This window comes from Urocampus carinirostris, chromosome 14 (genome assembly GCF_059441175.1).
Source record: "Urocampus carinirostris isolate Australia breed hairy pipefish chromosome 14, RoL_Ucar_1.0, whole genome shotgun sequence".
Classification (NCBI taxonomy): Eukaryota; Metazoa; Chordata; class Actinopteri; order Syngnathiformes; family Syngnathidae; genus Urocampus; species Urocampus carinirostris.
This window is the reverse complement of record NC_142362.1, coordinates 35,412,682-35,483,790: the sequence shown is the minus strand read 5'-3', so window position 1 is coordinate 35,483,790 and position 71,109 is coordinate 35,412,682. Positions and strand designations below refer to the sequence as shown.

The following is a 71,109-nucleotide window of genomic DNA, read 5'->3' as shown; positions in this document are numbered from 1 at the left end:
AATGTTTAAATCTAAGCTTAAAACACACTTCTACTCTATAGCATATGAATAACCTATATTTTTGTTGACAATATCTCTGTACTATTTGTAATTGCAACATCCATTGCAGCCTGGTCATCCTGAAAGGGGGATTACCACATGTGCGGTCCCTTCTCAAGGATTCTTCATTTTCCTCATGTTGAGGTTTTTGAGTTTTTCCTTGCCCTCATTGTGGTTTCAGATCAGGGGATGGTGTAATAATAGTCTGAAATAGTACTCTGTGCAATAACCTGTGCAGCCCCTTGGGACTCTTGTGATTAAGGGCTATACAAATAAAAATGACTTGATTTGTTTCTTCATCCAGAAATGTGTCTACATGAGCATGTGTGTGGACACATGGCAAACACTACGCAAAATCCCAAATTCTTATTCAGACTGAGAGCCATGACGGACCGCAGAAGCACCCTAGCAGATAGCAGTTGAATGGACAGTTGAGTTGAAACAAACATCAATATCGACGACAGAAGAATATAACCATAACCTTTTCCAATGGTGAGTTATTGCTGTCCATTGGGCTGTGCCAAATGGCAAGGTTCTTAACTTGATTTGGAATTTTATCATATGTGTTTTGATGAAGACAAAAGACAGCAATGTCTATCTGCAAATCAAACGGAGGGACTTAAACTATTCCAGGATTTGCATCTAGCATTTTCTACAAAATAAGTTTAATGTATTTCTGTGCAGTTTTTTTAAGTAGGTTCAAGTCACTTCAAAGAGACTCGATATAATAACTTCGCTAGTGCTAACTAGCTAACATTGGTGGCTTACCATAGCCATTTCTTACTACATGAACAAACTGCCTTTTTTGTGATTAACCGGCGATTCAAAACAGTAATTTTCAGAAAATCACATGTATTGAAAACTGTTATGTGCTCTAAGCTTATTACTCAGAAATGAACTGCCAAATTAACAATGGATAAAATCAGAGGCAAATGTTCAGAAGATAAAACGTCACTTTGCCAAAGTAAATATTTTCTACATGCTAAAAAGGGATTTCTAGGAAAGGATGCCCAATGCTTTACTGTTCTATAACGGTACTCCAAAATTTAGATACAAAGTCTTTTTAGTGACATTTGCGCGAGGGAGACATTTCACACGATGGGTGCACTTTTCGTCCCAACGAAGCACAGCATGCGTACCAACTATGAAGAACCGGTAAGCATCCAGATTTTTATAAGCTTCAAATCAGCGCCGGGTAAAGGGATACTCCAATTAAAATATAGAGCTACAAATGGTGTGGACTGAAGTCAGGCAGACTGGACGATTTGTATAGATATGTAGTATGTCAAGAGGGAGACTGTATGGTTCAGTAGATACCATTGCTAATGCTAATCTCACTTTCTCTCTTTGTGTTTTCCGACAAGGTGAGCCACCTAATCTGAGAGCTGCACGAGCTACACGAGATTGGTTTGACTAGTCATTGCCAATGGTGTTAAATAGTATAGCTTTTTTGTTGTTGTTGTCTTCTGTTTATTGGTCTCACCCACTGTTTACTACGGGTTACTACTGTTGTCACAGTGTCGTACCGTGATTAGGTCACATGTGCGCAAAGGGTCAAATCTTAGTTTCTCTTTACAGTGCACCACTGAGGTGCATAGTTAGTTTGATGTTCAAAAGGTTTTGCCCAATTTATCACGACTGACCTCAGGCTACAAACAGGGTAGACTTTCACCAATGCCATTGAAAACAATGTGTGGACAGTCTGTGAATGCACTGTCCTGCTGTCCTCTCATTACTTGAATGAGTAAAACAATTTACTGACATAACAAAACAAAATTCCTATTGTTTTGTCACACATGTAAGGGTGATCATAAATTCCTGAAAAGTGGATTATGGATTAATATCATACATAGATTAACAGATTATTTCATAATTTTAATCTGAAGTAGTAGTAAAATATTGAAGGAAATTTTCTTGAGGTCATCCATAATTTGGCCTTTTTTGTGTTCCCTATCGCATTCGATTGTTAGGAGTTAGAATTAAAATAGATTTTGATTGATAACAACTTACTGAGCACTGTTTGCAACGAGAAGTGGCACTTCCGGGTATCCATCCATCCATCCATCCATCCATTGTCTTCCGCTTATCCGAGGTCGGGTCGCGGGGGCAGCAGCGTTAAAAGGGAAGCCCAGACGTCCCTATCCCCAGCCACCTCCTCCAGCTCATCCGACGGGACCCCGAGGCGTTCCCAAGCCAGCCGAGAGACATAGTCTCTCCAACGTGTCCTGGGCCGCCCCCGGGGCCTCTTGCCGGTGGGACATGCCCGGAACACCTCCCGAGGGAGGCGTCCAGGAGGCATCCTTATTAGATGCCCGAGCCACCTCAACTGGCTCCTCTCAACGCGGAGGAGCAGTGGCTCTACACCGAGTCCCTCCCGGATCACTGAGCTTCTCACCTTATCTCTAAGGGAGAACCCAGCCACCCTGCGGAGGAAACTCATTTCAGCCACTTGTATCCGGGTAATGAAATGATAAAAGAATAACACGATAAATACAAAATCATATTTGCAAGGGGGCAGCACGGCGGCGCAGTGGTTAGCGCGAGTGCGGCACAGTTCTGAGGTCATGAGATCGAACCTTCCTGTGTGGAGTTTACATGTTCGCCCCGTGTTTGCGTGGGTTTCCTCCGGGCACTCCAGTTTCCTCCCATATTCCAAAAACATGCATGTCAGGTTAATTGGCCGGTCCAAATTGTCCCTAGGTGTGAATGAGCGAGCGAATTGTCTATCCCTGTGTGCCCTGTGACTGGCTGGCAACCAGCTCAGGATGTCCCCTGCCCACTGCCCGAAGATAGCTGGGATGGGCTCCAGCACCCCTGCAACCCTACTGATGATAAGCGGTGCAGATTATGGATGGATGATGGATATTTGCAAGGTAAAGCTTGGAGACTTGCCCGAGTAAAAAAATAGTAGAAATAAAAATAGTTCACCGTCACAATAGTGCAATGAAAAGTCGTGTAATAACATTTAGCAGCAACAAAAAATCCCTGGTGCTGAGTTTCTCCTTACGGAAACTAGCATCTATGTTTGAATTTAGAACTATAAAATAGTGACATCAGGGGGTTCGCTTACATGCGCATGTTTGGCTTTGTGTCACCAGTAGCAAATAGTAGGCAGCATGTGGGTAGGTTGGCGTGGCTTATACACGAACAACAAACCAAAGGGATACCAATCAGGGAAATAAAAGCTAGGTAAAGCTACGTATTAAGAAATAGCAACGGTAAGACACTAACAAAGCTAAATAGCACTAGCTGACTTATTATATTGCGTGTCTTTGATGTGACACATACATACTTAGCATAAAATTGCTCTGAAATATATCAAGCGTACCTTGTAAAAATGGTCACTGCAAATCCTCGAATACTTGAAGGCTGCCAGTGTTATGCCTGGGCGAATGGTAGGTAGGATGTAGGTAGGTGGGCGTGGCTTATTCAGGAACAACAAACCAATGGGAAGCCAATCAGGCAAACGAAAGCTAGGTAAAGCTATGTATTGGGAAATGGCGACTGTAAGACAGTAACGAAGCTAAATAGCACTAGCTGACTTATTATATTGAGTGTCTTTGATGTGACACATACCTACTTAACATAAAATTAGTCGGAAATACATCAAGCTTACCTTGAAAAATGGTCACTGCAAATCTTTGAATACTTGAGGGCTGCCAGTGTTTTACCTGGGCACAACGCCAGCCTGTCCATTTTATGACAGATAAACATCGCTGTCTTGTGTCTTCATCAAAAGGGATACAATTACAACCGCTTTAATTTGCAGAAAGCTCCTTCTGCCTCAGGAGTCCATTTTAGGTAGACATTTTCAGTTCCTCTTTGTACATGAGACTGCAATGGCGCTGTTATTTCTGCATAGTTAGGAACCAAGCTTCTGCAATAATTTGTGAGTCCTAAAAAGGACATCATTTGCTTCTTTGTTAGTGGTTTGGGTGCTTGTAGTATGGTAGTTTTTCTTTCTTCTGGAATAGTTCTTCCTCCTGCACTCAATTGGTGACCCAAGTACTTTACGCTTTCTTGACAGAATTGCAACTTGTTTTTGCTTACTTCGTGGCCTTCTTCAGCTAAGTGTTTTGGCAGTGCTACTGTATCTGCTTCACATCCTTTTTTGGTTTCTGATTCTACTAATATATCATCTACATAAGTTAGTAGTTGGCTCTTATTTGGAGGCTCGAAGGTAGACAGACTTGATGCAATTACTTGAGAGTAAATTGTTGGACTTTCACAATACCCTTGAGGTAATCTGATGTAGGTATATCTCTGATCCCTTTAAACGTAAATGCAAACCAGAATTGACTGTCTTTATGCTCTGGCACTGAGAAGAATGTGTTGCTTATATCTACCACTGTGAAATGCTTGGCCTTTGGGTTCAGAGAGTTCAATAGCGTGTGTGGATCCGCCACACAGGGGGACCTTTGGATCACTGCATTATTTACCGCTATCAAATCCTGAACCATTCTCCATCCTGTTGATGGGGGTGCCTTCTTTACAGGAAATATCGGTGTGTTCACGGGTGACTTCTACTAGTACTCCCGCCTTCTTTAGATCTTCTATTACTGGTTGTATTCCTTCCATTGCATCTGGTTTTAAAGGATATTGTTTTATTCTGGGCCGATGTTCTGTTTTGGGACTTATTATTATAGGTGGTGCTCCTGTTACTAGTCCTTCATCCGTGGGTCCCTGGGACCATAGATTAACAGGAATTTGTTTTAATAGCTCCTCCTGTTCCTTAGTAAAGTAAATTTGTCATTTCTTCTTTTTGTCCAGATGTACTCCTGAGTTTACCGTTATTGTCCAGAATAATGACTTTCTGGATAGTCCAGTAGAATCGCTGAACCATGTGTTAACGCCTGTTGCTACCCAGTCCCGGACATTTTCTCCCCTGTCCACCAGCTTCCCAAGCTCTTTCCACTCAGTGTCTTTACTCTTACACAATGAAATGTGAGGTTTGCAGTACCACGGCATGATCGAGTCTGGTAAAATGGCTGCTGCTGCGGCGTTGGCAGCGATGTCAGAGTACACATAGGATACTGTTATTTTGGCGGGCTTGCTTTGTACTTAGGGTCAGGAACGTTGGTATACCACATGGTGACATGCAACTCATCTGGTGACATTTGATCTTGTACCTGTCTCACTGCTCCCTTTCCTTCATCCATAAGATGTGCTCCTGCAGAAGTAGGAGGTTTGTTTGGAATGTCTAGTGTATAGTAGTAATTAGGTTTTCCTATTCCCTGCACTACATACACTTCTTCTGGTTTCTGTCTGATTATTTTCAGTCCTTCAGTAGTTGGCATTATGGCTAAACCCAGGGATACCAAGCCATTTCTTCCTGGCAAATTTAATGGACATTTTGGTTGCATTAGAACGGTCAACTGGCATGATTAGATTGATTAGATTATCCATTCCAACACATACATTTGGACTTGATAGAATTTAACAATAGTGCAGGGAAAAAGTTCTGTTTAGTGATAATAGATTCATTCTCAAAATGGATAGAGCTTTTTCCTACAAAACACCCAGATGCGCTAACAGCAGCTAAAACATTATGCCCAGACATAATTCCACGTTATGGGATTCCAGAAAAGATCTATAGTGATAATGGTTCACATTTTGTAAGTCAAATAACAACTAAAATAGGCCAAGCATTTTGTATAGACCTAAAACATCATTGTGCCTATCACCCACAAAGTGCATGGTTGGTGGAAAGTCAAGTCAAGTCAAGTCATTTTTATTTGTATAGCCCTAAATCACGAAGAGTCTCAAAGGGCTTCACAGATTGTTACACTATATTACACAAACTATTTTCAACCGACAAGAGGAGTAGGTTATTCGTATGCAATGGAGTAGAAGTGAGTTTTAAGTTTAGATTTAAACATTTCCACTGAGGTTGCAGATCGGATCTCAGGGGGAAGAGCATTCCACAGCACCGGTGCCCGGATGGAGAACGCTCTCGAACCAGCAGAAGACTTCTTTGCTCTCGGGGTCATCAGAAGACCAGCACTCTCAGATCGAAGGCTTCGGACCGGGACATAGTGGCAGATCAGATCTGAAAAATGTAACCGCGTTGTACGTGTCCCACCAAAGATCCACATTCACGCTGGACTGGATGATGAGGTTTTTATTATTACAGTTCTGCAAATGGATGAGTCACAACATTAGCTTTTTCTGCTGGGTCTGATCTCTTTGATCTCTTTGTAGTACTCTGGTAAAACTGACAAAACCCCGCCTCCTGGTCACATGTTAGAAGCCAAAACCAAACCCCACCCCATACCAGCAGATGGCACTGTTGGACTCAGCATTGCAGGACATTTACCAAAAACTATACACATATTTTAGCAGAAATTTCAATAAAATAAAAGTTATTATTCCACCCGTTACATACACCCCCCTGAAATTCTGCTAAATATGGGAGTGCTACACTAAACAGAAAAAAAAATCACATGCCAAAAAGGCAAATACTGATGAAAAAGAGGACACGAAAACTGGTACAGTATTACAAGGAACAAACTGAAGTGCATGTCAGTTCTAAAACTCTCCCAAAAAGGAGTGTGAAAAGAAAGGAGGCGATCAAACTCCTAACTAAGCACAGACTCAAAGATGCCTGTTACATCTCTGAAATATCAAACATTGTTCCTGTAGTTGTAAGTGCTCACATAGGCACAATTCTTGTTTCTTACTCAAGCTTTGTTACTCAAACTGAAAGTGCATCTCTACTGAACTTAAACTAGGAACTTGCAGATATTGCGGACAGAGGATTGTCACCTACCACATGGTCATTCATCTGACAAATAAGACGACTAGGACCCTGATGGACTGGCGGACCCTAAGACCATAACGGTTAGGTTGAGCACAAATAACCTGAGCTTGAAGGTCTGGGGCAGTCAAGTCTAAACAGTCAGTATCAGGGGAGTCTGCGTCCAGATGGTCAGTGTTCAATGGGGTCTCGTCTGGGAGACCCATACCCAAAGGGATCATGTTTTCAGAGCACTGTGATGGGCTTTCCGTATTGTCACTTGAAGTATGGTCAACATCTTGTTCGGGGATGTGCTGACTTCCTCGACTGGATGTATCAACACTGCGAGAGTCGGACTGGGCATCAGATTTGCTGTCTAGTGAGTTATCCTCTACCTCTGGATGAACTTGCTCTTCACCTGCCTGTATCACCCAGTTTACTGTACGGACATCACTGTCTTCAACCGCGTCAGGTAAATCAGGGCATACATCACTTCCATGCATAGCAGCGTCAGACTCTGAGTGTTCAGATTCGCTGGCCAGATCATCCTCACAGGGCAAGAAGCTAACAGAGAGCAGCAAATTCCTGTGAACTACCTTCTCTTTGCCCGTCAGACAATCCTTGACTCTGTAGACATTGAGATCAGGCTTGACTGATATGACTTCATACGGGGTTGACTCCCACTTATCTGCAACTTTGCGTTTCCCCGGGACACCTCTGTTGGCGATCAACACCCGGTCTCCCACGACGAGAGGTGATCCTTTGGCCCTACGGTTGTACAGCTTGGCATGACGAGTCTGTTCTCTGAGAGTATTCCTCTGTACAATTTGAGCAGCTTCATGTAGATCTTTCTTCAGATGGCGTACAAAGTCAGAGTAGCTGACAACAGCATCATTGGTATTAGCATGTTGAAACATGACATCGACAGGGAGACGAGGGATCCTACCAAACACTAGGTAAAACGGTGCAAACCCTGTTGTCTCATGCTCTGTGCAGTTATAGCAGAATGTGAGCTGCTGCAGCATTTGTGGCCACTTTGCTTTGGGCTGAGGGGGAAGGGTTCTGATCATATCTCCCAATGTTCGGTTGAATCGTTCTGCGATACCATTTCCCATGGGGTGGTACGGAGTGGTATGGGATTTCTGCACCCCTGCCATCTCTAGAAGCTCTTTGATCAGTTTGCTCTCAAAATTAGCTCCCTGATCAGAGTGGATACGCCGTGGGAAACCATAGACAAGGAAGAAATCCTGCCACAGACGGCGAGCAACTTGTTTGGCGGTTTGATTTCTGCAAGGGAAGGCGTGCGCCATCTTGGAGAAATGATCAGTTACGACCAGGACATCTACAGACTTCTTCTCTTGCTCAGCAGTCCAAAAGTCTATACAGACCAACTCCATAGGCTCAGAGGTGACTATGTTCTTGAGTGGTGCACGGTTGTGTGGTTCCGGTGTTTTCCCTACTACACAGCGCTGACAGGATTTGACATAATTCACAACATCACGTTCCATGCCATTCCAGAAGAATCGCTGCCTCACCAGAGACAAAGTACGGTTCTGGCCTTGGTGACCTGCTGAGTCATGTAAACCTTGAAGGACTTTCTGTTTCAATGAATCAGGCACCACAAACTGGAAGATTTTCTTGGCCATGTGAGGATCTTTCCTTATTTTGTAGAGCATGCCATTCTGTATGGTGAGTCTGCTCCAATGCTTCAGTAGTTTCATCACACTAGGCGACTCGACAGCTCTCTCACGCCTGGTAGGTCTCTTGTGTCTATGCACAAAGTACATGGTTCTGCTTATTGTGTTGTCCTGTTCTTGTAAACCAACAAGCTGACTCTGTGGGAGTGCCGTTGACTGATCTCCCTTCTGCAGTAGATTGAAGTTGGCATCTGTTCCCATCACTTGACCCACGCCACCAGTGAAAGGATGAATGGAACTATAAAAAACAGACTTAGGGGCCGGTCACACAGACATTTGCGGCTGAATCACGGCCAGAAATTTCTGCCTTTGAGGCGGACGCTATTGGACGCATTGAGATCGCCATTCAGACGAGATACAGCGGTGCTTAACACGAGGTCGGAAATTCGCGCGCGGGTGGCAGCGCGAAAAAGCTTTGCGCTGCTCAATTCTTCAGAGCGCGGGTACACAGCCTTTCACGAGCGTATTGAGGCTGAACCACGGCCAGAAATTTCTGGCCATGAAGCAGATGCTGTTGGGCGCTGTTGGACGTTTTGAGACCGCAATATAGACAAGAGAGAGCAGTGCTTTACTCGCGGTCGGAAATTTTCACGTGGTTGGCCGCGCTCAAAACTTTTGAGCTGCTCAAAACTTTTGAGCTGCTCAAAAGTTTGAGCACGTGTTAAACCGCGTGCCGCACACGTGGTCAACACGAGGTAATGACGCGGAAATGACGCGGAACGACGTGCTCTGGCCGCGGCCAGGGCGTGGTTACACATGGGTAGGATGGGAAATTTCAGCGGGTAATCGTGGGTGGAGCATGGTAATAGCATGTTCTGCGCCTGTATCACGGTATTATTACGTGAAATCAGCGTGTTACGCGTGTGACGGTCAAACGCCTTTCTCCGCGTATAAACAGCGCGAATGCCGAGCACACGTCAGTTGTGCTCGAGACGTCAAGGGGGTGAACATGGATCCCCGTCAGCGTAGTGACCTCGTCTTAATCCATTTTTATTTCTTGACATTTCTTTCCAAGATAATAAAATAAAAATGATGCCATAGCTTGAAATCTTGATCTTCACGGGACTGTGTCTTGTGCAGTTATGATTTCTACAGCCCGGTGCCGAGATTTGCATCCCCTCGCTACTACAACCACTTTTACCTCGTTTTATCTCACTTTTAGGGAATGTAATGGCGAACATATAACCAAAACCACTTCGTCTTGCATTTGTTGGAAATGTAATACAACATTGTTGCGTAGGAGTCGGATTTGGGCACAACACCGGCTCGGGAGCTTTTATACCCGTGGTCCACACGAGAAAATGACGCAGAAATGACGCGATGAGGAAGTGGAACAGTCGCCGGCGTCTGTTTTGCGGGCATACCACCGATGAACAGCGGGTTGGCCAATTTTGCGCATTTTCCATCCCGGGCAACCACGGGCAAAAAAAACGCAAAATTTTAGCCGTGATTCAGCCGCAAATGTCTGTGTGACCGGCCCCTTAGGAAGTGAATGGAAGAAACCAAAGGTCCATGGACTAAATGTCTAGAATTAGTAAAATTGTATATCAACATCACCAGTACAAATAGGCTGCCAGCATATGAAGTAATATTTGGTAGACCTTACAGATTACCATTCTTTAAAATTATGTGGGAAACTGATGATGAAAGTACTCTGGCTCATTACATGAGAAAAATGTTGCAGCACCAGAAGCAACTGGCGGATCGCAATGATAACGATGATACACTTTCTATGTCTCTACAGGAAAGCCAGTTAGTTGAACCAGGAGATTGGGTCCTGATAAAAAGCAAAAAGAAGAAACACTGGCATTCACCTAAGTGGGGAGGGCTCTACCAGGTGTTGCTAACCACAGGCACAGCAGTAAAAATTGCAGAACGAAACACATGGGTTCATTTGACACATTGTAAGAAAGTGATTAATTATGCCTAAAATAACTATTTATATCTTAGCATACACCGTAACCGTCCTCATTTGCGTCATTGTAATAGCATTGTGGTACCTACTGTAAAGCTGTAGTTCCTCAACAAAACTTTCAGAGGAAGTCTGGCTACAAAAGGGGCTGCAATTATAGTTTGCAGTCGTCTCAAACCAGTGAAGATTGTCCACAACTCTGGAAGTATTAGGAGGAATTGCAGATCTACAGGTAGAATGCTCATTCAACGCATAAGAAAATGGTGGCGGTAGGTGGACCGATAGAAGCAATAGTAGTAATATTGTTGTTACTAGGAGAAAAGGACCTCGATATGCAAAGGAGAAGGGTAGGATGGACCAATAACGTGCAAAATGTACAATTAAAGAACCCCTGCAATACCACTGATGGAGACCAAGACACGACAAAAGAACTGTACTTCTGTTACCAAAGCAATAGCATTCAGGCTGTGTTCACTTATAACCGGAGCTTACAAGTCGGAGGTTATGGCATAAATAGTTGGAAGGGATATGACTGGTATCTGGATAGTAACAGGGACATAACGGGACACAATTGGGAGAGCTCCCACAATTGGGAATATGGCTTTGCCACTACTGGATCATGGAGTAAAGGATCATATGGATCCTCCCAGTGCTCCAATTTGTGGAAAAGACAGGTCTCCTTAACCAAATCAAATGATAGATTGATGTTAAACGTTAATACAACCCAAAACCCTTTTGGAAAGCCTGATCATTTTGGGCCATATCAGAACCCACCATGTCATGGGTTAGCATTGTGTATATGGAGATCACATGCCCAAGACCCCTGTGCTGTGCTTCTGTTATGTCCAAATATCACAATCACAAATGTTACGTCCCCTACTACAGAACCAGACATTACACTAGGGCCAAAGTCAATCTCTCCTATCAAACCTAGGATTTATGTAAAACCTGACACAGATGATTGGTTTGAAATTAGCACAGGCATTTCTAAAATAAATAACAACTGGCTTCTAATGGTAGAACAAGCTGCGGAAGCAGCAAAAACAGATTGTGTAGTGTGCATGGGAGCCAGACCTGTTTTGCAAGTAGTTCCCTCAGCCTTAGAGTCTAAGTGTCTGGCAGAATACCACACCTTCAACAAACTGTTCATCATGAGATGAAATTTAACCTCGGATGAAAAGGAAAAGCCTATATTCTCTGACAAACAGTGCTGCACGTTCATTCCTAATAACACAACAGCTGACGGGAGTCTCACCAAAGCTTTGGAAGGACTCAGGTCCCTTAACAGCAAAATGAAAGACCATTCTGGAGTTGACACATCAATGTGGGACAGGTTTGGAGACATGTTTGGTAGATTCAAACAACTGGTGTTGTCTATTCTCATGTTGGCTGTATTTACAGCTATCCTCGCCTTATGTGGATGTTGTTGTATCCCTTTCATTAGAGTTTTATGCACCGGAATGATTACCACTGCTATGCAGCCTGTTAAAACAGAGGTATAAGAAATGTATGCGCTTCTCACCCCAAATGGTGAAGCTCAGAAATACAGTGATGATGATGATGCTTCCTTACATTTTCCAGATCTTTTTGACTACGGTGAACCAGACGACAACAACACCAACGTTTAACCTCTGAGTGTAACATGAGTACTATAACATGATTCTGTAACTGAAAATCGAGAGAAGAAGTTATTGGATGACAATGAGAAACAGTGCAAAGTGAATAAACAGGAGGGAAATGATGGATTTAAACTGTAAATATGTTATTCTACTGTTGCTTATCTTCTTTGCATACTGTGTGCTATTCTTGCTTAGTGAGCCATTCTCGCTTAGTTCAATAGTAGTAATATTGTTGATACGATAACATGTTGTTGTGAGTGAAAACAGGTCTCAACTGGTTTTTCTTACTCCCCCCTTTTAGCAGAAGAGACCTTATGTAAACTAGGGCGTTCCTAATACAATAAAAGGCAAGAACAAAGGAGACTGCTTCAGAGTGAGTTTGGTAGACTGTAACTGGGCAGTCTCCGGTAATTCTCCTTGCAAATAAAATATACTCACGTCTCTGTGTCTTCTTTGAGTGCAGGTTTTACTACAAGTGTTGGGGTAAACCTAACACATACCTAAATGTCTTAAGTTTGGGCGCTTTAACTAATACGGTTTAATGACATGATTATACATTTTGTACATGTACTGTATATTATGCTTTAGAACAGAGCTCAAGCATTAGGCCAGACTGTGCCTGACCATGCCTTAAATTAAATGAATTCAGTCTGAAGAACAAACATCACTTGTTAAAAACAAAAAACGTCAGTTGTTAAAACTGATTTCATACTGTTGAGAATCGTTAAGTTCTTTTCTAACAAACTTTGCAGTTGATCACTGAATGTACTTCGAAAAATGCACATAATAACACATCATACTTGTTTTATTTACTGTTCTACTGCGGCTAATAAGTCTGTTGTTAGTTTACAGGGGCAAAAAATATTTACTTGATTTTAATTTATTTACCTGTCCCTAAGAAATGGACGTATGTTTATTTATGGATTTATGCCTATACTGATAACATAATTAAATCAACTTTATGCTTATATTAAGTCAACATTACTAAGAATGAGATTATTTGAATAATTGTTTCAATAGTCCTTGACTAGTCGACTATAAATCGTTAGTTGCTGCCCTAACGTGAGCACGGAAATTACGGTAAAAGTGTGCTTAATTTTGGAATTTTGGTCTTTTAAATATTATCATTATTATTATTATTATTATTATTATCATCATTATTGCAACCAGCATGCCTGAAGAAATAAATTTTAAAAAAAAAGTAACCACTAAATGTAACTAATTACTGTTTTTCAGCCCAACAATGGCCACTGAATCGAAGCTGCTCAAAAATCTGTCAGTAGCTGTCCGTCACCTGGGAGGACATGTGAGGGTTTATGCGTGAAAAATCCATGATGTTGTTGCATTCTCCCTGCATTTTGTGGGACTGGTTGCCAAAGTTATCCCTTTGGTATATCTTAAATTGACCTCTGTGCTGCTCTGAGAGTCAAAAAACAATGCCCCAAATTTACACATAAACCTCTGTGGTGTATTTTCATTCTGAATAAATGTTTTGAAATCCTATTTTTCACTATGTAAAAATTTTGTTAGTTAATTGCTTAAAAATAATTATCAATATTTGAATAAATGTTATGGACATTGAAGCCGATGAACTGAAATCTATTTATTTGTATATCTGAAATATTAATTTGTCATGTTATTACTATGCGATTAATATATGTATTATTACCATGTTAATGATATGAATAGGTTTAAATACACTCAGCTTACTAAAAAATGACTGTTGAGCTATTTTCAGAACAAGTCCAATTTTCAGCTTGTTAGCAGGCTTTGTGAGAGCTTGATAATGATTCAGGTGTTTGGAATCAGATGCAGGAGGTGCGGCTTTCCAGGACCGGGTTAGCCACCCCTGCTCTACAGTACGTTTATGTATGAGTCAGGATTTCTTTTAAGATATTGTTTTTTTGAAACATCTTAACTGTCTTCATTTTATTTGTCTGACTAGCTTTTATTTATTGAAACATTTTCCGATCCTTAGGTCCTTTGATCACGGGTGTTTAAGCTTTCCGAGCAAAGGATCAAATCCCATGGTGAAGCTGGATTTAGTCTTATCGGCCCTCACTCAGGAACCAGGGACTGAGGTCCAAAAACCCTCTGCGGATCTGGGTAAGGTTTCCAGGATGACACAGTATCACTGTTGTAAGTAATACCTCTGTGAGGATGAGCGTCCCTTGCGTGTTTTTCTTTAACTGGCTTCTCTGTTTTACACCATATCTTTAAAAAAGGATTTTCATCAAGCAAATTAAATATTTAAGGCTGCTGCCCCCGCGACCCGACCCCGAAAAAGCAGAAGACAATGGATGGATGGAAATTACATATACTGTATGAACAATAAGGCAGTCAGTATGCTTTTAAAGAGTTTTATTGAATTCTTTCGGTTAAACATTCCACAGAACAACGCCTACTGATCCATGATACGCCTCATGCTATTGAAGCGCATGCTGCTCAGGCCCATCTCCCTGAAACTGCGGTACTCGCCGGGCCTGACGTACATCATCTTGCCTCGATATTGGGGATGCTCGTACATCAGCCAGTGGCCCTCCATCACCTGGCAGGACATGCAGTCGTTCATGCGGAAACGGTCCATGATATTGTCACAGTCCTCCTGCAGCTCGTGGGACTGGCCGTTGAAGTTCTCCCTTTCAAAGATCTTCATCCGGAACTGACCTCTGTGCTGCTTGGGGGACGGTTTCTCAGATATTAATATCCATTGTCAGTTTTAATAAGGGATTTTGGTTATGAAAATAATCTCTCCTACCATGGGAATAGCACGGCAGGACCTGATGCAGTCCCTCATACCCATCATGCTCATGGAATCGGCGTACTCGCCTCTCCTCATGAAATACTGATTACCCATGAAGTTGGGGCGCTCATAGACCATGAAGCAACCGTTCTCCACCCGGCAGGACTGGCACCTACTCAGGTAGGAAGACATGTCGGAGCAGTCACTCATGCACTCATAGGAGCGACCCTGGAAGTTGCGATCCTCGTAGAAGGTGATCTGGCAAACGAGTTATTGGGTTTAAAATGTTTCCAAAACAAATCTTTTAAAGTAAAGACTCATGCGCTTACCCTGCCCATGGTTGCTTGGTTCCTCAGAGAACAGTGATGCTGCTTTGGTGACGATTTCACTGTGTCTTTTATACCTGGCCAAACCCAAAGACTCTTCAGCCACTATTGTTTGTGAAGCCCTGACGCAGCATAATGGTATAGAGGCCCTATGGAGTAATGAGGGGCATTTGTCACCTTTCCACTTTGACTGTGTCCCATGGAAGACTTTGCAATCATGTTTCCTGCCTGGAAAACAAAATAATGACAGAATTACTTAAGCATTCCAACAGTGAGTGGGACCATACTGTCTGATTTACTTAAAACACGGCGCATGACACTGTAATCCGTAGGCTGACAATTTATAGGCATGGTTATCCTTTTGTCTGCCAATAACAAAAGGCTGACACTTCTGTATACAAAGCAGTGGTCCACAAACAAAAGTGTTATTTCTGGTGGTCTGTGGAAGCTTGTGGGTATGAATGCATGGATGTATGAGGAGTAAATGGTCAGGCGTTGGGACTTTGAATTTCTTTCTGTTAATCAGGCCTGACTCACTGTATTTCTGTTCTCATCAAAGTCACCTAGGCCAGGAGTGTCAACTTTAAATGGATGGAGTGCCAAATGAAAAATTAAGCTACAAGCCAAGGGCCAGATTTATCTAATGTTTAACCCTTTTTGAAATAACACATATAGTCTAGTGAACCTACCTAGACCTACTGAAAACCTAACATATGTATTTCAATATGATCAGACAAATAAAGCAATATTTTCTTAAGGCTCAGTCTTTGATTTTAAACAGGAGCAAAAGACAATTTCTTAAACACAGAAATCGCCATCATGAACATTAAATGAAAGAAGCCAGTATGATGCAGGCACAACAGAAGTCTATAGTTTCCATTTCACAGTGGCGGGCCATCAGGCAAAACCTTGTCTGCTGGTCGAAAAAATATCTGAATCATGTGATGTTAATTTTATTATTCCGTCCATTATTGAAAATTTTCAGCTTCCGTTCAATGCTTCTCCCTGGTTGAGCTATTTTAGCATTTAGCCAATAACATTGCAGCCATTAGTTGCTGCTCTCACAGACGTTTAGGCTTTCACAAAAATCCTGAAGATCATGTAGCGTAACATAGGTGTTCGATAAAGTTGTTGGTTTAGCCAATCGGATTCGAAGTTGGAGAGTCAGCGCATGCTAGCAGGCTTTGGGAAACGTCACAGTTTTCATAAACTGTGATAGGTTAGGGGGCCAGTAATGCACCAGAGTGATCACGCCAACAGCCATTACATTTGAGGAAACCCAGCTGCTCGAGGAAATATATTGTATTGATTTGATAGCATTAGGTTGGTCAACTCCGAAGCAAGCAAGCTTTTGCAAGTGGGAAAAAGTTTGGTCTGCCACTTTCAAGCTTGGAAGTAAGATCTTGAGCCCGAGCCCAAGTCTTACCCGATCTGAATTTCAGAACGGTTGGGCCTTAAATACCTATCATTGTGCCCGGGTTTGGACGAGCTTCTCTCTCGCAGACTTCTTTTTTTTTTCAATGTCCTCCTGTTATTGTTCTTCTTTGTCTGTTTATACAGTCTTGTTTCACTTAGATTCCATTGGAAAAGACAGGCTTTATGTGTCACGAATCTGCGGGGTGCCAGGCCCTTTGTACCTCCCCCCTCGCTTACTTCCGCTCGGCGGCAAATGTGCCATTGGGCCCCAAAATGGGAAATTTCACTTTCAAGGCTTATAGAGCCGGCTCGTTCGTGAAAAACACATCACTAATTCAGACTTGAGCTGAAGGCGTACATGTGAAATACCTGGACCGCCACTGCCATTTTAGCAAAAGTGTTGGGCTAGACACACTGATTGTATTCGTTTTATCATTCACTCACCTAAAATGTTTTTTTCTAAATATTCTTGGAATTAAATACAATTAAATCAAGTATTTTAGGTATAAAACAAATATCAATTTAATTATAATACAAACAGTAAAGGCCCTTGAAAAGGATTTAGTTGATATTTCCCAAAAACTGAAATGTTGTCACCTTTGTTGTCTTTTGTCTTATGTGTTTTTAAAAAAAGAGCACAAGAAAAACCAAGTTACAAAAAAAAAAAAAAATTAGGGGAAGATTTATTGAGTTTGGCTCGATCCCCATTTTTCCGTCCGATATCGTTCCTGTTACGCTTTGGGGGTGGTGAGGTACAAGGCAACAAACAAGGGTTCACAAATCAACAAATATTCCAAAGAAAACCAAACCTGAAAAAATCCAAACCAGAAACAAAGACCAAAATGGAAATGGAAAATGCGAGGAAACTTGGCCACTTAACCACTACCCAATTGTCCAAACAAGAAACCAAGAAAACAAACCTGGCGTAGCAGTGAAAATGAAAATGAACTAACATGCATTAGTTCAACATGTATGAACTAATGTGTGGTCCAAAACATGTCTATAAAGAGTGGGGATAATCAAAGACAGGTGTACCAAAACCCGCTTGGTGCCCTCTGGTGGAAGGAGGTGCACCAGACCCTAACTGGTCCTGTGGAATGTCTATTGGTCAACACTGATCCTTTATCAACCAAACACTTAATCATAAAATGTACTTCTTATTCGAATAGAACAATTGTATTTTTAATCAAATAAACTGTTTGAGTTATTCAACACCTATAATAACATTTAGTGCTCAAAAAGGGATATAATATATTACATTGCTTCAATTACCAGATAAAAAGTACCGTATTTTCCGCACTATAAGGCGCACCTAAAAGCCTTTATTTTTTTCAAAAGCTGACCATACGCCTTATAATACAGTGTGCCTTATATAAAGATCAATATTAAGTTGCAAAGTCTTGCAACTAAGGCAAGCAGCCGCCGACTAGATTTTCCCCCGAAGGCATAGTAGTCCGAGGTGTATGTGCTGGGATTTATATACCGGCGTTTCATTTCCTAACCAATGTGTCAATCATCATTTGAATCAGTCACTATTGGCTAAAGTTATTCGGAGGTAAAGGGGGCGCATCCTTTTTATCATTTACAGGCTCGCATAGGCTAAAGGGGCGAAACAAAGCCTGCTTTTGGCCGAAAAAGATGAATGTGAATCACATGTTGGTTTGCACTACGGCATAGAGAAAACATTTTTTACTATTCTGTATTTGTAAATATTTTACTCTCCTGGATTTACTACACTCACGGTTTTAAGAAGACCATGGTTACATATCATTATCTAACGTGATGGCTGCAAGAGAACTTAGGTGAGCTATGCGGCCATATATTTTCCCGGTATCTTGTTTTAGAACGATCTTGATGTTTCTGTGATGAGTCTATTTTTAAACTAAATTCAATTCAAAGTGTTTGTTGTTATATGCACAGTAAAGAACCCCGTTTCCCTGCACAATACAATTCTTACTTTGCTGTCCACACAGTTGCCAGCAAAAAATAAAATGGAAACTAAGAAATATTTGGCATTTCTTGAATCCCAAGACCTTCCGAATGATATTTGGAACGATGCATTTGAGTGACACTGTTTCCGTACATTTCTGAGACACGTATTTGCTTCTTTGCAAGCTTTCGGAATGTTAAGGGGGTAATAAGTTTGACTGAACTATCTGACTGTTTTGTCGACGTTCCCATTGTAGCGCCTTATAATCCTGTGCGCCTTATGTATGGAAAATGTAGGACCAAAAACTATTTTTTGGGGGTGCGCCCTATAACCCGGTGCGCCTTATAGTGTGGAAAATACGGTAAAATATAAAATGTACATGTAGATGTCTGCATGGATATTTATTCACAAAGGCACATTGTTGCTGATTCCTTAAAAGATGTATTTCCATTTTTGTCGTTCATTTTTGAATGAATGAAATGTGTACAACAAAGCCAAAATCAAAGTCAAAATAAAAAATGCCCAAAACACGGAGATAAATAGTAGTAACAATGATATGAGGGAAAAAATGGATTGACTGAAGAGGAAGCAATAGCGGAGCTGCAGGTCCAGCTTACTGCTGCGGCCATGTAACACCCCTCACAAGCTACCTCTGCCGACCCTGTAGCTCACTAATGCAAGATCCATTACCCATGAGACGAATGGCTTGGACACAAATCAATGTTGGCTCATTGATTTGTAAATGTTACTGTACCTTACCAGACACGCATCTAGTTGCAGGTTACTGGTGTGAATATATTGGTTAAAAAAACATGCTTACTTGTGTGTGGAGAGGATATTTAAGATGGCATGACTGAACGTAAAAGTGCTTTGTTGTAACCAACAAGATACATTGAAATTTAAACCTACCACATTTAAAACACATCTATTTTAATTCTACTGTTTAATATTTCCCCTCTAGGTGTCACTGGACTGTGCAGTGCACCCCAAAACGAAAGATAAAAAGCACAATGCAGAATACAAACTTCTTTTCATTCTTTTTGACCAGAATATTGTTAAGTTTTTGGGTTTTTGGGTAGTAGCATGATTGAAAACAATTATCTTGGCTCCCTTTAGGTGAGGCTCATATTATCTTAAAAAAAAAAAAAAAACAAATTTCTTTGACTTACAAATATGGTAGTTCATGCATTTTGGCTTATTTTTTAATCAATATTTTTTTATATTATAATGAAGATAGGCGGCACGGCGGGACAGTGGTTCGCACGTCCGGGGCACAGTTCTGGCCATGGGTTCAAATCCAGCCATCAGCCTTCCTGTGTGGGGTTTGCATGTTCTCCCTTTGCTTGTGTGGATTTTCTCTGGGCACTCAGGTTTCCTCCCACATTCCAAAAACATGCATGTCTGGTTAATTGGCCGGTCCAAATTTCCCCTTGGTGTGAATGAGCGAGTAAGTTGTCTGTCCCCGTGTGCCTTGCGACTGGCTGGCAACCAGTTCAGGGTGTCCCCTGCCCACTGCCCGAGGACGGCTCGTATGGGCTCCAGCACCCCGCAACCCAACTGAGGATAAGCGGTGCAGATATTAAATGGATGGATTATAATGAAGATTTTTATTCCACTAAAGGTGATAAATACAGAGTTCGAAAAGTGGCTTAAAATCCTTTAATTTTAATGTTGTGGTTTCAAAAATTGGTAAGTGATTACATTTTAGGTGAAGTTCTCGTAAATGCTTGAAATTGTAGCCTTGTTTCTCAACAAGTACACTTAAAATGAAACAGACACCGACACTGGCTTCACTTTGCCATTGCCTTTCTTGTTCCCTCGTGATCAAAAGCAGTTGGCATTAGTTTGTATGTCTTTTTCCTGTGAACGTCATCGCCTCCTACTCGTCGCGCCAAAGATGCCAGGTGCATGCTACACCTACACAGGGTACTATCAAATGTGTATTAGTGCAAGAATTACATATAAATTCTGGACGTTTATTAAGGGCCATGCAAAAAAACAAAACAAGGTAGTTTTTCTCAGTAGTAAATTGTAATGGAAAGAACTTGCAACAGAAAATGTAAGCTAAGCTGGAGATATGTAAAAAGCAGATGTATCTATGGATCTGCAGAATTCATGATTCACATCGAATTTCTGCTTTCAATGGCACTGGAGAAATTGAAAAGTTGGTTTTAAAAGTACTTAGAAGTGCTTGACCTTGGCCATAAAAAAGGTGTGTAGCCCTGTTAAAAATCCATGTTTATATGATAGTATGTTTTTTTGGACCACTAAGAGGCGTTAAGTAATACTTAGGACATTTAATTGAATTCAGTATTTGTTTACAGAAGATAATACTGTTGATATTCCCTATTTGGTCAATATTCGATAATTTTAGGATTTTTGTGATAAATAAATAATACGTCAAGAAATAAATTACGGTGGAAACCATTTTTCTAAAATTTCTATCTTCAGGACCAATGTAATTTTCTCAACAGTTTGTTAAAAAGTACTACCTATTATAATGTTGTTTTGGTGTATTCTTTTCCACAGTGCTCCTTCCATTATGCAAATAGCATTTTCCTGTACTAACTATATATTTTTAGCATGCGTATACTTTATCAAAATGTTATCATAATTGTTGTAAAAAAACATATTACAGTCTGTGTTTGTCAATGCATAACTTAAAGTTAGTGCTTTGAAAAGAGATTCATGTATTTCAATTCAAAACCAATCTGGTCCATTGATAAACAAATATAGGATGAAATATAACATGTATATGTACTGTAGAAGTATGCATGTAGATTTATGAATGAATGCATATGAGGAAAAACATGGATAAAACTACTGATAAGTTTATTTACTTTTTAATATTGGAAATCTGCAAAGGAGATTCACTAGGGTGTCTATTCATTAGTTTTATTTTTATTTCATTTTTGCTGTTTTTTGATACCACACCCTTTAGAGTGGATGTGCTTTTGCAACCTAATAAACATAATAAAAAGATGGATGTATGGAGGTCCTAACGAACTAAATTTTCTTTACGCCTTAAGTAATAAATCAAAATGGCACGGGTGAAGGCCTTTTGAACAGGTGGGACTTCCTTATCTGAAGGCTTCTTTCTCTGTCTTCCTTGCAAGTTCAAAATCCATTGATCATCCTCTCTCCTTTTTTGTGTGTCTCCTAAACTTTAAACTTGTTACCTAAATTACCCTTTTCTCATCTATTGCCGAGGCATAAAATGAGACTCAGCACAGACAAAAAATCGAATAAAATCGTTTTTTTCCCGAGGGCCCTCAGCAGGGATTTAAAAAGTTTGTCCACTCCTGTTTGATCAATACAGTATATTCCTCACGGAGAGTCATCATCAATGGAAAAAACAGCAACCACCACAAGCGAATTGCGTTACAAACATGTTATAATTTATGAACCATTTATTCATATGAATTATGATATTCTCAAAGGAGCCTCCTAACATGTTTCCATGATGCGTCTGATCGACCTGATCCTCATGTCAACCGGACCTGACCCTATGTCTCTCACGCTCTTGTACTCTCCGGGCCTCAGGTAAATCATTCTTCCCCTGAATTGGGGCTGCTCGTATAGCAACCAGTGGCCCTCCGTCACTTGGGCGGACAGGCAGTCAGACATTCGCAAGTTGTCCAGGATGTTGTCGCAGTCGTCCAGCAGTTCATTCATCTGACCTCCAAAGTTCTCCCTCTCGAAGATCTTCATTCTGAACGGACCCTGGAGCTGCCGAGTGAGGAACACGCTTAAACGTTTGATATCCTGCATGACGGAGGCAACGCTTCCACCGAAAGCCACCGACTCCAACTCATCGTTCTTACCGTGGGGACGATACGGCAGGAACGGATGCAATCGCTGATGCTGATCCCCATCAGGCGCTGGCTGTCAGGATACTCTCCCCTGCGGACCAGCATTTGGAGGCCCATAAAATTGGGGCGTTCGTAGAGCATAAAGCAGCCACTCTCCACTCGGCATGAGTTGCAGCGACTCAGGAAGGAAGTCAGCTCTGCGCAGTCGCTGCTGGTCTCATAGGAGCGACCTTGGAAGTTCCTGTCTTCGTAGAAGATGATCTGGAACAACAGATTTTTTTACAGTTAAATCTAAAAAGCAGTAAACAAAGATTGTATTAAAAAATTCCACATACCCTCCCCATGTCAATGTCCAATCCGGTCCCTGATAGCAATGCTATCTGTGGCCGACTGCTGAAACCTTTTATAGTTGGCCATGATCGCCAAACGATCTATGGAGCTTTTGTGCAGAACATCTTACTCAGCAGCGCAGCATTCAGGCCTCGAATGCTTGTCCAATCTCTCTGCAAATAGTCACTATTCCCGACAGTATGCATCTGAACCAGTGCCAATTGTGGCCACCTCACCTATGGGGTAGGGACGTGTCAGCTGCGCCTCTGTGTTCACGTTGAATCCATGAGCACTTTGTTGGCTTATATATATGCTGGATTAAAACCAATGTTGGGCATGTTTCTGAAAAGTTACAGTTACCTGTCACTTTTACAAAGTCATCCAGTACTTATACAATAGTTTAAGTTGGGCAGAACTTGGAGCACCACTGCAGCACTTGTCACAAAAGCTTCCCTGCTATTGTAATTACCTGCCTTGCAGCGCACCACAAATAGAGGAGGCCAGTGAGTTAAAAGCAACCTTGGGCAAACAGCAGTATTTTTTTCATGGCTGGGAAAAAACTCACAAAATAGCAGAAACAATTTTTGATAAAGAGGATGAATACATTTTCAAACGGGGAGGTTCTTAAAGAGGCAAACAAACAAATGACAATGTCGTTGGTGGCAACAGTTCAGTGCCTTGGCAAAGATGGAGTTAAAATATGGAAAAACTGTTGAAAATGTGTTACTAAGTTTGAAAGATATGCTTTGTTTAAAAGGCTACACAATCAGTGATTAATAGAAATGTGATATCTTGTTTGTATTTAATGTAAAAATATAGTGGAACTTCGGTTTTCGAACGCCTCTCAGTTCAAACAAATCGGAGTCCGACCCAAAATTTAGAGAAATTCTTGCTTCGCTGTTCGGTCAAAAAATTGGAATTGAACGCCGGTAATGCGTGAGTGCGTACGCTAGGATGCGATGCTGAGCGGCGTACGGGTGTAGATCGTTCTTTTCGTGACCGACTGTTATCGCGTGCGGACGTGCTTCGTTTTGCTTCGCTTTTAATATAGGTGTACGAAGTGTTTTAGCCCCTAATTATGCCTCCGAAGAAAGTCAGTGCAAGCAGCAAAGTTGCTACAGGTGAAAAAAGAAAAGTAGTGCGTACAACTATTGCATTTGAGAAAGAAATAATAGCTCCACCGTCCACCTGCGCCTTCTTGCTGATCACCACAAAAGTAAGAAATCCTATTCATTATTCTTTTCTTTATCCTTTTTTTTATTTTTACAAGTCAAGTCAAGTCAAGTCATTTTTATTTGTATAGCCCTAAATCACGAAGAGTCTCAAAGGGCTTCACAGATTGTTACACTATATTACACAAACTATTTTCAACCGACAAGAGGAGTAGGTTATTCGTATGCAATGGAGTAGAAGTGAGTTTTAAGTTTAGATTTAAACATTTCCACTGAGATTGCAGATCGGATCTCAGGGGGAAGAGCATTCCACAGCACCGGTGCCCGGATGGAGAACGCTCTCGAACCAGCAGAAGACTTCTTTGCTCTCGGGGTCATCAGAAGACCAGCACTCTCAGATCGTAGGCTTCGGACCGGGACATAGTTGCAGATCAGATCTGAAAGATAAGAGGGAGCAAGTCCATGTATGATTTTGTACAATACTAAGAGAACTTTGAAGTCACATCTTTGGCTAACTGGGAGCCAATGCAGGTTAGCCAAAATCGGTGTTATGTGATCGTACTTTTTTGTCCTAGTTAAAAGCCTCGCTGCGGCATTTTGTACTAGCTGAAGAGACTTGATTCTGGACTTCGGGAGACCGGAGAGTAGTGCATTACAGTAATCGAGACGGGAGGTAACAAATGCATGAATTATTGTTTCCGCATCAGACTGAGACAGTATTGAACGGATTTTAGCAATGTTGCGAAGATGGAAGAAGGCAGTTCTAGTAATTTGCTTTACATGCATCTCAAAGGATAGATCAGGGTCAAATATGACACCTAAATTTTTAACTGAGTCACTCTGTGTGATGTGACATTTGTCAATGTTCACAGCAGTTTTTGAGAATAAGTCACGGCATTTAGAAGGACCAATGACTAACATTTCGGTCTTTTCAGAGTTAAGACGCAAGAAATTGAGTGACATCCACTCTTTTATCTCAGTGAGACAGGCCTCCAAATTTCCACAGTTTAGTATGGAAGATTCCTCCAACGGAAGATATAGTTGAGTGTCGTCTGCATAGCAGTGGAAGCTGATATTGTACTTGCGAATAATATCACCTAATGGAAGCATGTAAATGTTGAAAAGTAGGGGGCCGAGCACTGAACCCTGCGGAACACCGCAGGTAACATTAAAGGGCTCAGATGTCGTTTCACCAAATTTAACACAGTGCGTCCTATCTGAGAGTTAGGATCTGAACCACGAGAGGACGGTTCCTGAGAGACCAATCCATTTTTCCAACCGTTCTAGTAGGATATTGTGGCGCACTGTGTCAAAAGCAGCACTAAGATCCAGCAGCAGCAAAAGTGATGATGCGCCAGAATCCATTGACATTAGGAGATCATTTGTTACCTTGATCAGAACTGTCTCAGTAGAGTGGTTAGCCCTGAATCCTGATTGCATGGATTCAAAAAGGTTATTCTCAGATATGAAAGCATTCAGCTGCTGTGCCACTACTCTTTCGAGTACTTTAGAGAGGAAAGGTAGGTTTGACACAGGTCTGTAATTACTTAAGATTTCTGGATCAAGGTTGGGTCGTTTCAGTGTGGGTTTAATAACGGCGGACTTAAAAGCTGCTGGAACTACACCTGAGGAGAGTGATGTATTTATAATATTTAGAACTGAAGGCCCAAGGACGCTAAAAAGACTTTTAATAAGTGAACCTGGGAGCGGGTCGAACTGGCAAGTTGTCGGTTTGGCCGCATTCACCACTTGTTTGAGATCATCAAGTGACAGTTCACTAAAACCGGCCATTTTCCCAGGGCAGCCACCCTGTCGTGCATTTGTAAATTTCAGTCCTTTAATACGTGTGGTACTAACAATATCTTTTGCAATTTCTTCCTGTATGCATTGAATCTTCTTAGTGAAGAAGACCATTAAGTCCTGAGCAGAGTGTGTCGAACTATCTGCGATAGTCTGTTGCCTTGTAAGGGATGCTACAGTGTCAAAAAGGGCTTTGGGGTTGTTCTTTTGAGATGCAATCACCTTCGAAAGGTAGGCCGATTTTGCAGAGGCAAGGGCCGCTTTATACTTTAACAAGCTGTCACACCAGGTTTTATGGAAAACCTCAAGCATTCTTTTTTAAGGGTTCTAGTATCATCAGTAAACCAAGGTGTGCGTCTTTTAGGACGTGATTTTAGTTTTATGGGCGCTATTGAATCCAGCACACTAGTCAGGGTGGTATTGAACTCATTCATGAGTGAGTCAATCGAGCCATTGTATTTAGGAAAGGACGCAACTGCTCCAGGAAGGAGTTCAAAGAGCTCAGAAACTGTGCCAGTGCTTATATTGCGTCCGCTAAATCCCTCAGCTTTTTTAACACTACATTTAGTTAGCACCTCAAATGTCACTAGATAATGATCAGAGATAACGGTAGTACACGGTAACACCATAATGTTTGAGGTTAAAACTCCTCGAGTCAGAATCAAGTCTAGCGTGTTCCCATTTTTATGGGTTGGCAAATCAACCAATTGATTAAAACCAAATGCATCAATTAGAGAACTAAACGCAATAGTAAGTGAACTGTGTGGGGAGTTCATATGAATGTTAAAGTCTCCCATAATTATCATTTTGTCTGCATAGGTTACTAGTTCAGACAAAAGTTCAGCAAATTCGTCTAAGAAAGTTGTGTATGGCCCAGGTGCACGATAGATAGTTATTACGTCAATTGACAATAGAGAGGACCGCATCACAAGAGCCTCAAACGTTTTGTAATTATTAGAGGTACGTGGATTAAATTTGAGCGATTTTTCAGAGATTAGCGCAACACCACCACCCCTTTTCAACGTGCGCGCTAAATGACTACTCTCGTAGTCTGGGGGAGAGGCATAATTTAGCGCTAAGTACTCATCCGGGCGCAACCACGTTTCACAAAGACCCATACAGTTAAGTTTATAATCACGAATAATGTTATCAACAAGTAAAGCTTTTGGAGCAAGCGATCTAATATTTAACAGACCAAATTTCAGCTTTGCTGAATCATTTGACTTAGCTGAACTCTTTGTAGTCTTTGTCGAGATCTTCAAAAGCTCCCGGCGTTGTGGCCGTTCGTGAGCGCTGAGTTTAAAGCGTCGGTTGTCCGGCGAGGAATGAATGGTGGAATTAGTTACATCCTCGCGTCCATCCTCGCGTCCATCTTGCTGCTTGGACTTCACACGCTTCACACATCTACCTGCACGGCAACCACGCTTCTGTTTCCTTTCTTTACGGCGCCGTCGGCGTCGTTTATTAAGAGGAATAGCTGTCCACAAGGATCCCGGGTCTCTTTGAAGTTCACTCGGTATATCATGGGCGGTATAAAAAGTGCCCGAAAAGTCGAAATTTAGACGCTCACCCAACCGAATAAGTTCGTCCCTACTGTAAGTGTTTTTGGCCACACATGTGTCCAAAAGTGAAAGCAAAAAAGACAAGAGAACGGCAATAAATAGAAGATTAGCTGGAGAGCTACGAGCCGCAAGCATGTATCCATGCGCAGCCGTTCATGTTAGCGTAATCTTTCGTACGTGTCTTTCGTGTTGGAACGGATTAAAACGATTTACATTATTTTTAATGGGAAAAATGATTTCGGTGATCGAACAAATTGGTTTTCGAACAGAGTTCTGGAACAGATTATGGTCGAGAACCGAGGTTCCACTGTAGTTTATTTTTGTTCCTTTACTTGTCATCTTTTGTACAAGGGTGCAGAGTTCCTGAAATTGAAACTGATGATAGCGTCTTGAAAAATTAAAAGTGATTTTCTGCAAAATGTTTTGAAAATTGTCATTCTTTTTCTTTTCTGGTGTCTCAGAAGTTTTCTCTGAAAGGAGTATTTTTAAGAAACTTATGTTCAGCTATATTCAACTGTTGTCAAAGCTCGGCAGCACGGCAAGATGAGTGGTTCGCGTGTCCGCTGCACTGTTCTGAGGTCATGCGTTCAAATCCAGCTACCAACCTTCCTGTGCGGCGTTTGTATGTTCTATCCCAGAGGTAGCACTAACCCATCCGGGCTTTCAAGACCATAACAGAACAAATTCAGTGAAAAATGACACTTATAATAAGCAACATATAATTTTGCTCTCCTTTTTTTGCAATCGAACTGTAATTTTGTTTTTAATTGAAGTAAAGAGTACTACACAATTCGAAAAAAAAAACAAAAATATTAAAATGTTCTGTCAATGGGGTAAAATTATAATGTATTGTTGTAATGTGAGCGTAATGTTGTCATATACTGAGGTAAAAATATTGGATAATTACAAAAAATAAAACATGCAACATTTTCTGACAGTAAGGTAAGAATAGAAATTGTTTTTCACGATGTGAGTGTAATCTTGTTATAAATTAAACATATCATAGGATTACAAAAAAAAATAGGCGACATTTTCCGACAATGGGGTAAAATAATTTTTTGTAATTACGGTATAATTTAGCCATAAATTTAAGTAAAATTTTGTATAATTACAAACAATAATATAACGAGGTACTGTCCTAACACTAACCAATGATTCATTTTAGTATGGGGGCCACATGGTAGAAATAACATTGTCACGGGGCCTGGACTAGCAGGTTAAAGCAAAGAAAAGAGGGGGAGAAAAAGAGAGAAAGGGGAAGAAATAGGAGAGAGAGAGAGAGAGAGAGAGAGACAGAGAGAGAGAGAGAGAGAGGGGGGAAGAAAGAAAGAGTGAGAGAGAAAGAGAGAGGGGGAAAGAAAGAGAGAGAAAGAAAGAGAGATAGAGGGAGAGAGAAGGCAGAGAATAAGCAAGAGAAAGAGAGAGTGAACAAGTGAGAAAGAGAAAGAGTGTGAGAAAAGGAGAAAAAGAGAAAAAGCAAGAGGGACGGACTAAGAGAGATAACTTTCAAAAGATAAAGAGAGAGAACAAGAGAGAGAGAAAGGGAGAGAGGGGAAGGGATGAAGGAGAGACATAGAGAAAGAGGATTTGAGACTTAGAAGAGAGAAAGGTGAACAGAAAAAGAAGGAGAGAGACAGAGAAAGAAAGACAGAAAAGAAAGCATGAGAGAGAGAGAGAAGAAAGAGAACGTTAGAGAGAAAGCACAAGTGAAATACGGGGGGGGGTAGAAAAGCAAAGGAGGGAAATGTGAAGACACAAAGAGAAAGAAAACTAGAGAGAAATAAATGGAAAGAGAAACAAAGAACCCCGTTCAGAAAGGGAAAGAAAGAAAAAGAAATACAGCTTCAGTTGTTTTATGAGTGGTTTGGCCTGGCTTTAGCGACATTAGGTGGACATATCTATAAGTGCAGGTCGTTTTTCTCTTTCAGTTCAATCAGCGTGGTCTCAAGGGACGGATTGTTGGCAGGCCTGATCCATTTGTTTGACATCCCTGCCATAGATAATTATTTCATCAAACTCTTTTTTAAGACACGTAACTGTAAAAACAAAAATTGAAACTAGTAGAATTTGTTGAATAAAACATATCAGAGTTGTTCAACCAAATGTGAGCCAAGGGTCTGTCATACCTCCCACCACTAGAGGGCCCCAACAGATGTTGCTTTTATGCCCACTTGTTCGTTTGGTACTTGGGCCTTAAATATGGTCCTCTTTTTGAGAACCTCTGCCTGCGCATCCTGCCTCCCCTTCACGGGTCTATTCACCCACAAAAGTTAAACAGCATGTTTGTATTCATTCATTGCAGGCATTTACACTGCATGTGAACACGTGTAAATAAAACTTCAATCACAAAAGAATATCTGAAAGGGATTGGGATCAAAACCTATTAAACGTATTACATACTTGTCAACCTCCAGGGCTCCATGCCCTTACAAACTGTTGTATTTTCCCTTACAAAATACAAAAAAATCTCACACCATATATTTTTTTAACGTGTTTATGATAACGGATAAGGGATAATTAATGAAGAAAATAGAACAATAACCCTTATGTATGTAGTTTAACATGTTATATTGTACATGTGTTTCATTATATCATATATATTGTTAATTAACATTTTGTTGTGAGATACTGAGTTGCTCGACATGAATGAGGTTTATTATAAAAAAGGTTCAAAAATTAAGTAGCTTGGACGTTCACCGTAGAAGGAAAACATACATGCAAATATAATTAAGTACAGTAATTACAGTAAGTAATACATTTTCTTATTCAAATTATTAATTCATTTTCTGCATTAAATTATTGTTGGTAATATACTGATTAATGGGATAACCACAAACCTGTCTTTTTTCATGTTCTCCTTTTATACTTCCTTTTTTTCTTAACTTCTTTATACAACATAATCATTCGTAATGGAATGCATCAAAGCAAGTGAGCCGGCTCTCTTTAATGAGTTGAGCCGAAAAAGCCGGTTCTCTAAAAAGAGACAGACTTCCTTTCACTCCATCAACCACTCGCTTAGTTTGCAACGAAAAAAACGATACCGAGATGGAGGCTTTTTTCTTTTCAGGTGATTTGTTCGTTTTGTAATATAATGTTTGTTTCAAATTGATTAAAAATGAAAAATAAGTGCGAAAATACAAAAAATACAAGAAAGCAAAGACAACTGTAGAATGGCATGGTAAAACTGGGCATTTTACCGCAGCACACTTGACAAGGTTTCTCTAAATGTTATTGTGCCCTGGCACGGTGGTTGAAAAACACTAATCTAAGTGAATGGAGAAATTTTGTCATAAGTTTTGTGTGGCTGAGTTACATGTCAAATTTCTTATATTTCAAGTGTGATTTAATCTGAGGATTGTCTATACATCTGACCGCGGGCACCAGTCTACGACACACTCCACTGGTTCATCCTGGGTACGTTTATATGTAGGTAATAATCCGACCCGGATCAGACTTCAGATTTTTGGACCAATCCGAACTAATCATTTAAATCACTAGGGCCAAACGAAAAAACAAATTTAGTACACATTGCATTTGTGAATAATCCGATTGGATAGGGTGAAGCCATAAATGCCTTGCTTCCGCGTTTAACTTTCAATATCAATATAAGTGATTTTATTCATTTCACCGCTTGCTTCCTCCTCGCTCCAAAAGTGTAGTCCATTAATGCATTTACAACCTAAGCTCATAGAAACATGGCCTTATTCTAAAAGTTTGAGCATTAGCATTTACGCCATCTGCGTTTACACTGTGTGAAATAAGAATAAAGTCAAATGAATCAATACACATTGGGTTTTTTTTAGCGAGTAAACCGGACTTAGTTCGTATTGTTCTTCTTTGTACTCCAGTTTTTTGAAGCACAAACTAAGAATTAAAAAAAAAAAAACCCCGGCTGAAAATACTAAGCATGTGCAGTAATACGCATGCGTATTTGGGTCAATGAAATGAGTATACATGTCTAAGTAATCGGAAAAAGAAAGAACTAAGTCCACAAATTCAGTTGGACCATTTGCAGTCGGACTAAGACCAGATCAGAGTGCGCATTTAAATGGCTTTTCATTTTTGGACTATTGCCCTCATTTAAATGTAGCCATTGGCTGTGGTGCTGCAAGTTCAATCTGACTATTAATAGTTCCTAATCAAGTCTAGGCGACCCGAGTAGTGGCGGCCAGGCTGGATGTATGTAAGGTAAGTTTACCTCATTGTTTTTTAAGATTGACATTTGAAATTTGGCCATCAAAGTTCTAGTTTGCTTGTTGTTAAACATTTCAGGCTAAGAAATGACAACAAATGTTCACTAATGTACAAAAAAAAGTGTGTGGTGTTGGGGTTGGATTTCAAATAGGCAGATATTTGGAATTCGGTTCAGCCGGCTAACAATGCTGATCATCAGCAAGGTGTTTCAGCGTGACCGGGCTAACCCCGGGAATCGCATTGTGTTCATTCGGATCTCGGCCTTCCCCTCACCGGATAAGTATACACTCTTTTCGGCAAGGCTTTTAGGGACACTCAGGTCTTTCTTTGGAGCTCATATCAGCCTGAAAACGGTGCAATATTTTCGCCTAAGATTTATGGCGCGCACCCATTACCTCCGAAGGGTGCATTGCCAGTGACGTTCTCCCTCTGGTCTTCATTCACCAGGCAACATTATAAATGAGTGAATGTTCTTCATTGTCATTATAGAATACTACAACAAAATTGGAGGGCTTCTCCTTTCAGTGCAAGAGACGATGTAGAGAGCGGCCGGCTCGCTGCACGCTAGCATCGGGGATTCTAGGGTTGAGCCAGGTCTCTGTGATCATTACAATACGACAGTTACAACCTGATAACAATCCATGAAGCACCAAGTGGTTTAGTCAATTGGTCGGTGATATTGTATTTATGTCGGTGACCGATGTCCACAAGCTGCGGTGGTGTAACACCAATTTATGCATTGCTAGAGTCCAAAGAAAAACATAGTAGGTACACAAAAAAAGCACTGAATGAGAGGGCCAAGAGCCGCCATGTCCAAGCACGCCTCAATACTGGATCAATTTTGACAAGCACTTAGAAATAAACGGTGAAGTCCAAAAAAAACAACACCGTACAGATTCCTCTTTCATTCAAACATCCAACATAATTAGTGAACACCTGCGTCTGGTGGACCCATCAAATATGGCCGACTGTCTACATGCAAATATGGGCATGACGTCAAACAAAAACTCACTTACTGCCAAGAGTTGGAGTACAATTTAAGACTCTTTGCCAGACAGTCAAAGGGCAGATAACAGTTAATAACCATTATAGGTATGCATAGTGGGATGCTAGAAAGGGACGCAAATGAACCTAATATCAGATTTTTGTTTCGGGTGCTAATTGGGATGACAATGACACCACGTCACAATGAGGATTAAGGCATCATTACTCAGCAGGATTTCACAGTCGGAACGCCGACATGCCATATGGTGTATAGGAACTGATGACTCAGCGCGTTTTGAAGGTCGAGGGTGTGGCACGTGCAAGCTGCTGTTAGTATTGGTTCTAAGCTCACTGTGACGCCCAGGAGACAACTACTGTACAACTAATAAAAGAAGACCCTGCCTAAAGGTACATATTATATCGTGATCAAGGCACTCGTTTACAGACTGTGTAAATGCTTGGAATCTTTCCAACAAGTAGTCTTGGCTTATTGAGTATTTTAGGGTAATTATCGGGTATATTCTTCCTATCAGGCCTAAAAGTGTGACGTCATGTTAAGCCAAGACCAGTCCAATAACTGTCAGCCCGATAATTATCGTATAGCCATCTTTAGTTAATAATGAGTTCTGGTATGTAAAATATATTTATAAATAGTAGTAGCAATAGTAGGTCTTCTCTCTATCACTTTGTCATGTACACAAGGGATGGGAGAGCTTAAGATTAGTCGCATGGCACAGCAAGTACACAGGCTGTTGTGATTGTACGGGCTTCGGAATTTCAGTCATGACAGTTGTTTTGAGAAGGTTTTTGTCGCATGCCGTATGCTGCCGATGCCAATGTTACTAATATTGACTGCTGTGATAGTTGATTAAGATCAGGGTCTGGAGGATTACTTTAATTGTTCGAACAACTCCAACAAGAATTTGACCTACCCAGAAATGTTTTTTACAAATATTTGCAACTAAGGCATTACCTACATAAACATGATGAATAGGGGAAAATATGTAAGGAGCCAACTAAAGTTGAGGAATTATTAACATCATACTCAAAAGGACAATCAATAAAGGGGGTTATCTCAAAATTGTATAAAGCTCTGCGAATGGATCTCAGTAATGATGACATGGTTGGTTAAGGAAAAATGGGAAGAAGAAGCTAATGTAGTAATTAAAGACGACGAATGGGAAAAAAAAAATTGAAAGAGGGACACAAAATAACCAGCAGCCCGACATGGAGGGAGTTTGAATGGAAAGTAAAAATATGATTCTTTTATACACCCTCTATCACTTCAAAATACAAAAATACCTCAAATCTATGTTGGCGTAACTGTGGGGAACTTTTGGATTACTACAATACCAAATATGCTCATAAAAGACCAAATAAACTTAAAATAAATACAATTACTAGAATGTGTTTAAGATAAACGAACAATGTAATCTTAAAAAGGAAATAGAGGAAACCAAGATCAGGTAGTTGCTTGTAGTCCAACAACAAAGTGCTCACATTTTATCCACATAGTACAGGACTGTCTCAGAAAATTAGAATATTGTGATAAAGTTCTTTATTTTCTGTAATGCAATTAAAAAAACAAAAATGTCATACATTCTGGATTCATTACACATCAACTGAACTATTTCAAGCCTTTTATTATTTTAATATTGCTGAATTTGGCTTACAGCTTAAGAAAACTCAAAAATCCTATCTCAAAATATAAGAATATCATGAAAAAGTATACAAGTAGGCTATTCAACTAATCACCTGAATCATCTAATTAACTCGAAACACCTTGCGAGGGTTTCCTGAGCCTTAAAAACTAAACTAAATCACAAGTATGGGGAAGACTGCTGATCTGACTGCTGTCCAGAGGACCATCATTGATACCCTCCATCAGGAGGGTAAGACACAAAAATAAATTTCTCAAAGAGCAGGCTGTTCACAGAGTGCAGTTTCAAAGCATATCCACAAAAAGTCTGTTGGAAGGGAAAAATGTGGCCGGAAACGTTGCACAACCAAGAGAGATGACCGCAGCCTTAACAAAATTGTGAAGAAGAGCCGCTTCCAGAATTTGGGAGAGCTTCAAAGACAGTGGGCTGAAGCTGGAGTCCAGGTATCAAAAGCCACAGTTCACAGACGTGTCCGGGAAATGGGCTACAATAGCCGTATTTCCATGGTCAAGCCACTTCTGAACTCAAGACAACGGAAGAAGCGTCTGACTTGGGCTATGGAGAAGAAGCACTGGACAGTTGCAGAGTGGTCCAAAGTCCTCTTTTCAGACGAAAGCAAGTTTTGCATTTCATTTGGAAGTCAAGGCGCCAGAGTCTGGAGAAAGGCTGGAGAGGAGCAAAATCCAAGTTGCTTGAAATCCAGTGTGAAGTTCCCACAGTCAGCAATGGTTTGGGGAGCCATGTCAGCTGCTGGTGTTGGTCCACTGTGTTTCATCAAGTCCAGAGTAAATGCAACTGTGTACCAAGAGATTTTAGAGCACTACATGCTTCCATCTGCTGAAAAGTGCCAAAACCACCAGTAACTGGTGCACTGACCATGGCATCACTGTCCTTGATTGGCCTGCTAATTCCCCTGCCCTGAACCCCATCGAGAATTTGTGGGGTATCGTTAAGAAGAAGATGAAAGACACCAGACCTACAAATTCAAATGAGCTGAAGGCCGCTATCGAAGCATCCTGGGCATCAATAACACCTCAGCAATGCCACAGGCTGATTGCCTCCATGCCACGCCGGATTGATGCAGTAATCCGTGCAAAAGGATTCCCAACCAAGTACTGAGTTCATCAATGGACATTTTCAAATGTTTGATTTAGTTTTGCTGTTATAAAATTATTTTTTTACTTGGTCTGAGGAAGTATTCTAATATTTTTCGATAGGATTTTTGAGTTTTTTTCAGCTGTAAGCCAAAATCAGCAATATTCAAATAATAAAAGGCTTGAAATAGTTCAGTTGATGTGTAATGAATCCAGAATGTATGACATTTTTGTTTTTTTAATTGCATTACAGAAAATAAAGAACTTTATCACAATATTCTAATTTTCTGAGACAGTCCTGTATAGTGCAGGGGTCGGGAACCTATGGCTCGCAAGCCATATATGGCTCTTTCTATGAGTACCTGTGGCTCAGAGACAAATTTGATTGCATGCAAATTTTCTCCATCTCGTCCAAAACGTAAAATACTCTTCCTGTTCAGATACACGCAAAGCCTAATCAAAAGTAACATTAGAGCAGTACTTCGCAGGATATATAGGGCACGTTTTTCACTACAATTTACAGTCAAGGTGTCACACAAAAAAAAAAAAAAAAAACTCGTTCTGGCTGTACAACGCGAAAGAATCCGTTATATAAAACCTCACTATATTATCTGTCTTCAGTGTTCAGATACCTTATGATGAATCCACAGAACAAACTGTAAATACGCCAAAACACCGGAAGAGAACTTAAAGTTTTTTGATTGGGTGAGTGGGAGGGATGGGTGTAGCTATGCAAAAAGTGCAAGCACTCCCTCCCATCTCTCGCCCTACGCCGTCTGCACCATAGATAAGCACATCAGGCTCCCTGTTTGCAGAATGTTGTGACGTTTTTACAAAATAACTGCTTACATCTGGTTTTGAAACCAATATGTATGAAAAAAAAGGGTCAAAATGAGTTTAACCGATCTTGAGTAATTGCAAGAAAGAGACAAGTTTAAAATGGTATGTTTGTTGATTTTGGGACACGGGCTCTGGCATTATTCTCTTTTCATAATTTTTATCAAATCATCAAAAATAAATGTGCTGAAGACTAAGCTTTTGTCTGGGGCGCGGGATTAGCAATTTAGTAAATTTGTCTCATAATATTTGGTGTGGCTCTCTCCCAAAATAAAATTAATATATTTTGCTTTTATGGCTCTTTGAGTCAAAATGGTTCCCGACCCCTGGTATAGTGTATTGAGCAGAAATAACATAACATGTATTTTGTTACTCCCCAAGCGTGATTAACATTGACAGCTGCAGACAAGCGTCACAAACGAGCGTCCTAATCCTGGCAGAATATGTTACTTTTGTCATGATTGCCAAATCAGAGCACATGTGACTGCTCAATTGGCGCTAACAGCCCTGAGAGCTGATTGGCTGACGAACTCTTTTTAAACCCCAAGCTTCCAAGAGGAAGCCGTCAGATCGTTATGCGAACTGTTGCCTCCAGCTCAGTAAGCCCTTACGTCTGTTCCTGCCCTGCTTTCCTCTGCCTGATCTTCGTTGCCAACCTGTTTCCGGACCTGACACTGCCCCGTTCTGCCTGCCTGTTACCCAATCTGTTTTGCCCCGTTACCTGCCTGCCTCCCGTTGCCGACCTCGTTTCCGAACTTGACATCGCCCTTGCTCTCCAGTCCCGGCTAGCAATTTGTAATTCCCGCCTGTCTTCGACCCTCCCCGCTAGACACGGAAACACGGAAGTGCCACTTGCGCATCGCCTGCTCCTCTTGTCGGTCAGGCATCGTATCGTGGAAGCAAGCCCTGCTCTCCCTCTTTATTAATAAAAACTGAGAAAACGAGCGCTATTGGGTCCTGTGTCCGTTCCTGGTTCGTGACAACTTTTCTGTACAAAAACATTTCCCTGTAGATTCTGCCAAGAATGCAATCTTACTCTGTAGTAGAGGTAAGATCAGGCCTAAAAAAATCCAACCCGAACCAAACAGGACCATGGGTTTTAAAGCCCAACCCAGCCCGACAAATTAACTTGATTTAGGGGACCAATCTCGAAGCAAACCCTAACTTTCATATTTTATTTGTGAGGTAACTGGAGGGGGAAAAAGTGATTTTGGCCAGCTTCGCCCCACCCCCAACTCTTTCTCGCCTTCACTGTCCCAACTGAGTTCATACCACAACAGAGGTGAGTATTGGCAGTAATGACATCTCATGAATATTCGCAGATGGAGTGACATGATTGAAAAACACAGAATTGGAGGAGAATACTTGGGATGTGATGCCATTATCCAGAAAAGAGCACATCAGCCTGATAACTTACCATTGATAAGGACAAACTGCTCACACTAAAGAAAAGCTGGGGGAAAAGGGGGACGACAAGCCAGGGATTGTTTTGGGCCTTGTCTGCTCGAAACATTGACCTTAGTCCTCTTGGAACGCGATTGTTTTAACTTTTGAACTACATAAAACAGGAGAAATGATATCTTAGGGCAAGTGATTACAATGAAGTTCCTAAAATAATAATGAGACCAACAATCTGGTCATATACTAAAACTCCAGGTGGGTATTGTATGAAAACAAGATAAGTATGTATTTTGGCTGAATTTAGCAGTTTGAATCTAGCTTGGCTTAGTTACTATGGTCTCTTGATATGATTAATTATTTTAAGTGTCTTGCATTACAAATTTACATGTAGGATATATTGTAATCTAATTAAAGTCTATTGACTTTATATTTGCAACAGTCGTCTTGAAGCTATTCATGTGTTTTATTGCTATGGCAATTGAGAATGCTTGTCAAATTGCCATCAGAGCTTTCATAAATATTTACATTATTGCCGTTTGTGAGATTGTAAAAAGTGACCCAAAAATGCAAAAGGGGAATCTACGTAGTCTTTCATAAGGGTAATATAATATATATTGTTACAACTCCTATTCATCTATCCCCGTGTCAAAATGACTCGCCTTCTTTGGAGGATGTTCTGGATGAGTAAAGCCTAACCATTAGAATACTATTTAGACAAGAGTCATTCAGGCCTGGGCTTTCACACAGGCCTGTGGACATAACAATCTAGTTGAGAAGTATAGATTCTCGAGTAAGGACCAGAAATACCTATGCTTGAACCTGGGCTATGAGAGAGCAAAAATATGTTCATTCTCAAAATCTGCTGCAGGACTGGTTAATTTATTAGTTATTATGGTAACGTGTGAAGGATTTTGTACATTTGACTATAAATGATTTTATACGATTGAATACAAGTTACATTTATTGAGTGCAATAAAGATTTTCACCGAGTAGGCTATAGTTCAATGACAGGTCGCGCCGTTCCGAATGCAAAATATTTTGTCTAGTTCTGTTGATAACAGGACTCTGACAGAGGACGGGGCAGGCGATGTTTTGAGAACAAGGTCCTGATGACGTAGAAACGCTTGGTGTTGTTTTGGTTATTTCCAGACATCGCGGCGCTCTTCTCCGAGGTGGTGGAACCCAGGGGGCTTCATTGGCACGCCCATGGGAGGAGCCGACACACCATCTTGCGTAGAGGCGTGGGCCAAGAAGAGAGGCTGGAAGTCTTTAGAGAAGGCTTGCCAGAGACTCCGACGACACTAATTGGACTAATTCTGCTTTTTTCGATGGAGTACACTTAGTTGAATTGCTAATGAAATTAAATCTGCCCGGTGTGAAAATGTCAGCTATTCTTGTCCATCTTTTCCATCAAGAAACGAGCGCGCATTGTTAGGTGAACGTAGGTTGTGTTTGGTTAATGGAGTCAAATAACTAATTCAAATAATTTGGTAAACTATACATTTTAATATTTAATAAGTTACCCCTTTTCTCTGGTTTGAGATACCCCACTTTGTTAAACCCCTGTATTTTAGGCTTGAATCTATCAGGGTCCCTGGTGTTCTTTATTTGAAATGGACCAAAGTCACATGCATTAACCAAGGATAAAATAATTTCTTCAAAGCACTCAGTAGTGTTGCACTGCATTGTAAGAGCTCAGCATGGCCAATGGGTGGTAGGAGAGGGCGCAGGGACACACAATGGAGGACTGCATGTGGAAAGAACAGATTTTGTGAACTTGTCATAGGAGAAAATACAGTGGCTTGCGAAACTGTTTGGCCCCCTTGAACTTTGTGACCTTTTGCCAGATTTCAGACTTCAAACATCAAGATATAAAACGTATTTTTTGTGAAGCATCAACAATAAGTGGGACACAATCATGAATTGGAACACGCTTTATTGGATATTTTAAACTTTTTTAATGAATAAACGAAAAAGTGGGTGTGCAAAATGACTAAGCCCCATTGAGTTAATACTTTGTAGCGCCATCTTTTGCTGCAATTACAGCTTCAAGTCGCTTCGGGTATGTCTCTCAGCTTTGCACATGGAGAAACTGATATTTTTGCCCATTCTTCCTAGCAAAACCGCTCGAGCTCAGTGAGGTTGAATGGAAAGAGTTTGTGAACAGCAGTTTTCAGTTTTTTCCACAGATTCTCAATTGGATTGAGCTCTTGACTTTTACTTGGACATCCTAACACCTTGATGTTTTTTGGCGAACCATTGTAGCTTTTGCTTTATGTTTTGTATCATTGTCTTGTCGGAAGACAAATCAATGTCCCAGTTTCAGGTCTTTTGCGGACTCCAGGTTTTCTTCCAGAATTGTCTTGTATTTGGCTCCATCCATCTTCCCATGAATTTCAACCATCTTCCCTGCCCCTGCTGAAGAAAAGCAGGCCCAAACCATGATGCTGCCACCATGTTTGACAGAGGAGATGGTGCGTTGAGGGTGATGAACTGTGCTGCTTTTACTCCAAACATAACGACTTGCATTGTTCCCAAAAAGTCAGATTTTGGTCTCATCTGACCAGAGCACCTTTTACCACATGTTTGGTGTCTCCCAGGTGACTTGTGGCAAACTTTAAACAACACTTTTTATTGCTATCTTGAAGAAATGGCTTCCTTCTTGCCACTCTACCATAAAGGCCAGAATTGTGCAGTATACAAGTGATTGTTGCCCTGTGGACAGATTCTCCCACCTCAGCTGTACATCTGGAGAGATCATGGGCCTTTTGGCTGCATCTCTGATCAGTTTTCTCCTTGCATGAGCTGAAAGTTTAGGGGGACGGCCCGATCTTGGTAGATTTGCAGTGGTCTGATACTCCTTCCATTTCAGTATTATTGCTTGCAAAGTGCTCCTTGGGATGTTTAAAGCTTGGGGAATATTTGTGTATCCAAATCCGGCTTTAAACTTCTACATAACAGTATCTCGGACCTGCCTGGTGTGTTCCTCGTTCTTCATGATGCTCCCAGCGCTTTAAACAGAACTCTGAGACTATCACAGTGCAGGTGCATTTATTCAGACTTGATATCGCACAGGTGGATGCCATTTATCATCGTTAGATCAACATTGAATCATTCAGAGAGCCTCACTGAACTTCTGGACAGAGTTTGCTGCACTTAAAGTAAAGGGGCTGTATAATTTTGCACCCACTTTTTCGTTTACTAGTTAAAAGTTTAAACTATCCAAGTGTGTTCCACTTCATGATTGTGTCCCACTTATTGATGCTTCACAAAAAAATAATAAAAAATAGTAATATCTTGATGTTTGAAGTCTGAAATGTGGCAAAAGGTCACAAAGTTCAAGGGGGCCAAATAGTTTCGCAAGCCACTGTATGTATTGAGTGTGTAAGCATAGGAAGCAACAGGTTCACAACTGTAAAGAGCCATGATCTCCTCTACTGACAGATTGCTCTGAAAATATCTGTAACTAGAATATTTTTTAATTTTATATGCAGGTAAAAAACAAACAAACATCACAGTGGCTAAGCACTATAAATGCAGTTAAGGGTTGGGAAAAGTTAAATAGGTCCACAATCATTGCAGCACTCCACCCTACTGGGCTTTACGACCGAATGGCCTGACGGCCTCTCTTCAGTGCAAGACACATGAAGGTCAGCATAGTTTTCACCAAAAAAAAAAAAAAGAAAAACATGACAAACTCCCAGACTATAAAAAAACAAGATTCTATGATCGGTATACACAAAGATTGAACTTTTGGACTTTAATTATAAGCTGTGTGCCCAAATCAAATCCTAAAGTGAAACATTGCGATGTAAGCGTAACGTTGTGGGGGTGTTCTTTAGCTGCCAAGACAAGACGTTGGTTGCAATTAAAGGAAAATCAATGTACAGAACTATCATGAAAGAACATCTCAAGATTGCTCAGGACCTCGGACCGGGCCAAGGTTCAAATTTGTACAGGATATTTACCCCCAGCACACAGCTGAAATAACAAAGAGGTGGCTTTGGATCTGTATTGATCTGCCAGAACCCTGATCTAAACCAAATTGAGATGGAAAAGGACCCTATAAGTATATGGAATTTTTATTCTTGCGTTTTACTGTTGGTCAATCCCAAACTTTGAGTTCCCCCCCCCCCAGGAAAAAAATCCTGTTAAATACTGTAATAATATTCCCTTTAATGTTCAATATAAGGCATTTTAATGAAATCCCAAAAACTTCATTTCAGTAGCTCTGACTTTGAAAATGATATAATTCATATCGTGTATACTCTTTTGCTGTGTATCTGTGTCAACATGGGTTACAGGTCTTTTTCTGTGATGTGTAATTGTGGGGGCTACTTGCATCTGCAAACAGTGTTTGTACACCTTATTTCATGGCTAAATTCAAGCACTTTTAAGGACTTTCAAAGACAGTTTTCCAGTACCAATAAGAGAAGAAATCCAGTGTGAATAATGTATCTGGGTGAGCCACAAATTTATCTGTGATTTACATACATGCTATTTTTATCTTGCACGGTGCATTTGTCAAATCATGTGTTTAGATTTAGAGTAAATTACAAATATATTTGTGGATCTGAACAATACGTGCGTTAATATTTTTGAGACAAATCTCTTCCCAGATAGGTGATGGGTAAAATGACAGTAATATTTAGCTTATATTTTCAGTTGCAGGGAGTTATTCACATTACAATTTACCACACTACCTTCATAATTTGCATGCCCATAAGAAATGTCTTAAATAGATTCGTTATCTTCGCACTAATACACATTTTAAAGTGCCCTGTCGAGGTGTGTCTTGCACCTGTCCCTTTAAGCGCAGAGCAGTGTCAAAAATCCAAGCACTTTTAATCTTAGAAAACAAAATACAATTCAAGCATTTTAAACATTTCAAGCACCCTCACAAACCCTGCTTACAGTAATTGAGACAAAGAGGTTACGAACACATAACAGTAATCATAGCATCAGATTAGGACATTGCCTTTATTTCTCAAAACATAAACTGTTATGAGCAAAAATGTTTATCGTGGAGTCCACAAAAGTAAAGAAAAGTGTTTGGGTCACCTTTGAACTAATTTTACCAAGAAGGGATAAAGAACAAGGTGTCTTAACGACGCATTTTTCTGTTAGAAAAAATCAAAAAGACAAAGTCAGAATTTGTTCTATCATTTTACATGAAAGAAGTTGATGGCAAAAAATGACTTTCACCTGTTCAGTTTTGGCTCCTTGTAATTGACCGAGCCCTTGCATCTCCTGCTCCTTCCTTGGCTCTCTTCATCTGGGCTAGCTAAAGTGTTGGTCACTGATTTTAACACTCTACTTTCTGCAAAACACAATGCCATATTCTCACTTTTCACACATTTGTCTGCTTTATATTGAGTAAAAACACCAAATTGGTTAGGTATTGTTTTCAACCATAAACAGTTGACATTTTTAACAGTAGACACCTCCTTACGACTATTCGACTTCCGATGAACGGTAGATTTTTTGGGGGGGATGTCGATAGTGTGCATCTTTTTCAGAGTACATGACATTACTGTAGTGCTTCTTTCTGTCGCTACCGGCATGTGGCACTGTGAGAGGTCACTCAGCATCCACCCGGAAGAAAACAAAATCTGCTTCCTCTTCCTAGTTCGTGTGTAAACAGTCTATATACAAGTTTATACTATGCCTATATTATCTCAAGCGCGTTAAGTACATTTTTATTGTTTGATATCTCGTGCACCCATTAAATATGGTTGGTGTAAAGTGTAGAGGCGAGCCGTTTCTTTTGGAACGAAAGTGGAATAAGAAAGTTTGATGCGGTTGAGAAAATGGTTGGATCGCTTTTTTTCTGCCACTCTCTAACACGGAGGACCTCTTGAAGCTTATCTTCCAAAAGTAAGTTATACTTAACCTTATTCATCTTTATAAAGCATATTTTTATGAAACGTTTATTTTTTAGTACAAAACAACACAGGTTACTTATACAAGCTTTAAACATACTTGTATAAACCTTAAACATACAAAATAAGCACTAGAGCAACTGACGAACAAATTCAACCTACGAACGATTGTCCGGAACCTATCTTGTTTGTAAGTAGGGCAGCGTCTGTAACTCAATGGAATAGATACGAAGCTGATCCTATCAAGTGGTGAAAAGATCCCTTAACCACTTGAGTCGTAGGGGCACAAATTCCTGTTGTGTATCTTGGGAAAGTACAGCCTGGTGGCACCCATCCCTCTCCAACAAATGTTTCCACTTGGTACCGTAAATTCCAGACTACAAGCCGTTACTTTTTTCTACCTTTTAAACACTGCTGCTAACAATATGATGCGGCTAATCTTTTATTTTTTCAAGGTGAATGGTCGCAAGGGTGTTAGTGGCAAAATCAGACTTGCCACGTCCTTCTCGTAGATCTCCCTAACTGCAGTGTGTTGACGTGGCGTGTCCCTGGCTGTTTACCTTGGCCGACGCCTAGCAGCTGACTTAAAACTGATGCGGACTAGGAAAATCAGACTGTAATTTAAACAAAGCATCGAGATTTTGCCAAGTGCACTGAATGTTGAAGACAAAATATCATAAATATTAATTGATGGTCGTTCTTATAGTTTGTTTCCCCTTTTCACCAGGGTTGCAATGATAAGTTGATGTTGTCGACAAAAAAAAAAAAAAAACACCCAGCCCCATAGTGCAGGGTTCAAGTCCAGCTACCGCAGCCTCCCTGTGCGGAGTCTGCATGTTCTCCCCGTGCTACGGTGGGTTTCCTCTGGGCACTCTGGTTTGCTCCCACATTCCAAAAACATGCATGTCAGGTTAATGGACTGTCTAAATTGTCCCTAGATGTGAATGAGTGAGTGAGTTGTCCGTCTCTGTGTGCCCTGTGACTGACTGGCAACCAGTTCTGGGTGTTCCCTGCCCACTGCCCGGAGATAGCTGGCATGGGCTCCAGCACCCCCACAACCCTAATGAGGATAAGCGGTGCAGATAATGGATGGATGGATGTTTTGGGTGTTCAGCTTTATCAAATAAATTTCCCCTTAAAATGCGACTTATACAGGGATGTGATTTGACCAAAGTGAAATTATCTGAAAATTAGGCGGGGGTCTGGGGGCCGCGGGCACCCAGCTAGGTCCAGGGCAGTGCCCTGGTGGGGGGACAAGTGGGGCAAAGCCCCCCGGAGCTCATGGGTTTTACGTTTTTTTAAGTACTTTCAATGCACTCAGATGACAAAGAAATAGACAAAACAACAGCATCAATTTTCAATGTATTTTGAACTATCCATATAAAATTACAGTTTAAGTAAACTCAAAATCAGTCACATTAAAAAACATTGGACTGCCTTTGCTTTTAAAAACTATCACTGAGAATATCATCATATCTAACTCATGTGATTACTAAGTTAACACATAAATCATGTTGAAGAGTTCAAATTTCATGAAGAAATAATTGTATCATGACCAAATAAAAAGTAACTCATATTAGAACATACCACAAATGTCTTTTATAGCAGAAGATGTTATCTATAAATGAAAGTACAATAAGTATAGGCCCTACAGTAAAGTGTTGGTGTAATGTACACATGAAAATCTATTATTGTAATTGTTAAATATTTATGGCCATTTTTATTACGTTATAATATTTTCGAAAAAAAGGGGAAAACTTTCAAATAAATTTGAAAAGTTTACCACCTACCTCAAAATTCACGACTCTATCAGCAACTGGTACAGGTTTTTCGGGTGGATCACGTCTCTCTATTACCGCTTCCGTTTGTGGTGTCAATAAGGGATGGAGGCCTTAAAGTTTTGGAGTTTTCGTTTGGGCACCGAAACTACCAGCGATGGAATAATTTGTTGTTCTTGACTGGAGTTCTTTCACGTGCTTTTTGCTCTTTGCGTGACTTTCAAGAGCTTTGAAACCTCTCCCACCATAGACAATGGTATCATGGCATCAAATGCAAAGCGCTTTCCCGGCACGATCGATCTTCCGAATAAAGTCACTGAACAAATTCGTCACAGTCTTCTTTCCAACATTTGTAGATAATTCCTTCTCCAACCAGTCCGATCGAAACTTGTTTTTTACGATCTTATCAATTTCTTTACCTCGCGGAGCATCTTTGCGTTCGATCTCGGACATCTTTCTTTAAACACTCGGCAAAAACGTGTGAGAAATGAACAATGGCATACTCCTACGCCTTTATAACAAGCGCGTTTATTGGTCAACACGGAGACTTCAACCAATCGCAAGTACGTTTCATTTCAGTTACGGAAACACTAAAATGGAATGCTGTAGAGACGAAATCGGTTTTTTTACTAATTAAAAAATCGGAAATCTTAAAATTTTATTTTTGGAGATAAAAAAAGCGGAATTCCGCGAATTAGCGGAAAAAATCACATCCCTGCTTATACTCTGGTGCGACATGTTTTTCTCTTCTTAATTACGCATTTTGGCAGGTGCAACTTATACTCCGGAGCGACTTATAGTTAATAAGGTAGTAATTGCAGCCTTACTTATCACCACTTATGTTGGGACCCATTATTATTATTATTACAAATCCAATAAAACACACATCACAATTTCTCAACACGGATTGTCTGATTGAAATTTTCTCTAAAATTAATACTCCCTGGCTGGGCAAGAGAGGCCAAAAAAGACCGCTCATCTCACTCAGCCACGAGTTTGGCTATGTCCAAGCTTGTCTGAGTTCCAATTTTTGTTAAATAACCTAAGCAAAATTGTACTTTATTTTTGGGTGAAACACAGTTTAGTTTTAATACAGAGTCATTTAGAGTACCGAGTTTTTACCATATTTATAAATTAATGTTAATGTTGCCTAAACATATTCACATTACCTGGAAAAGAAGCAGGGGTATTCAAGGCAGTCTCATTCGTCACTCTTTGGCCAATAGAGGTGTGTTGTTTGGGACTGCAAGTCAAAAATCCTGGCTCCGAGCCTGCAACAGAATTGTCTAACTGTGTTGGCATCTCAGCGGTGAGCAAGTCATTTTCTTGCCGAGGAGCTGGATCACCCTCATCTGAAGCTATCTCTTCTGAAGCTAAAATTTTGTGGTTAGTGGGTGTCATGGAAACATCAAATGTCCGCCTGAGATCTATTCTGTTGTTGACTTGTGGAGGACGTTTGGATGTCCTTTGGTAACATTTAGAATTCCTTCCCAGCTTGGACTTTGACGTAAATATGTTATTATCTTCACTATGTGAAGCAGGATCATCTAATACTGCAAAGTATTTCCAGTTAGGGGAGAAACTGGGTTCCAGAATACAAGTCACATCTTCCGCTGGACAAGCGTCTTGGCCATGACATGGTTTGTTGTTGATATTCATTGCATGAATGATAGAGTCGTTAGCTGAATTTGACTTGTTCCTGCTGGACCTTCTCAAGAACTCCTTCCTAGCCTTTTTGGCCTCCTGAAACTCACAACTTGCAAATGATAAATTTTCCAGAGGCAAAATGTTGCCTTGGTTCTCAACGCTGCTCAAGTTAACTGTAATGCTTTCTGCATTTTGAATACTCATCATAGGCTGCTTGCGCGATTTATACATAGCGGCAACACAAGCTCCATCTCTGGTTGCACTATGTTCCGAGGATTTTTCGACAATGCAGATGGAGTCATCATTTTTTGACAACCCTGTTGGTTTAAAAAATGTGTCTCTGCGCCTTGACTCGATACGTCCTTGAGACATGGGAGACTCAGTTATGACAGAGGGTTCGTATCCACATATACGATTGTTCAGATCCTCGAACACTAGGGAAGAATGAATGGACGCTCTATCCTCTTGGTCACCAGGCTGCAATATTGGCATATCACTGGTACTGGTAATCAAGAACCCTGATCGACTTTTCTTTCTGGACTTTCTGTATGTTATGTTCGACCTTATTTCTGAAGAATCTTTCTTCGCAGGAGATATTTGATTCTCATTGGGATTAAAAGAAAAAATCTCAGGACTGATGAGATTTTCAGCCATATCTGGGCCTGAAGAATCTCCTGAGTCCACCGTTGACTTTGTTGATTTTACCTTTTGACATCTGCCGACCCTGGAATTCGTTATTTTGGGAATACGTGATGTGAATTTACTTTTGGATTTAGCATTGTGACTCTTGTTAGGTCTTGGCTGTTTCTCCTTAACACTACAATGTGCATCATCTAAACTTTCTGAACTATCTGTTGAACTTGATGGAACAACCTTACTCATCTTTTTCTTCTTTGATTTCCGTTTCTTAGGTGCCATTTCCAACGTTAAATCCTGAATGTCAATTTCTGCAGCATTACACTGAGCTATCTCCGAAGGTGGACTGACAACAACAGGGCTCTCAGGAACAACTAAGTCATCTTCAACCATTGTCTGAGCTGTACAGGCAGCTGACAATGTTTGGTCGCTCAATCGACATGGCAAAATGTCATAACCTGAATGGGATGCCCATTCTGAGAGGGTATTCACTTCCTCCCTTAAGGTGTTAGAATGTTGAGATAACTCCATCTCGGGTGCCTTGTGGAATAAATTCCTTTTTTCTTCAACCATAGTCTCAGCTGTACAGGCAGCTGACAATGTTTGGTCGCTCAATCGACATGGCAAAGTGTCAGAACCTGAATGGGATTCCCATTTTGACAGGGTATTCACTTCCTCCCTTAAGGTGTTAGAATGTTGAGATAACTCCATCTCGAGTGCCTTGTGGAATGAATTCCTTTTTTCTTCGTCAGTTTTTGCTGTGGAGTTAAGAAAAGTAACACAAATCAATGTTTTATAGACAGAACAGTGCAACTAGAAAAACAAACTTTTGTATAGATGAAAGTGTTGGGATATCTATTCTATATTTTAAGATATAACCATGTTACGTAACTTCGGGGAAAGAATTAATAACTGAAAAATATAATCAACCATCTAGCAGTGGTGCACAACCTATTCTGTACCACGGACCTGTTTAATGTCGGGCTGTATTCTGGCGGCATGGCTAAATAATAACAACATAAGTAATACAGATGCTACCCTATTTGCGACCATTCAACTTACATAAAACTGTAGATAAGAACATTTTTTTCAGAATGTCGAAAAATATCCATACATTGCTGTCAGTTACATTTTTTTATTGAGTGCGCCTTTTCAGAGTACCGGACATTGCTGTAGTGCTTTCAGCCGCTACCGGCGTGTGGCGCTGTGAGAGGTCACCCAGCATTCACCTGGAGGAAAAAAAATCTGCTTCCTCTTCCTAGTTAGCGTGTAAACATACAGTGCTGCCTGTACTGAATCTCCAGCGCGCTCAGAACTTTGACGTTTTTATTGTTTAATATCTCGTGCATCCATTCAATATGATTGGTGTAAAGTGTAAAAAAAGAAGCGAGCCTTTTCTTTTGAAATGAAAGTGGAATAAGTAAGCTTGATGGGGTTGAGAAAATGGTTGGAACGCTTTTTTTGACCACTTTTTACCACAGAGGAGGAACCTTTTAAAGCATATCTTCCAAAAGTAAGCTACACTTAACTTGATTTATGTTTATAGAGCATATTATTTTATCAAATGTTTTTTTTTTAGTACATAAAAATCCAGGTTACTTATAAAGTTTTAAACATACTTATATAAACCTTCACTGAAGCAACTTACGAAAAAAGTCAACTTGCGAACGATCGTCCAGAATCTCGTTCGTAAGTAGGGCAGCGTCTGTACAAACAGCACTAGTCATAACAATAATGAGCCCAAATCCACTGTGTAATTACAAAACTCCTAGGGATGAAGATTACATAGGAAAATGCATCAGATTTTATCTCATTATCACGCTTTCTCTTAATGCTCATTACAACGTTTGACAGCGTTGGCACTATGAGTAAATATTGTGGGACGCCGAGATAAAATTTGATGCCTGTTTCTTAGTCATACACAATCCTTGTGACTTAGTGGTTAAGATACAGCTCTCTCATTGCTGTGATCTGGGATTGATTCCTGTTGCATCCAATGTTGAGCAAATGTGGTCTGCGATATTTAATGACAGATCAATCATTGCTCAGTTATGATGATCTACTACGTTTAAAACATCGATATGACGTGCATACACAGGACTGTCTCAGAAAATTAGAATATTGTGATAAAGTTCTTTATTTTCTGTAATGCAATTAAAAAAACAAAAATGTCATACATTCTGGATTCATTACACATCAACTGAGCTATTTCAAGCCTTTTATTATTTTAATATTGCTGAATTTGGCTTACAGTTGAAAAAAACTCAAAAATCCTATCTCAAAATATTAGAATACTTCCTATGCATCAATCCGGCGTGGCATGGAGGCAATCTGCCTGTGGCATTGCTGAGGTGTTATTGATGCCCAGGATGCTTCGATAGCGGCCTTCAGCTCATTTGCATTTGTAGGTCTGGTGTCTTTCATCTTCTTCTTAACTATACCCCACAAATTCTCGATGGGGTTCAGGTCAGGGGAATTAGCAGGCCAATCAAGGACAGTGATGCCATGGTCAGTGCACCAGTTACTGGTGGTTTTTGGCACTGTGGGCAGGTGCCAGATCATGCTGGAAAATGAAATCCTCATCTCCATAGAGCTTTTCAGCAGATGGAAGCATGTAGTGCTCTAAAATCTCTTGGTACACAGTTGCATTTACTCTGGACTTGATGAAACACAGTGGGCCAACACCAGCAGCTGACATGGCTCCCCAAACCATTGCTGACTGTGGGAACTTCACACTGGATTTCAAGCAACTTGGATTTTGCTCCTCTCCAGCCTTTCACCAGACTCTGGCGCCTTGACTTCCAAATGAAATGCAAAACTTGCTTTCGTCTGAAAAGAGGACTTTGGACCACTCTGCAACTGTCCAGTGCTTCTTCTCCATAGCCCAAGTCAGACGCTTCTTCCGTTGTCTTGAGTTCAGAAGTGGCTTGACCATGGGAATACAGCTATTGTAGCCCATTTCCCGGACACGTCTGTGAACTGAGGCTTTTGATACCTGGACTCCAGCTTCAGCCCACTGTCTTTGAAGCTCCCCCAAATTCTGGAAGCGGCTCTTCTTCACAATTTTGTTAAGGCTGCGGTCATCTCTCTTGGTTGTGCAGCGTTTCCGGCCACATTTTTCCCTTCCAACAGACTTTTTGTGGATATGCTTTGAAACTGCACTCTGTGAACAGCCTGCTCTTTGAGAAATTTCTTTTTGTGTCTTACCCTCCTGATGGAGGGTATCAATGATGGTCCTCTGGACAGCAGTCAGATCAGCAGTCTTCCCCATACTTGTGATTTAGTTTAGTTTTTAAGGCTCAGGAAACCCTCGCAAGGTGTTTCGAGTTAATTAGATGATTCAGGTGATTAGTTGAATAGCCTACTTGTATACTTTTTCATGATATTCTTATATTATGAGATAGGATTTTTGAGTTTTCTTAAGCTGTAAGCCAAATTCAGCAATATTAAAATAATAAAAGGCTTGAAATAGTTCAGTTGATGTGTAATGAATCCAGAATGTATGACATTTTTGTTTTTTTAAATTGCATTACAGAAAATAAAGAACTTTATCACAATATTCTAATTTTCTGAGACAGTCCTGTAAACTTGAGTTTTCTGGGGGGCAAAACAAAATGCATGTACATAAGAAAGAATTGGATAGAAGGTTTTTTTTCTCCCTCTCTCTGTGCGGCCAGGTACTAAACCCCCCATAGCTCAGTTGTTTCCGACCACAGATCTACTCAATGGTAAAACAGACCAAAGTGCTCTCTCTAAAAGGTTTCCTTAACGATTATATCTGATTATGCAAAAGAGAAGATTGGTTATTCCAGTCTTAGAAATGTGGGCGAATGAATAGATACATGACCCAACACTTAATCCAAATTAGAGAGTGACATTCCAACCGTTTCTGCAAGTCAGAAGTCTGCTTGGGCCAAGTAAAACTGCAGGCATTTTGTTTTCAAGAATGCCCACTTGCATGTCTGGTATAAGATTCGATGAATCCTTTGGAACATCTGGTGGGTCCGCTGTGACATTCAAAAGCCTGAAAAGAGTTAGAATGAGATTGAAATTCTTATAAAAATTTTAATGTAAGGTGAATCTCACTTTTCAGCTAGGGGAATTATAAGGTCATTTTGGAGGACGTCATTGGCTTCGGGTGGTCCAAAGAGCTCCTAAGGGCAGTTAAGAAAATTACAAGTTTAAAACAGTGCTTCACATATGGGGGTATGTGAAAGCACTTTATGGGTTTATGAGATTCTAAAATCCGTTAAAAAAGCAGCATCCATATCCAAATAAATTATAATAATCAACTTTTGACATTGTCATATTATGGCATATGCTTCTTATCTGTCCCGAGTCATCCCATGGCCTCCTGCCGGTGGGACATGACCTGGATACCTCCTCCCAAGGGAGGCGGAGAGGAGGGATCCTTATCAGCTGCTCGAGCAACCTCAACTGGCTCCTCTAAATCCGGAGGAACAGCGGCTCTACACTGAATTCTACCCAGATGTCTGAGCTTGTCACCTTATCAATGAGAGAGCCCAGCCACCCAGAGGAGGAAACTAATTTCAGCCGCTAGTATCCAGGATCTTGTTCTTTCGGTCATGATCCACAGTACATGACCATAGGTGAGGGAAGGAACGTAGATCGACTGGTAAATCAAGAGCTTTGCTTTTTGGTTCAGCTCTTTCTTTACCACAATGGCCCCGGGACAGTGTCCGCATAACGGCAGACATTACACCGATACGTCTGTCGATCTCCCGTTCTATCCTACCCTCACAGGCCAAAGGTGTCGGGCGCGTAGAGAACCGGGTAGCAGCCAAAGGAAGGGTCCTTGGCGTACTGATCCCCGGCTACGTAAACTGGCTTTTGGGACATGGAATGTTTCATATATGTATATGAATTTAGTCAAATTTGTTTTCAAACACCCCAAATAACTATCGCTTTAAGTAAGCACTAAACCTGAAAAAGCATATTGAACAATGAAAACATAATTTTGCCAAACTATTTTTTGCATGTAATTTTGCTTCTGTATTGAAAGGGGTATTGGATAAAAAAAAAAAAAAACAAGATGAATTACACTTACAAATACGGATAACATAGCCATTATATTTATATTAAAGTTGGATTTGAGCATAGTACCCCTTGAGCTGCAGTTACATTACTCTATAAAAGTGCATGTTAATGGAAGTTGTCATATATTTGTATATAATTTATATATTGTATGTATTGTGTATAGAGCATGGTCACGTGAATGTACTTTACAGGCACCTGTACAAATAGAAGTGCCGTGAGGCCTAGAGAAGGACACAAACGCGGTCTGTAAACACTTCCCTGCAAGATATAATAAATACAAGACAAAGTCATATGCCTCATCAAGATTGTACAGAAGTGAGGGGAGAAACAATTCAGTGGAATTATAAGCTTTAGCAAAGAAGAGTAAACTTCTCAGTAAGAGGACATTTGATTTTTAAACAATGGGATTGACAAGGTATTGTGCATGCAAAAAATGCTAAGTTGCTAGTTTTTATGGACTTACGTAAGTGACTTTGCTCATCTTCAAACTATGAAATGAAATGATGAAATGATCTGCATTTATATAGCGCTTTTCAAGTCAACGACTTCCCAAAGCGCTTTACATTGTGCTTCACATTTCCCAATAGCGGCCGTGATCTGTGCAGCCATGTAAGGCGCTAACCTGCTTATTGGGGGTATTAGGGGTTCAGTGTCTTACCCAAGGACACTTCAACATGTAACACGGACAAGCCGGGATTCCAACTGGGACCCCTTAATCCTAAAACGATCGCTCTTCCTCCTGAGCTACTGCCGCCCCTAGCACAATTGATTTACAACCTCATTAACTGACAACAATTAAGGTCCTGCTGTGCGCATAAACACATCTTTAAGTTACGTGAATTGGAGAGTTGCTACCTGGTGCTATCATATTTTTTATTTTATTTTTTTAAACAAACCAACAGACGGTCACATTTTTTGTACATGCAACACCCAGACAGTTGATCCAAGTAGAGGATTGTTAGTTAAATTCACAGTGCTTAAATATTGTTTTTAATCTATAAATGCTGAATTTACTCAAACTTGCACAGAAGCTACCAACAGATGTGACTCACCAACTCAGAAAGCACAAAGGGCACTATTTAGAGAAACTGAGGATCGCATTACCAGTGCAACTACTGAGCCATACAATGTTCCTCATGACATATTTACACATCTAGTCAAATTGTCTTGTCTGTCCATAGGATCTGTACCTATATTGTGTAAATGGAGTATCCCCATTCACTGATGCCAATCTAAAAGCTTATAAAGGTGTGGATGCTTACCAGTTCATCGTAGCGGCTACATGTCGCTGAACTTTGTTGTGCTGACAAATGCAACCTCAGCATGAATTACTGTTTTGAATCGCAGTAAATGAACTTTTATTATATTGACTGTCTTTCACGTGACACATACCCGCTTAACATAAAATTCCTCTGAAATACATCAAACTGAAAAGCTTTTCATGCACCACTGAATGTAGTGTATTAAGCAGTTTTGGTTTTTCACAAACAAAATGATAATTTAACAAACAAGTTAGTTCTACTCACATGGTCAGAAAATAATTCAGCTACCATATTCCAGTGATTAAGAGTGTCACTGTGGAGGTTTTTCAAGATGAGAAGCTGCAAAAAAAAGGTTTTGTTGTGAGTTTGTGTACAGATTTCCATCTTTTGCTTGAAATTCCATGAAAATTAGCTTTTTCGTTTTCATACGTGACTTGAGTACTGTTTTAGAAAAAGAATAATTGCCTTGGACAATTTTGCTAACTTTACAAATTACTTATTGGTGATTTATTAGTAAAGTTTACAAATAAATTCTGTCCCATTAGCAGATAATTTTGTTCATAAGAAACAAAGTGGGACAAGATTATTTTGCAGTAAAGCACAGACTCAGGGGTACATGGCTAAAAAGGTATTTTACCAAGGGCACATCAATGAACAAAATTGCTTTAGTGTAGGGGTCGAGAACCCATTTCTTGCAAGCTGTATTTGGGTCTTTTCATGTGTCCATGCATTTAACAAATAAAACTATGCTCATGCAAAGTCTGGGTTGTTCCAAATCCGATATGTGCAAAGCAACACTAAAACAACATGGGTTTGGTCCAGTACATATAGGGCACAATCTTAACTACAGTTTAAAGTAAGGGTGTCACATTAGCAGACCCCATTTTGGCTGTACATAACCAAGGAATCATTTGCAGGGAAGCTTATTAAACAAACAATCTATTGTATGTTCAATGCTGAGACACTTGATGATGAAAACCCACAGAACAAACTGTAAACACCCAAAAATGTGAGCAGGTACCCTTAGCAATTTAATTGGGTGAGCGGTAGGATGAACTAAATTGTACACACAGCGCATGCACTCCCTTTTGTCTGCCTTGTCTATGTGCCAAAGATAAATACGTCTATATCCTTATCGTTTGCAGTATTTTCAGACATTTTTACAAAAGAACCATGCTTGCACCTTGTTTTGAAACCATTATTTAGTACAAAACGACGATCAAAATGAGCATCAAAGATCTTAAAGTAACTGCAGGAGACACACTAAGTTTTGTATTTGTATTAATATTGTACACATGCTATGGCATTATTATTATTTAATACATTTTATCAAATCATCAAACATCACTCAGTGAAATAAAATGCGCTGAATAAAAATTTGTCTGGAGAGTTGGTTTGGCGTTTTGGGGGAACTTTTTCATAATATATATTATACGGCTCTCTTAAGTTAAGAAAAAACAATAATTTTGCTTTCATGGCTCTTCGGTCTAAAACTTTCAGACCAACGATTAAGTACGTACAAGCAACTGGAGGCTACTAAAACAGATTGTTTCAATTCTAAATATTGTATTTTCCAATAAATTTTGATCATCATGTGATTTGAATATTGCAGTTTAGAGAAAGACTAAATCCAGACATCTGTGGATTAGAGTGAATTATCTCACCAGTTTCCTCAACTTGTGCTTCTTGTTGGCCATTTCAAATTGTAGGGACTCCTCTGCCTTTTTCAAGAAGACATTCTCTAGCTTTAGCTGCATGCACTTGCATTTTTCAGCCTGTAATGCAAGGGCCAGGGCCGTGTTGTTGCTTTTTAACGAGAACTTGAGGAGGGACGAGGTGTCTGGTAAGTGAAAATGACAGGAGCACAGTGAAAACGTTAAAACTAAAAGTTTACCCATTTAAAAAACAGTATAAAATTCAATAAATGTATGAGACTCACTGTGAGCTTTATTTTTAATCTTTGCTGCTGTGGCAAACTCTCTCCTAGTACCCTTGGGAGGTTTCATTGCTTTCAGATGCATATCAACTGGATTCAAATAAATTTGCTTTAAGGCAACGAATCCAGCCACAGGAAAACAAATAAAGATGATAAACATTTGTGTGGGAAGGAGGGATTTTTAAGCGTTATTGTTCTATCTTCGTTATTCATTAGCCATTATCAGTTTTCGGTCAGTTCATAAGAAAACAATAACTGATGAAATATCGGGTAATCCAGTCCACAACTATGATGCATTTTAAAGGGAGTGTTCATTGTTCCGTAAAGTTCATGAGCATACAAAGACAAAGTTTACCGACGTGTCAGTTGCAAACTGTCGACGTTTGCAATCGTAAAACATTTCCATTTGACATTTTTAAATCAATGCTTACGGCAACTGGTTACTTTGAAAACTGAAATTAACCAAGTATACTAGTACAGTATAGTGACAGAACATGATCGTCGGGCGGCTAGAGGACAATATTGGCGTTAGCATTAGCCACTGAAATGTATGTGTATTTTAACTGTGTTTAACTCACGCAGAGAACGGTGGGAATCAAGCGATTATGTTGAAAATAAACACTAAAAAAATCAGACAAACGGCAAAGCCAAGAAAAAAGACGGTAAACAGCTTCCTTCGTTTTTAAACAGTATCAAAGTGTCCCGCGCTTCCGCTTAGCTTCTGAAAGGAGCCAATCAGCCTCCACTTCCGCAGTCGACTATTGGGAAAGTAAGCAAAATGTTTTATTTTTATTTTTTTAACGCGTTTTAAAGATTGAACATTGCACCATTCTATACAAAATTTGCATCAAACATCCAAACAAAATTACAAAGACATCAAGTTTAAGGGAGCGGTACGAACTGTAGAAATACAAAGAAGGAAGGTAAATAAATAAAATAAATAATGTAGAATGAAAAATAATTATGCCATGTTTAATTCAATACAAAGGGTGGTAGTGGCGCTGTCAAGTACATTAAATATTATTTGGACATTGTAAATGTTTATTAACTTAAACATCTTACCACCACAGAAAACAACTTTTGTTTTACCTTGGAAATAAGTCCCAAAACAATAGACGGTGCAAGCCCACCCTCTAGTGACCAGATTGACTAACTGACCTACATGGCCTTACTGTATAATAGTCACTTCTGTATACTGTACTGTACATCCAAACTATATAAATAACTTATTTTAAATTTGTGCTGTTTTTGTATTTTCACAATAGTTCATAAATTCAAAATGATAAAAAGTTATGATTTATTTTCAATGTAGATACATTATCTTAACGGTGACGTTGACTCAACCAATATGGCCGCCTTGTAGGCACGCAAGTAGGCGGTCCGCTACCCACAAAACACTGTATAGGTCAGCCCAGCCCGCTAATTTGTGTGACTACTTGGCGGCCACATTGGTCAGGTCAATGTCCCCATTTAGGCAATATATGTACATTGAAAATAAATCATTTATTGCTCAATTTAAGACACATCTTTACGCAGGTAACTTTTTATGTCAACGTCAACAATGATACAAGTTATAAACAAGTGCATTAAAAATTTAACCCTTTGTGTGAAACTCATTTACAAAAACTATTTATAGTTCAATTTCAGTGTTAAGGGGATTTTATGAGGAAAAAAAAACATGTGCACGTTTTTTTAACAATGTTATATCTGTTATTTTGCAAGGTATATGAATAATCATAAACTGTATCTGCACGCATAACCAAAGAATGACAATACAAAGGAAATTATTATTATTATTATTAACATAACCAAATGTGGTCATTTGCCAGTCTAAGCTAAAGTAAATTCTAATATATTCTAAAATATTTTAAAAAAGAAAAAAAAAACACAAATTTAAACGAAGCTTTTCATATAGTTTTGATGTACACTTAAAGTGACCATATACTGTATGGTAACTAAGGGTTAAAACTATAAAACGTTCCTAAAACCCTGAAAGATGACCGTTTTACATTTTTCCCATTGTACTTCCAAAAATCAAGGGAAGGGAGTCTGGCGATGTGGTGTAGCCTTATTTTTTTAAAAAACATTGCAGGCCACTAAGAGGACCTGGAGCTCTCAACAAGATTAAATAATAAAATTGATAAAGGCAAAGACATTTTTACCTATGAATGGTTATTCCAGCTTTCCAAGATTCTAAGCAGCACAATGAGCCTGCATTTTCTTTTTGATTATTTGACTCCATCCACATGTTCTCGAAGAGTCTGATAGTTTGACCCGACTAGCTTAGACTGGCAGTAGGCACGCCGATCAAAGTTGGCGGTACATAGCTGTTGCTGCTACAGTGCGCAGACGCTTCCAGTTTTTCCTACCTGTAGTCCCATATGCTGCGGCATGCCGCGTATGACGCGGAAATGACGTATTCGTGCTCACGACGCATGTCAATGCTGCAATATGCGCTAGCACTTTCTCAGCATACGAGTTTGAGGAACAGCCTAAGTTTAAACGCTGGTGGGTGTGAAGAGGTCGACTCTTCGTTCCTTCCACCCGACTCCTCGAAACGGATCCAACTTTCAGCGCATCCGGAGCCGAGCGGAGTTTTCATGTTGCATTCGAACTTGTTTTCATTGCCGATTGCGTTTCGTCTCTTTAATACCAGTTTGTCTCGGGGCAGCGATGGAATGTCGTGTGTTGTCAATTCAAAGTCACGTTGTCCGAGGATATGTAGGGAATAAATCGGCGACGTTCCCTTTGCAGGTAGATAACGGTCCCTGCATAATGTTTGTAGCTTTGTCGCTAACATGTCCATACATTTCAGCATCGTTAAGGGATTTTTTTTTGTGTCAAGATCACGGATTTCCACAAGGAAAAACACATTACCGTTATAAATGATTAAAGCCGAGAGTGAAAAATACAAGTCACGTGAATGCAGTTTAACAGTCTCTTTGTAGAGACGGTGTTTAAAGAGAACTTTAATGGCTAATCTTCCAATTACTGAATTATTTTGCATGTTTACTAGATTAAATGTTTTAGATAATAGTCAACAAGATACAACAAATAACTTTAAGAGAATGTTTTTTTAATTGAATGAACATTATTGTTAAATCATTTTTATTTGTGCAATTTGGACCACAAAAGTATTATTTTTTGTTTGTTCAACGTTTTTAGGTTCTGGGCTTCGAAGTGGACTCTATCAACTCGGTGCAGTTCTCCAATCACACAGGTTGGTTTATGAATTAACTTGTTTTTTTGCTATGGAATGTTCTTATATAGTTTTATTACCTGGAATGCAATGCTGGGAAGGTTTATCAAAGCTTCTAAGTTCATTATGGATCAAATGGGCATTTTTCCCACCATAGTGGCTGCATGTGACTGTAGAGTATTCTGCTCAAGCATCAATGTGGGAATTAATTGTATTGTGCTTAACTAGCGTCTTCTTTATGGCATATTCCTTTGCGGTGGAAAACGTGTTCAAAAACGGTTTGCTTTTATACCATCTTGTCCCACAAATATGGAAGAACATATTTTAAAGAATGTCTACACTGTGCCATTCAAAAAAGTTAACTTTGATGTACAAATTGTATACAGTTCCTGTTTGTGTGCCATTTAAACCACCCATCCATCCATTGTCTGCACCACTTATCCTTAGTAGGGTCGCAGGGGTGCTGGAGTCCATCCCAGGAATCTTCAGGCAGTGGGCAGGAGACACCCTGAACTGGTTGCCAGGCATTTAAACCAGTTGACTTTAACATAATGTATAAATATGGTAATGCATATGCACATACCACTTAGTGACTGTCACTTACCTGTATTTGCCCTTTGCCTCTCACTGTCCTCGTAAGCGGGAATAAGCGATTAACCTTTACTCAGGTTAGACCTCATGTTCAGCACAGAAGGTTAGCATTTATTTTCAAATGCAAATTATGCAAAATGAAATATAGTAAATGCTATTCACTCAATGAGCTGCGAACACAGCGAAGAATTAATCCATTTCATGTTAATGGTATAGGGGTTTGAAACGAGTACTGTAACTGATTTAAAGCCCCTGGATTGTTACTTTTTAAAACAGAAACTTCTGGGAAGAACACACTAACATCCATTAGTGTTAACCAGCTCAGTAGCCTAGATGGTAAGGCGCCCGCTTTGAGACTGGGAGGTTCGGGTTCGCGCCCCGGCCGAGTCATTCCTAAGACTTAAAAAGTGGTCGGCGGCGCCCTCTGTTGGCTGCGGCTGCATCGGCTCGCTACAACGGGTCAGGTGCAACGACATTTCGTTCTGTGTACATTGTTACACAGAATGACAATACAAGGAAATTATTATAATTATTATTATTATTAAACATTTTCAAGTTTAGCCTTGGTCTGCCATTTAAAAGTGTACCTCTGTCTACTTAGTTACAGTTTATGATTAACATGGGAGAAAAAACTCCCCTTCTCTCAGAGAAATCAAAATCTGCTTACTTTTCCAACATTGTTTCAAGTCACTTTTATTAATACGATACAAAAATTAACATTTATACATTGTTATTGGTATTGACTCCCCTAGGCTTACAACTCAATATGCAAAAATAACATTATATTTGAAAAATAAGGTTTCTTCTTTTCATCCAAAAGTGTTTCATTGAAAGTTTTTTACTTTCTTTCATCTGCAGGATAAACAGGCAAAAATGTTACAAAGTAGTGCTTGGAGACTGGCCCAAGTTGTAAAAATAGCACATTAAAACAGTGCATCGTAACAATAAAGCAAATGAAAAGTAGTGTTATAACATTTAGCAGCAACATAAAAGTCCCTATCAAGTTGATAAATAAGATACGAGTAATCATTTTTAAATGCAACTGGATAGATTTATATTTTTCACAGCATTGCGTGCTTGTTTAGGGTGGTGATGGTCCTGGGGAAGAAACTGTCACTGAGTATGTAGGTAATATTCTTCAAAACTTTCCATTACAGATCAGAGAGTGTGTAACCCAGTAAAAAGCCTTCTCGCTGCAGGAGCTGCTCCCTGCCGGCCGGTTCTGGGTCTCATTTAGGTCATGTGCTGAACTCACTGCTCCTTCTTGTTTTTGTACTTCCTTTCATTTGCAGTCCGAACAGCTGTGGGGGTTTATTGTGTGTTCATGGTTGAAGGGGTACCAAAAAGGGGGAAATTGGCACCCTGATCAAGACGACCTCTTCAGTCGGTCATTGTAAAATCTTTGTTGAAGAAGGGAGGTTAACCATTTCATGAGTAATGGATTTGGTGTTGGTGGGATACAGTCTGGGTCGGGAGGAGTGGCTTAGAGATTTGTTAGCTGGAGTAGTAGGCGGAACATGCAGCCTCACTTATGTTTTGACGCCGCCTCAGTCGCTTCCCGGACCCGATAACAATCTACCCGCTGGTGATCACCATTTCTTTGACTTTCCTCATAGTCCAATTTAATTGATTAATTTATTTTGAATAAACAAACTGCATTTGCAGTTTGTTTTGGGCGGGTGGACTCATTGAACTGTGTGCCCGCCTGCCGCGGCTATTTGACTGACAGCATACACTCACCTATAACAGTCACGCACACATATTTACACCCACCTCAATCACAAAGCCCTCCCGAACCTGACCCCGTAATGGCATTTGCTGTTTGCTGTCCAGAACACAATGCACAATATTTTGATATCAATGACAAATAAAGAGGATTAAATTTGAAATCTGCAAAGCAGTGAACCAGTGATAACTGAAGCATGACGTTGCGAGGGGTTTCTGCATATGGAAAAAAATGTCAATTTCTGACTCGAAATGCATGCCATAATTATGTGATATTAAAATAAAAAGTAATCCTTTTTTTGTGCTAGGATATCCCCACTGGAAGGGTCAAGTGCTGAAAGCTGATGAGCTCAATGTGCTATATGAGGGCATAAAGCTCAATAAAGTGAACCACTATGACTATATCCTCACAGGTGAGTGGAAAGGTATTTAAATCATGATCACGTTGGTGTATAATTTCAAGCAAATATTTTCTTTAAAGGTTACAGCCGGGACACGTCTTTCTTGTTGACAGTGGTCGACATTGTTAAAGAGCTCAAAACAGCCAATCCCAGTTTAGTGTATGGTGAGTGCAATATTATATTACTAGTTAAGTCCTGCCTTTCTTAATTTTGTTTTATTTTTTATTTTCCTTTTTTGTGACAGTTTGTGACCCTGTAATGGGAGACCAGGGTGCAATGGTGAGCAATTTTGTATTCTGTATAAATTACCAATTGTGTTAATTGCCTTTAAGTTTGCATTTAGAACTGATATGAAACCTCAAAAGGTTGTTATGCCAATACTGGATGTTTTCACCCTGTAATAGTCAGTTATTATCATCAAAATGGAAAAAAAATACTTTGGTGTTTATTTATCAGAAAATAAAGGAGACTAATGTGTTTCCAACCCTCAGTACTTCAAAAAAACATGATCACAAATTGATATACAGCATGAACTACTCATGTGTAATATATGTGAATCGAATTGAATAACATGGTAAAGAAAAATACATGTAAAGGAATAATTTATTTTGTTTTACGTGACAAGCTGGCCGAGTTTAGTCACGGGTTTATATGGGGCGTTTAAAAATGAAACTGATTTTAAATGTTCACTTGAGAGGATTGTCTTGCCTACAAAAGATGTCCTTATTCAATTGCCTCCTTATTTTCAATAATGGTCCCGATTGTTGATTGGTTACAGCCATACTATTTTGCGAGGGTAGCTGTTAGCATGATTTTTCGTATTGTTTAATAATTGTAGGCCTTGTTTCTATGGTTATCATGTTTTTGCTTTTCCCTATAGCATCACTACAAGCCTTGGCGAATAAAGCTATTGCAAACATATATATATATATATATATATATATATATATATATATGTATACAGTGAAGAAAATAAGTATTTGAACACCCTGCTATTTTTCCCACTTGGAAATCATGGAAGGGTCTGAAATTTTCATCGTAGGTGCATGTCCACTGTGACAGAGATGAACTAAAAAAAGATAAATCCAGAAATCACAATGCATGATTTTCTAACAATTTATTTGTGTGATATAGCTGCAAATAAGTATTTGAACACCTGTAAAAATGATTGTTAATATTTGGTACAGTAGCCTTTGTTTGCTATTCAGGTTCAATCTCATGACCTCAGAACTGTGCCGCACAGGCGCTAACCACCGCTGCCCGTCTTACCTACAGTAACCTTGAAAACGGTTATACGGTTGTATGGGGTGGACAAGTGTTTTTATGAAGCTAAGGACCTCAAACAGGTGCATCTAATTCAGGATGATAAATGGAGTGCCGGTGGCCTTCTAATGGGCGGACTAACAGGTCTTCAAGGTCAGAATTCTAGATGATACACAGGTGTTCAAATACTTCTTTGCAACTGCATCACACAAATAAATTGTTAAAAAAATCTTGCATTGTGATTTCTGGATTTTTCTTTTTAGTTTATTTCTCTCACAGTGGACATGCACCTACGATGGAAATTTCAGACCACTCTGTGATTTTTAAGTGGGAGGAATGGCAAAATAGCAGGGTGTTCAAATACTTATTATCTTCACTGTGTATATATATATATATATATATATATATACACACACACACATATAAATTTACATTTTTTTACCGACTTGCTAATTCTATACAGAATAATTTGTTGTTTCTGTTGTGTAGTAGGGAAAATGCGGTGAGGGGCCCAAAAGACCTTGATCTCCTTTGTTATTACGGTATTTTTATTTTTGTAGTATATCAGTAGTATTTTTGTTGTAAAAAGTGAAATAGAATATTGGGGTCAATTATTCATATAAGTTACTAATTAATATGAAAAGACAAGTTTGATAATTATATTTATCTCCTTCCGCCTTTTTGAGCACCACATCAGTTTAAGATCAGTATATTTATTCATTTAAATACATAAATAATATAAATATATACCAAAAACCAAGATAGAGAGAAACAAATTTACAGAACGTAAAAGTTATTTGCTGAAAGAGCCTTGACAACAAAAACAAAAGCCACAGCAGTTGCTCAAGAGGAAAAGCGCTCATCTTGGGATCAAGAGGTCTGAGGTTCGATTTCCGGCTCCTCCGTGTAATAGGTCGAAGTGTCCTTGGGCAAGACACTGAATCCCAAATGCCCCTAATGAGCAGGTAGTTGCTTTGCATGGTTGACGCAGCTATTGGTATGTGAGTGTGTGTGAATAGGTAAGTGTGAAGCACATTGTAAAGCTGGACCTATACATGCAAATTGTCAAACCAGAATGTAATTTTCCTTATTGTCATTGATATTACAAGGTAGTGTGCATTGTTTACAAAATTAGCCATAGAGCTCCAGGATATTTATGTAATCAAATATTTCAAGGGAAAAAGGATATCTACTGAATTGAATTATCCTAATTGTCATTGAAATCATGTTGTGAAACATTGTATGTAACAACATTGGATATGGCACTCCAGGGTTAACATGTGATAACGACTTTAAAGGGCAAAAATATATAACAGACTGCAGGGATCAAAGAAAAGAAAGAAATATTTAAACGTTGTGGTTAGCACATTCGCTCAACACGCCACATGTCAAAAGCTTGAATCTTCATCTTTCATTAGGTAAAAAAGTATGTTTCTAGCTTTTAACCTTAGTTGAGTAAAATGATCGCGTTTCCTCGGACGACTATGTTTCTGCGTAAGCGCACGAAACGTCATCTCTCCCTGACATTTTTTTAAGGAATATGCTCTGTTTACTTGCTAATACTACTCGTCCATATCTCCGCACTGCTTCACTACGGCCACTTATCATATGGCTCTGCCTACACACACTCAATAACCAGAAAAAGGAAGCAACACTACGAAGTTGGGGTCCCTCAATGTGTGCATGAAGTTTTGATCAAAGCTAGCTCTGCCAATGATCATAATTACATTTTGAGAGCCTTGATATTTACTGATGAATATTTTTGGGTTTAGACACTTGGAGACAATGCTTCTGAAAACGTATTTCTATGTTATGGCATTGAATAAGTCAGGATAAGAATAAATGTGAAAAGGAACACTTCCTTGATATTGAGGGTTAGGCTCTGCTAGGGGGTTATCATGATTAAATTTGGTGAAATGATATCAACACTTGATACCAAGACCAGAAAGATTGCTCAATAAAATTGCTAATAACATCAGTTTAAGGTCTTGCATTGCCTCAATCACTAATAAAAGACAAGCCATTTCTGATTATTCGAGAAATGGGTACTTTTACTTGATTTGTAATTATTTCAAGAAAAGTCAATTAACTTCTATTTAACTGATTAATGAATTATTATTCACTGTACTACTACTATATTTGTGCAAGGGAAAAACACCCTTATGAATGCTCCAAACAACCTTTAATTGTGTGCCTTTTCAAGTACGTCCCAGAAGAACTTCTGCCAGTATATAAGGACAAAGTTGTGCCTTTGGCCGACGTCCTTACACCCAACCAGTTTGAAGCAGAGTGAGTATTCTTTAATTAAAGCAAAAGGAGAAAAAGAATGATGTGGTTAAAGACACAGTAAGGGAGAGAAATATGTCAGCACTAAATGTGAGAGAGATGGTAAATGTGTCTGTTTTTCTTAAACAGGCTTTTAACTGGGCTGAAAATCCACTCAACAGAGGATGCTCTTATGGTGGGTGCCTCTTGTAATTAAAGCTACCGTTTTACACTGAGCAGACCTAAAATGCGAGTTACGTGTGTCTTGTGTACTGAATAGGCAATGGAGCTGCTTCATAAAATGGGTCCAAAAACAGTGGTGCTCACTAGTACTGATTTGCCTTCAATTCAAGGAGAGCAGTACCTGGTGGCCCTTGGGAGCCAAAAAATAGGTAAAGTGACATTGCAGTTTTCTCTGTAAATTTGGATATGTTTAGGGCTGATCAATTTGATCGAAATATAATTTCTACCTTTGATCATGGAGGAGTGAAAATAGCGCAGGGAATTCGAAACATTTTTCATTTCATCAATTATCTAAAGGGATATTGTGTATTAATTGACTACTAGATTTCGCTGTAGTACAAGGAAATATAAGAATCACGGAGACTCCAAGTGACCAGATCCAAACTATTTTTCATGTAGCTGGTTCTGTCCTACAGAAATGAAGCTGTTTTGAAAAAGCGTCAGGTAGCCACTAAGACCTACATGTGGCGCCTGAGTTGGTTCAGTGGGTGGAGAGGTACATATTTGTTGGCTATAGAAACCAGATCAGTCAATCAGATTGCAGAACACAAGGCAAGGTGAAAATCTTGAAGCACTTAACCAGTGATAACTGTAGCGCAAAGTAGTGAGGTGTCTCTGTGTATATCACTAATGGTCTAGTGGCCAGAAGACTACACTCTCTCCACTGCGACCAGGTTCGATTCCCGTAGCGGTTGGGGTCAGCGACGTTTTAAACTGTCATTACATAAATACAGTTGTACAGTAAAACCATGTGTATAACACTCAACCAAAGTTCGAGTTGTTTTTTAGGTGAGAACTAAAAAAGTATATACGGTTAATTAATTTTGAACGGAAAACAAAGCAATATATCCCCTTGGCCTGAGATGTATATGTTTTCATGATAAATCAACCATACAAAATTCGTAAAGGAGCATTTTCAGTTAATCATTTAAGTCTCTGGTAGGCAAAAAAATCTAATTGGGTTTTTAATCAATCGTTGATTATAGGCCATTCTTGGGCAAAGACATTGCAAAAGCAAAAAAAATGGACTGGTTAACAAAACTCTTTACTGTTAATTTGCGGCATTTAAAACATTGTATTCAAATGAGACTTAATAACTATATCAAAAATTAACAAAGCTGTTTCCTCTTCCTTCAAGAAAAACCTGACGGCACCGTTAGCATTCAGAAAATGTCAATGGACATTCCCAAAGTAGATGCAGTGTTTGTAGGGACAGGGGACTTGTTTGCTGCCTTGTTGCTTGCCTGGACTCACCATCACCCCAACAACCTAAAGGTTCAGATGCACTTATGTGATGCCATACTGACCACTCGGTGTAATAAATCGTCTTGTCTTTCTGCTTTCCCTCAGGCTGCCTGTGAAAAGACCGTTTCGGTCATGCACCATGTAATTAGGCGGACCATTAATTATGCTAATGGTATTACCCTTTACTCATTCTTCCAGCTTTTTCATACAATTTGTTCTCATCCTACAGAAAATATTGGCCCTCCAAGAACGTTGTGTAATATTGCCTCATTTCAGGCTTAAAGCTAAAAAAATAAGAATATTTTCTAAGAATCATCAACATGTGAGACCTAATTGAGAAGCAGAACCAATTTTCTTGAATTTATTATTATACCTACATTGACAACAAAAATGAAAAGTAGGTGTTGCAAGAATATTGGCCTCCTGTTCGCTTAGGTCGGCCAACTGATTCCAGAAGTTCCCTTAAGTCTTCTGAATGGTCCTACAGTGCATGAGATCCCTCAGTCTCCGTTTAAATGCACCTGAACACAGCATTATGAAGATCAAAGAACACACCAGGCAGGTACCGGATCAGGTTGTGGAAAAGTTCAGAGCATGAATGAGAAATAATATTATGCAACATTTAATCATCTCCAAGGGCACTGAAAACCTATTGAGGCCTGGCTTTTTGTCCAAACACCCATGATCACATTGCATGACCTGTGGGCATACACGGCTTAGGTGGGACAATCTGTACACAAGACAACTATTAGTCGTCCTCTGCAAGAAGAAAGCCCTTTTTGAAATAATCCCCAAAAAAAGGCCAGTTTGGCGTTTGCAAGAAGCCACATGGGAGACACAAGTAACATGCGGAACAAGGTGCTTTGTCAGTTGAGACGGAAATTAAACTTTCATCTCTGAATTCTAAACTTTACATTTGGCTTAAGAATAACACTGCACATCATCTTGAAAACACCATCCCCACTGTCAAACATTGTGGTGGCACCATCATGCTCTGGGGTCGCTTTTCTTCAGCTCATGAGAGCCGATGGGGAATATGGATAGAGCACAGGGCGGAAACAAAGTCCAGAACTCAACCCTGTAGAGCAGGGGTGGCGAACAAGTTTGACACAAAGAGCTGAAATTTTTAATTGTGAGAGTCAAGCCACACCATGCACTGATCTGCCATGACAGACAGACACACACAATTAAAAACATATTATTTACCATAACACACTCCTCTCCTTACAGTACAACAAACATTGTTCTTGTGTTGATTTCAAGGAAAGTGTCCACCCTCAATACAGAAAAAAAACTAAACATAAAACAAGGCAAAGACACAGTATATAGAAAATATGAGGCAAAGAGCCGCATTCTTATTGTCCAAGTGAGCCACGTGTTCGCCACCCCTGCTATTGAGCATTTGTGAAAGATGCTGTGCACAAATGATCACCATCAAACTTTAAGGAACTTGAGCTGGTAGGTAAAGCATAATAGGCAAATAGTTATGTTTCAAGATGTGCAAAACATATAGAAACATACCCTAAAAACTTGTGCCTGTGGTTGCTGCAAAAGAAGGCTGTACAATGTATTAACTCAAAGGGGCAACATAATTTGAAACGCCTACTTTTCCAATTTATATTTGTTAGCACGATATAAAATGTGAAATAGATTTGGTTTTCACTATTGTATCTCACATGTTGTTGATTCTTAGAAAATATGTTGATTTCTTTAAGTTTGAAGCATGAAATGTATCAATGTGTCAAAATGTTTTTGCAAAGCCAACACTTGTGCAGTGTTTTCATTTAACACAATCACTGGAATTAGGTAGAGCATTCAAAAGCAGAGTGTTGTCTCATGTTAATTTTATCAACTGCTTTACGTTGTTTCAGAAAAAGCCGGACCAGGGAAAAGGCCTAGCCCTGCACAGCTGGAGCTGAGAATGATTCAAAGCAAAGGTGACATTGAGAATCCTTCCATCGTTGTGGAAGCGAAAGTTTTACAGAAGTCTTAATATATAAGATGGTAAACGTCATGAATGATTGACAGGATTTTACATAAATCATTTTAAGATTTGCATCTGTGAAAAGATAATTATGGTACTCCCTCTGTATGTATGGATGGAAACGCTCCAGAATCACTGCCATCATTCTCTCCCGTATGACATCTGTAAATCTCTTCTTTTGCATATTTTTAAACAAGATTTGAGCCAATAGGGCATATTTTTAGACAATTTACTTGACTATGAAGTGTACTTTATTACTACCTTTAGATACAGTAACACTTGATAGATGCACGTTTGTACACGCGTCTGCTAGCAGATCTAAGGTCATTGCTTAAGATTCTGCATCTATCTTTAAAAACTTGATGACATAGGTTCAAAGATGGTGTTGACACATTATTATGTCCCCATGGGTTTGTGTTTCTCCGATGAGAGTTTAAAAAAAATAATGGTGTCCGATGTGATTTTAGAACTTTAACCACACATATATAGTGTTTTAAATATTTAAAAAAATATTTTTGATCCAGTGTGTAGCAAGAAATTTATAAATGTCAATCCACTAATAATTTTCTACAAAAACAAGTTCAATTAATATTGTAAAATCTATGTTCCATAATTTTGATGACCAGGGGTCATCCGGGTTCTTGAAAACTTTGAAAATGTTTGAATTTTAATGTTGTGTTTTCAAGGAATGAAAAGGCTCTGAAAGTCCTTGAGTTTAGACACGAAAAAGGTGTACAAACACAGGATAATTTTAGGTATAATTTATTATTTTACCAGAAGAAATTAAAATGGGAACAAAGACAATTGAAAAGTTTTAGAAATAAAATGAAAAATGTGTGTACCATTCCATGCCACAATGATTTAACCTTATTACGTCATAGGTCAGGCCTTTACAAATAATGGATTCTATTTAAGATACTTTTTAGACCAACTTTATATTTTCAAGTATGGCTTCAATACAGTCTATTAGAAACCCAACCAATAAAATAATTGAACGGTTCTTTTGTTTCCCCTAGGGGAGTTGTGCCTCAAAATATTTCCAAGAAAAAAGTGTGCCTTGGCTCCCAAAAAAATGAAAAACCCTGTATTAACCTATGTGTGCGAAAATACTTTACAAAACTGTTCAAACTCTCATGTACGTTTTTCATGGTCCAAGATCCACATACTGTGTTTTTTAACGGCACAATGTACGGTACTTCCAACTGGTTCGTTTTTGACATGCAATTGTAATTTTGCTGATCATCTCAGATTAGATGTCATAAAATCAACCCTTTTTTATTCCACACTTGAAATTTGTTGATTTTCTTAAAAATTAATATATATTTTATCCCTGTCTTGTGAACTCTAAAATGAATATTCTTTTGCATCGATGATTTGAGTAGAGATGGGTTACCATTTTTTTAATGTCATATCTGCGCACTCATTATTAGCCTTAAAGCAGCTAGAAAAGCTAAACGAGTTGAATGTGTTTTATTTTGTTTGCAAATAACAGTACTAGTTGTTCCTGAAAAATAATATGTCACAAAACATTGAGCCACAAGATATAATAAAATAATTTAATACTTTACCCTATGTGTGATGTATTTTTTTGCAACTGGCAAGATTGCAAATGCCTCCTATAAAAAATGCTCCAAATAAATGGATTATATTTGAAATTATGCTGATATCTTAATGGGTACAATTAATATGCCTAACAATTGCAGTAAAAGAATGATTACTAATACCAGTATTGGCATTTAAACCGCATTGCCCTTGTCAGACCGAAAGTGTACTGTGTGATGGGGGGATGAATGTGCAGTACTAATCCACACTGTGACTAGCTGGCAATAACCTTAATAACTTCACATGACTGTGCATTATGTCTGTCCCACCTAAATTTAGTCTATTAAATTTTATTGTGCATATAGTGTTCCTTTACTGTTATTATGTTTTGTTTTGGTTTTTTAATGTACAGTGCCTTGCAAAAGTATTGCATAAATGCTCCAAAGGATTGGCTTCTGGAATTTGGCTTGGCCCTTCTAACACCTTTATATTGTTAGATTTAAACCATTTCGTTGTAGATGTTGCTTTATGTTTAGGGTCGTCCTGTTGAAAGGTGAACCTGCGCCCCATTCTCCGGTCTCTTGCAGACTCCAACAGATTTTCTACTAGAATCGCCCTGTATTTGGCTCCATTCATCTTCCCATTACTCTTAGGATCTTCCCAGTCCCTGCGAAAGAAAATTAAACGCAGAGGATGATGCTGCCACCACCATGTTTGACAGCGAGGATGGTGTCTTCAGGGTGATATGCAGTGTTACTCTTACGCCAAACGTAATGCTGTGCATCCAGTCCAAAAAGTTTAATTTTTGTCTCATCTGACTAGCACCTTGTTCCACAGTTTTGTGTCTCACATATGGCTTCTTGCAAATGCGAAACGGGCCTTTTTATGGTGTTCTTTCATAAAGGCCCTTTTTGCTGCTCTTCCATACAGGGCAGACACATGCAGGGTGAAAATAAAGAGTAATCTTATGCGCAGATTGTCCCACCTCAGCTGTGTATGCCTGCAGGCCATCCAATGTGACCATGGACCTTTTGGTTGCTTATCTATTTAGTTTTCTCCTTGTCTGGGCCAAAATCTTAGAAGGACGGGGGTCTTGGTAGGTTTGCAGTGGTTTTAATGCTCTCTCCGTTTTGACATTATTGCACAGACAGTGCCCTGGGAGATGTGTAAATGTTGCAAAGTTTTCT

General features: G+C 39.7%; 4 protein-coding genes across 9 annotated transcripts; 1 reads left to right on the top strand and 3 right to left on the bottom strand.

Moving 5' to 3' along the window:
- Positions 1 to 14,349: 14,349 nt before the first annotated feature.
- On the bottom strand, positions 14,350 to 15,382 carry LOC148353303 (gamma-crystallin M3-like). Of its 3 annotated transcripts, none has more exons than XM_088353531.1 (4): positions 15,250 to 15,382; positions 15,076 to 15,149; positions 14,762 to 15,004; positions 14,350 to 14,680 (listed from the first exon to the last, which is right to left on the bottom strand). In XM_088353531.1, the coding sequence occupies exons 2-4, from the start codon at positions 15,082 to 15,084 to the stop codon at positions 14,405 to 14,407; spliced, it is 528 nt and encodes a 175-aa protein (XP_088209657.1). In that variant the 5' UTR covers positions 15,085 to 15,149; positions 15,250 to 15,382; the 3' UTR covers positions 14,350 to 14,404. The 3 variants fall into 3 exon arrangements, with proteins under 3 accessions (XP_088209657.1, XP_088209655.1, XP_088209656.1); XM_088353529.1 differs by having other exon boundaries at positions 15,076 to 15,168; positions 15,250 to 15,381; XM_088353530.1 differs by having other exon boundaries at positions 14,350 to 14,677; positions 15,076 to 15,168; positions 15,250 to 15,381.
- A 6,412-nt stretch (positions 15,383 to 21,794) lies between these two features.
- On the bottom strand, positions 21,795 to 22,686 carry LOC148353302 (gamma-crystallin M3-like). The gene is made up of 3 exons (XM_088353532.1): positions 22,566 to 22,686; positions 22,243 to 22,491; positions 21,795 to 22,147 (listed from the first exon to the last, which is right to left on the bottom strand). Exons 1-3 carry the CDS (start codon positions 22,572 to 22,574, stop codon positions 21,866 to 21,868), a joined length of 540 nt encoding a protein of 179 aa, XP_088209658.1. The 5' UTR covers positions 22,575 to 22,686; the 3' UTR covers positions 21,795 to 21,865.
- Positions 22,687 to 42,226: 19,540 nt separating this feature from the next.
- Positions 42,227 to 57,839, bottom strand: sgo2 (shugoshin 2). Of its 4 annotated transcripts, none has more exons than XM_088352299.1 (10): positions 57,627 to 57,839; positions 55,468 to 55,554; positions 55,193 to 55,368; positions 53,793 to 53,867; positions 52,462 to 52,524; positions 51,295 to 51,362; positions 51,093 to 51,232; positions 46,095 to 47,966; positions 42,471 to 42,585; positions 42,227 to 42,385 (listed from the first exon to the last, which is right to left on the bottom strand). In XM_088352299.1, the coding sequence occupies exons 2-10, from the start codon at positions 55,547 to 55,549 to the stop codon at positions 42,370 to 42,372; spliced, it is 2,607 nt and encodes an 868-aa protein (XP_088208425.1). In that variant the 5' UTR covers positions 55,550 to 55,554; positions 57,627 to 57,839; the 3' UTR covers positions 42,227 to 42,369. The 4 variants fall into 4 exon arrangements, with proteins under 4 accessions (XP_088208425.1, XP_088208424.1, XP_088208423.1 ...); XM_088352298.1 differs by lacking the exon at positions 57,627 to 57,839 and adding an exon at positions 56,043 to 56,210 and having other exon boundaries at positions 55,468 to 55,573; XM_088352297.1 differs by lacking the exon at positions 57,627 to 57,839 and adding an exon at positions 56,043 to 56,210.
- Positions 57,840 to 57,858: 19 nt separating this feature from the next.
- Positions 57,859 to 69,947, top strand: LOC148353300 (pyridoxal kinase-like). The gene is made up of 11 exons (XM_088352301.1): positions 57,859 to 58,218; positions 58,630 to 58,684; positions 61,288 to 61,392; positions 61,461 to 61,544; positions 61,625 to 61,659; positions 64,847 to 64,932; positions 65,059 to 65,104; positions 65,189 to 65,300; positions 66,290 to 66,426; positions 66,502 to 66,568; positions 68,268 to 69,947. The coding sequence occupies exons 1-11, from the start codon at positions 58,138 to 58,140 to the stop codon at positions 68,387 to 68,389; spliced, it is 930 nt and encodes a 309-aa protein (XP_088208427.1). The 5' UTR covers positions 57,859 to 58,137; the 3' UTR covers positions 68,390 to 69,947.
- Positions 69,948 to 71,109: the final 1,162 nt, after the last annotated feature.

What these genes read in the sequence shown, in the direction of transcription:
- LOC148353303 (XM_088353529.1), bottom strand. Translation starts at nt 15,291, where the DNA reads ATGATTGCAAAGTCTTCCATGGGACACAGTCAAAGTGGAAAG. An exon ending in GACACAGTCAAAGTGGAAAG is followed by an intron (nt 15,169 to 15,249) that starts GTGACAAATGCC and finishes TAGTGGCTGAAG; the next exon opens with AGTCTTTGGGTTTGGCCAGG. An exon ending in ACCAAGCAACCATGGGCAGG is followed by an intron (nt 15,005 to 15,075) that starts GTAAGCGCATGA and finishes CTCGTTTGCCAG; the next exon opens with ATCACCTTCTACGAGGATCG.
- LOC148353300 (XM_088352301.1), top strand. Translation starts at nt 58,138, where the DNA reads ATGGAATGTCGTGTGTTGTCAATTCAAAGTCACGTTGTCCGAGGATAT. An exon ending in CCCAACCAGTTTGAAGCAGA is followed by an intron (nt 64,933 to 65,058) that starts GTGAGTATTCTT and finishes TTTCTTAAACAG; the next exon opens with GCTTTTAACTGGGCTGAAAA. An exon ending in GACCATTAATTATGCTAATG is followed by an intron (nt 66,569 to 68,267) that starts GTATTACCCTTT and finishes ACGTTGTTTCAG; the next exon opens with AAAAAGCCGGACCAGGGAAA.
- LOC148353302 (XM_088353532.1), bottom strand. An exon ending in CCTGCCGTATCGTCCCCACG is followed by an intron (nt 22,148 to 22,242) that starts GTAAGAACGATG and finishes CTCACTCGGCAG; the next exon opens with CTCCAGGGTCCGTTCAGAAT.
- sgo2 (XM_088352299.1), bottom strand. Translation starts at nt 55,549, where the DNA reads ATGCATCTGAAAGCAATGAAACCTCCCAAGGGTACTAGGAGAGAGTTT. An exon ending in ACTTCTGACTTGCAGAAACG is followed by an intron (nt 47,967 to 51,092) that starts GTTGGAATGTCA and finishes TTAACTCCACAG; the next exon opens with CAAAAACTGACGAAGAAAAA. An exon ending in TACCCCTGCTTCTTTTCCAG is followed by an intron (nt 42,586 to 46,094) that starts GTAATGTGAATA and finishes TGTGTTTTGCAG; the next exon opens with AAAGTAGAGTGTTAAAATCA.